Here is a 72,089-nt window from a genome sequence, read left to right as displayed (position 1 = left end):
TGGAGAGGATGCTCTTCCATCAATCATTCAGGCGGGCAAGCATGTCACACTCGTATGGGACAATAATGACTTTGGGGAGGAGACATTGTCTGGGCGTGGAACAACGCACAATACCAATGGGATTATAATACAGCGACCAAGTCAATCCCATGAAGTAGTACAACCAGCACCAGTCACTACAGTTAAGAGGACGCGGGAGAGATCGATGCAGCCACCTGCAGTGAACCTTGCCACATATTATGGAGGGAAAAACGAAGGACCCGCTCCATTCGCAACCAGCGTTCCATTGGATCGAGCAACGTACTTCCCATTACTCCAGCACCCTAAGACGATAGACCTAGCATACCACATCACCAAGTACAACATTGACGGGACTCTGCCATCTTGGACAGGATTCAACCAACTACTGTCTTGTGTTGAAGTTCCACCAAAGAGCGTGATAGGGTATCTCCCTGTCATTGATGCCACTCCGACTGAAATGAATACGGTACTAACAATACTGCAGAGAAGTGTTCAGATCGCCGACAAGTTACAGTTGGAAGCAGTCGTCATTGTCGTTGACCAAGCCATCTATTGCAAGGCACAGCTCATTAGATGGAAGAATGCACAGTTCATGAAGAGACTGGTAATTCGACTTGGGGCATTCCACACTGCAATGTCCTTTCTTGGCTGTATTGGAAAGAGATTTCGAGAAGGTGGTCTCCAAGACATCCTGGTTGAGTCAGAGATTGTTGCAGTGGGGTCTGTGAATGGAGTGTTCAGCGGCAAGCATTACAACAGGGCAGTTCGAGCCCATAAGCTGATGTCAGACGCGATGCAGCAGATGCTCCTGGATGCATATTTTGAATCTATTCCAGAACATGAAGCGGGTAGAGTGAAGGAACTTTTGTCAAACTTAGCTGAAGCTTTCCCACATCCAAACTACCATGTCATTCTCAACAGTGACAAGTTCAAAGACTTCAAAACCTCCTTTGACAAATTCTTAGAAGCAAGTGACACCAAACCAACATTTCGCTTCTGGAGTTCATACATTGAGACGGTGGAGCTTCTCTAGCCCATCTCGAGTTTATCATGACGTCAATGCGCACTGGTTCGCTTGTACGCCGCGTAATTGTCTTTGATGGGTTAAAATATCACCCCTTACACACTTATTGGACCTATTAACAGTTTCAAAATAGCATTGGTAAACCACCATGGATCGTAGTAGCAACACCAATCACAAATATTGTACAAAAATTTAAAATTATGCAGGTTTTAAGGTCCAAAAACATGACTTTCTGATAAATGCATCAACAGCATGTTATTTTACCAAGTCGTTAAAACAACATTTTTACTACTTTTGGGGGTCTGAATTAATAAATATTGCTGCCAAGACCAATGTGAACATGACATCATATAGTTTGTGTTGTTTTTTTACTGTGTAAATGGGTATTTCAAATGTAACATACAATTGGTGTATACTGGTGTTTTGGGGCAGCGGTTCTCGGTAACGTACCACGATATCGCTTGTGAAAAAAAAACAAGATGTTTTGGAGGTCATAAGGCTTCATCCCACACCCTTCTTGCCAAATCCCTAGGTTCAGGTCATGAAATCAAAAAAAATTAATAGATATCCACCCTATGGCCCTGTGTCTATATGTGAAAGGTAATATTAAATGACCCCAACGGCCAAACCCAATCCTTAGTGGGTGTAGGGAAGTCTTTCCGTTCCCCAAAAAATTAGAAAAAAACAAGATTTGATTTCTTCAAAATGCAAACAGGTTTAGAACAGCACCGGGCAACGCCGGCTACCCCTGCTCATTCCACATAAATAAAAGCAAGTGTCTTCATGTCCGGTAACTACTCCAGGACCCTTGCGCTGATCAACACCAACGTTTCAGGGTAAACTCAGGGGATTTTCCTTGAAACATTTAAAATAAAAATCGAATTTTTTGGAGTTAGTTGTTATTATTTGGGTTTATTTCTCCATTGTGGTAGATCAGTCTAATCACTTTATCCGGTAACTACTCGGAGACCAAGGACCATAGATAGATAGGACGGAAAACTCCTATTATGTATATATATGAGCCAAATTGGGATTGTCTCCTTTCATTAGAGTTCCCCAGAGCAACCGGATGCACGTGATATTTCATATACAGACTATACTTTTTAGCCGCGTCGCAGACGCTGCTCATAGAGTGCCCTCTGCTGTTGTTGTTGTTGTTCTTCTTCTTGTTCTTGTTCTTGCAGAGAAGACAAAACCTCAAAGCTCCACCCATTCTGGGAACCATAGCTCCACCCATTCTGGGAGAGCCTTCATATAAACAAATATCCACCATTTTATTAACTCGCATAGCTTTGAGGCCTGTTTTGTAGGCCCGTGGTGTCTTCCTCTCTCACACAGTTTTATTTCAAATCAAATTCGATATATCATTTCATTTTTCACAGTCGCTAACATAGTTTTAGACTCGGTTGAAAAAAAACGGGAAGAAAATCCGATGAAAGTTGCCCTTTATAGAACGAAATGAATTCTCAAAGGCCTGTAACTTCAAGTCCATTGAGATATATTTTTTTTAAATCGCGGCATGGTCAGTCATACACCGCCCGAAATAAGAGACGGGAAAATGCCGAGATATATATATTTTGTTTAAATCGCGGCATGCTCAGTCATACACCGCCCGAAATAACAGACGGGAAAATGCCGAGATATATTAAAAATTCGTCTATTTGATGACAATCGTCACGATGAAATATTTAATTTATACGTCGTCACAATAATGTGGAGAGAGGGGCATAGCTTCGTTCACGTGTCGCCACATACGGGAAATTGCCGAGATATATATTTTTTTAAATTGCGGCATGGTCAGTCATACACCGCCTGAAATAACAGATGGGAAAATGCCGAGATATATTAAAAATTCGTCGCCACACACGGGAAATTGCCGAGATATATTTTCACTTTGCACAAAAATAACATCAAGTAATCGAATCAATAGGAATGTCCTGTGCTTATAACATCGACGTTATAGGCACAGCTGCATCTAGGCATTGTGTAACATCGACGCGGCTTTTGTTTTAATTAAAACTTTTTGTACTTGTTTCAGTAAGTAACGCACAAACTCTCCCCACCCAGACAGAGAGTGTGTACTCTGTTCGTAATATTAATGGTTTCTTTCGTTTTTTTGGCGTCAGGAAGGGCATCCGGCCATAAAAACATTGCCTCAAAAAGGGAACCATGAGGTCATGGGGCCCGCAAGGCTAACCCCTGCTCCAGCGGGGAAAAATGGCCTGAACAAAAACGATCATTCATTCATTTCATTCATGCTTTTACTTTATATTACCTCCATAGCATCAACATTTGTAATATTGAATTTCATAATATTGTACAACATTACCTCGAGGATCGAGATTGGATTTTCATTTATGTGCTTTGATAATAGCTCGGCTTCAGCTTGGCCATAAAAACGAAAAAGGGCTGATCAAATGTTCACCGCTGACATTGAGGAAAATATACACGTATATATAAATATATACGCATAAAAACATTGCCTCAAACGGGGAACCATAATTGTCATGGGGCCCGCAAGGCTAACCCCCGCTCTAGCGGGGAAAATGGCCTTAAAACGATCATTCATTCATTCATATTCACTTTCTTTTTTCATCGATGAGTGAATTTCTCCAACAACAGTATACTTACGTTTTCACCATGGATTTGCTGATCAAAACTGACGTGTATGTGTACATATATTCACACATCCATATACACAAACATACATACAAACAAACATACACACATATGTACAAACATGCATACATACATACAAACACACACATACATATATACACATACATACATACATACACATACATAGATACACATACATAATCTATAGATACATACATATACACATACATACATATATACATCTACATACATACATACATACATACATACTGTTATGGATTTGTCACTTCCGTTGTGGTGGTTTTCATCCACTGTAAACATTTTTGATTCCATGTACTATTATTGTTTTCAAAAGGTTTATTGTTTATGAACTGTTTTCAAAAGGTGAAAAGTTAGAGTTAAAAGAAACAGGAAACCGGATCGGGAACCGGACGACGAAGAAGAAGAAACAAAAGGCGGAGCGAGTGGAGTCGGACAAGAAGCATAGTTGCTTTGCGGTCCGGAGCGAACGTTGGTGAGCAAGAGTCACGAGTGAACTTTGGGATTCCCAGGAAAGGGATTCCTGCGACAGAGTGGTTATCGCTGTGACAGATTAACCTGCGTGTCAGGTTTTGCGGTGGATTCTGAAGAGAATCATCGTCATCATCGTCGTGCCATTACGCCACGAGAACGGGCCGTCGGCCATTTTGACTCGCGCGCTTCGTGCGTCGAGCAAGGTTTCTTTGCTTCGCTTCAGCCTTTGCGCGTCGCACAAGGTTTTTCTTTGCTTGACTTCAGCAGTTTTCACCGCATTCAGACGTATCTGGTGTGTGTGTGTGCACCGCGGATTTTGAAGGTAAATCTGAGGTTTGCCGACTGAGAGCTGTGGAACGTCCATACCCGAGGGTGTGATTTCCCAGTCGCCTGGAGGGCGCCTTGTGATTTCCCAGTCGTCTGGAGGGCGCCTTTGCACAGTTTTGGCAGCAGGACTGTAACTGCCAACCCAACGGGATTCTGGTCTCGATTGGACATTGCTGGATTGATTGGATTGCTGGAGCGGATCGACTTTGGCTTGAAGCCGGGGATTAGAGACATTGGGGATGTTCTTGTTTCACTCACTTGGAGCATAGTGAGTTATATATTACAAAACTGATGGTACCATCATAGGATATTGATTGTACTTTTGATTCATATTATTGTTGTACTGTTGTTCTTGTGTGATCTTAATACAATATTTGTTGGTTGGTAACAATTGGTGTGGCTTCACCATTGATCTTTGACATACAGAATAACGCATTTTTCTGCCGTGACTCCTCTCGGGGCTCGGAGGTACACCATGACCAGTGGGTTGGGGAGGAGCACGTAACAATACATACATACTGTACATTACATACACCGATACACATAAGTACATAGATACATACATACATACATACATACACACACATTCATACATACACGCATTCATACATACATACATACATACATACACACATTCATATATACATACATACACAAACACACATTCATATATACATACATACACACACATTCATATATACAAACATACAAACATGCACACATACATACAAACATACATACACACATACATACACACATGTACATGTCGTGGATTCCCTAATCCCTCCCAGTTCTGCAAGAAGCACCTGCTCAACTCGGACCAAGTGTACAAGAGGTTTATTGAGATACAAGGGTAACATGCATGGTAGATGATCGGCGCATCAGCCAGTAACGCCATTTGAGGTAAAATAACATCACACAGCCAGCCCCAAGATCAACTCAGGGCATTTCAACTTACATTCGTCTTTATATATTTTCTTCAAAGGACAAGGAACTCAAAACATTTCCCCAGTTTACATAGACTGTCCCTGGGAGCAAGATCTGGCAGGCAGGGGGCTCATGGGGAAGGAATGTCACCAGAAGGTCAATTAAGGACGTTTATCAACAGCTTCTCAAATCGAGACAGTCAGACCTCAGCTTTAACAGAGAAATGGGGTCAAACTGTCCCCATGAGCCTGGGATTCGACTGAAATCCCTTACATACATGCATACACATACATACATACATTCAAATATATATATATATATATATATATATATATATATACATATATATATATATATATATATATATACAGACTTGGCATTTAATATGGAATATTGTTTTTTTTCTTGACTTGGGTTTACTTTCTGAACTCAGTATATCAATCTGGTGAGTTTCTTTTACCCTTCGGTGATGTCTTTGTTGAAAGAACCATGTCACTGATTGTCTTTCGCAGCAAGAAGTCAATAACAGGATTATATCACAGGTGGCGTGACAAAATGTAAGGACAGGTACATTTGACGATTGGCTTCACAATCCTTCACGATTGGCTTCTTCACAATCACAATTGGCTTCACAATTGGCTTCACACATATAAGGGTTGTTGTGTTCTGTATTAGTGGAAAACAACTGCTGCATGTCTACAAAAGTTATTGCCGCTTCCTCTGGAGATGGTCCGTCAACTTGACAATGCTGTTTGTCATGGAGTGGTGGCTTTACGAAATTCTGGCATGAAACAGCGTGCTATTGCTCGGCAGTATGGCATCACTCAAGGTCAGGTGTCAACGATCCTGAAACGAAATGCTCAGAGGGGTGTCCCTCCTCCAATACCGAGGCCAGGACGTCCACGCAGAACCACAAGGAGAGATGAACGCCAGCTGCACCGGTTAGTCTGCAATGGCCGTACCAAGTCAGCTAATCGGCTTAGGGCTGAGTGGAAGCAACTGACAAATGTGCCTGTATCCAGAAGGCTAGTCAACCAACGACTGGTTCAAGCAGGCTATCGTGTCAGGCGTCCCCTGAGAAAGCCACGCCTGACCAGCCAACACAGCCAGCGCCGATTGCAGTGGGCCGGAGAGCACCGTCAATGGCAGCCAGGACACTGGAATCACGTGACCTTCAGTGACGAGTCTAGATTTCTGGTCTATCGTCAAGATGGCCGCGTCTGAGTGCGCAGGCAAGTGCATGAAGCCCACAACGAAGATTGTATAGTGCCAAGAGTCCAAGCTGGAGGTGGTGGGGTGACCGTTTGGGCTGCTTTTCATGCAGGGGGCAAAACTGACCTGGTTGTTCTGAATGGAAACCTGAACCAGTTCAAGTACAGGGTCATTCTGGAAGAAACATTGCTTCCATTTGCTCGTGCAGCCTTTCGAGGAAACTTTGTCTTCCAAGATGACAATGCACGGCCTCATCGTGCTCGCATGATCCAACACTTTCTTGCTGACCATGGTGTAGAGCATATGGAGTGGCCTGCCATGTCCCCGGATATGAATCCGATAGAGAACTTGTGGGCAGAATTAACGCGTCAAATCGACAACTTGGACCAGCAGCCCACCTCTGTGCGTGAATTGCAGCAGACTATTGTCACTGCATGGCAAGCGATTCCTGTCCAAACCTTGGCAAATCTCGTGAACAGCATGCCTCGACGTGTACGTGCTCTCCTGAATGCTCGTGGGGGTTACACGAAGTACTGAACTGTAATTTTACTGTCCGTAATCCCAGTCATAATTTAGCTTTTGTTTTTGTTGAATTTTTTTTTGGCTAATGTGCAAAATAAAGAGATACTTCTGGAAAACGTACCGAAGTTTAATACAGTACTGTCCGTGAATTGAGTTCGATATCAGTTTACATCACTTTCAAAGATCAATTGATGTGCTTCGAAATGTCAAATGTGGTTTTTGTTTCTTTTAAAGGTCACATTAACAAAATCTAGAATAATTTCAACATAATTCCAATGAACTTTTGGTTCTAAGTCATCTTGAAAAGTAAGTTCACCCCCACAAAAAAAATATTCCATATTAAATGCCAAGTCTGTATATATATATATACAGTTTATAGATACAAATACATGGATATACATACATAAATACATACACACATATACATACATAAATACATACACACATATACATACATAAATACATACACACATATACATACATGCATACATACCTAATATATACATACACATATACATACATACACGCATACATACATGCATACATACATACATATCTATATATACATATATACATACATACATACATACATACATACATATGAAAAATACATACGTACATGCCACACTCTTTACAGAACATAGGTGGTGTTTAAGCAATCTCTTAGGAATAGGTAGTTTGGAGTTGCTTTCCCAGAAATTATTCAGTCGTAGTTAGAGCAGGAATTGGTGATTCGTTCAGGGTGCCGGCGATAACTCGCCTGCTCTTTGCGAAAGAGACACTATGGGATCTTTATCATTCATCAACACCCAGTGCTGGCAGACAGATCCTCCGGCTTAACTTCCATCTGATCGGTGTAAACACATTGTTCCCTCGGCTGCATGTTAAACACAAGGATGGCAGTTTACAGTCGAGTCAAGATCCCTATACATAGAGGCCAAGACCTATAGGCTATAATAGCTCAAAGTCGGGTGTGCACACCCTTATGCACACACACAATGCTTATTCAGCATTGAGCAATCACAATGTAAATAAATGTTGCATTGAAAAAGCGAACACCTTGGTCTCGGGCTGTCGGCAGAATGCGAACAGAATTTTGCATGAGTATCTATATATATGCACAGTGCAGAAGCGAAATATAGGATTGCATAATGCAAGGGCATTGCAGTACGAATGAGGGTGTTGGACTCCTGAGAGTGAGAAAGATTAATGCGAAACGATTTAACATTGACACAGTTGCATGGAATCGCCTTGAAATTGATGTTGAGGTCATTCCAACATTCCACTTCCCTGGCAACATTATGTATCCCTCTGCGCGAGACTTGAGGAACTATGTAATTCCCGCTCCCCGCCCCCATTTCCCCGCTTTCCCTTGCCCCTTCAAGGTTGAAGGCTGTATGCTTGTTCATAGAGGAACAAAATGTACTATAAAGGAAGGTGAGTGTTTCAGCTTAAAAAGGGGGGAGGGGGGGGGAAACCTTTACAAACCTTCAGAAACCCTCCAGAGAAAAACAATCATATATTTCATCGATTTTCCTCATGGCAAAGCACAAATTCCAAACGAGAATGGCACTCGGTACAGAGCATATCTCCGCCAGGCTGAACAGTTTATGTTTTGTATCTCATTTTGAGGCCAGATCTGGATTCGGACCAGATCGATTCTGCTTGTTCTTGTCACCTACCCAAATCATCCACCAAGTTTAGTCATAAGTCATCCACAACTTTTTGAAATATCTTGCTATATATTGTTTTGGACCATCATTCAATGGTGAAGAATTTCAGCGGAAAAGGAAAAGACGTCCAAGATGTTCGGAATCCGAGTCAATATTTTATTCCAACCTCGACCAACCGAACCCGCTCGTCATTTCGGGTTGCACTCGGTAGCCCGGTACCGGAAAATCCTCAGTCAACCCGAGCTCAAGCACATTAAAATAGGCCATTTCATAACATGAAAGGCAAAATGATGCCGCTGCAGAATCACTTAATAAATAAATAAATAATCGGATCCGGAATCCGGATCTTCACCAAAATGTAATATATGCGTCCTTGTCGCACACCCAACCTGCCCTCCAAGTGTTGTCCAAATCCACCCACAACTTTTTCAGATATCCTGCTGAAAGACAGACAGACACACAGACAGAGAGACAGACAGACAGACAGACAGACAGAAAGAGAGTCAAAGGGTGAATAAATAACCTCTTCCTTTCGGAGCGGAGGTAATAACCCACAGTCAATTTCAACTATATTCAGTTTACCTACCTTTCAAACAGTAGACTGTGAACCACTTCCGAATAATGAGAGTTACACACTTGCTCTTAAAGGCAAATTTGTTGTGAAAAGTTAGACTTGCTTGATTATCCTGAAATGCAAACTGCAGCAGCTAAATGAATTTACAAGGAGTGTTGAGTTAATGCCAAGGCATCCCTCATAAAGCATCTTGTCTGATTAAGGATGCTAGAAAGGTAGAGCATTTACTGTGCCTATGAGCTAAATCATTTGGGTTCGGTTAGAACACGACTACCAACTGGCTTGGCATTCACAATATAATTGGCTTAAAAGGATCTCGGTTTGAATACGAGAACAATTGGTCCATGGGCGTATCCTCATATGTTTACACACTGTGTAAGCAATAACAAACCGTGCTTCGTACGTAGCTACATAAAAAGTATAAGCTTTATGATTATTGGCATCACGGACCTGCTGCCAGATATCAATTCAGGGTTTTTTTTTATTCGTTTTTATTTTACGGACACATTTACGTTTTTAACTCAACTGCACTACCGTCCAGTTGAGTTAATCACATACTGAACCCTCCGGCGTCCGTCGTCTGTCGTCGTCGTCTGTCGTCTGTCGTCCGTTAACTTTTCGACGTTGACACTCCAGCGTCCACAAATATCAACCGATTCTGATCAAACTTGACATGCAGCATCGTTACCCCAAGGACCAGGTTGGTATTACATTTCAGCCAGATCCGTTGAAAAATGGCGGACTTAGGCGACCATTTTGTTTTTGGTCATGAAAACGACGTTACCACTCTAGCATCCACAAATATTAACAGATTTTGATCAAACTTAGAATGTTTAACCCTTACCACACAAGGTAGGTTGCCATTGCATTCCAACCTGATCCGTCACAAAATGGTCGCCAGTCAGTTCAGTTGAGTTCTGCTTCCCTGGAAGCTCTAGTTTTTGTAAATTTTCATTGAGATTTTTATTTCACAGTTTACAGTTATAGAAATTGCAATTTTCAAATGCTAGGTATTGATTGAGGTTTCTTCAATGTAACATTATGTATGTGTTTATGGTTATTTATGTAAATTTTCATTTACAGATACTTTTCGATGGTTCTTGGATTTTTCAAGGTGTACCGGCTGTGATGTCCTTCAGCACGCCAAATTTCTGCTTTCTACAACACCTGGAAGGCCAAAAAATCTAAAAAGACCCAAAAATTAAGATAAAAAAATTGTCTTTGAACGTCTAAAAAGACCAAAAAATGAGTATCCAAAAAATTGTCTTTGAACGTCTAAAAATACCAAAAAATTAATATCAAAATAATTGCCTTTGAACGTCGAAAAAGACCAAAAAATTAATATCAGTCAGTGGTTACAAAGATATATATATATGTATATATTGTTGCGGATCTCGGGTTCGTCGACGTACTAAGGGGGGGGGGGGGGTTAAGCCCTGCTCCCCCTCGAACTCCGAGTCCACGAGGCCGCCACCCACACTACACCCGTGGTGGACGGATTGCTAAGCAATTCCAGCCGCAGAGCCCGCAGCTACGCATGGAAGGGTTAACGGTCACGACCCGAGTACCTTCGACACACGCAGCTGTAAGAACGGGGACTGAACCTCGCACGAGTCACGCTGGTACTGAACGCCCGAGCGGTTGTGCATCGCGTAACCCGTGCCGTTAACACTATTGAACCCGATCGAGCGGTTTTAATTCGTGCAATGCTAGGCCAATGTTGAAAGGACGATGATGGCCAGGTTGGAACCAAACCACAGGATTTATTTACATTCACAGTATTTACAGAAAAGGGACACAGTGAAGAATCTTAGCGGCCTTACCTATGTTCCCAGACAAGGGCCCTTGGATTCGTTCGGGGAAGGGAAGGAAGTGGGGAATGCGCACAAAGTGCGGCCGCTTCATGCAGTTTGCCTGGATGGGCTCATTGGACGGAAACCCCCCCAGGGATCGCTCCAACCTTCGACACCACAGCCGGAGATGATCACGGCAAACGGCAGGGACGTTGGTCAAGGACGTGCACGTAGCAGGAACCAGACAAGAAGAGCAGCGTATCTCAAACCCCAGCAAGAAGAGAGCTGGTAGTCGCTGGAACCCGACAAGAGAGAGCCAGCATCTGCAAAAGCGAGTCCAGGCAGAGAGAGAGAGAGAGAGAGAGAGAGAGAGAGAGAGAGAGAGAGAGAGCGGGGGGTCTGGGCCGGGTTTTATAACCCCCCCGACACCCCCCTCGAACGTTCCACGGGCCCCCGTTGGCCGCCTGGGGTCATGTGTCGTGACAGCCCCTTATTGGTCACCCTTGGCCACTCCCTTCAGCTCCCATGGGCTGCTCGCTGGTCTCCGGCCACGCCCTCCAGCTCCTCCCTGCAAGGCTTGTCCTAGGCCCATGACAAGGCACTTTAGGCTGCAATGAGGCCGACCATTATCCTGCCTGCCTCAACGCATACCAACACTGGGAAGGAGACTATACTTCACATTTAATAAGAAATAACTAACTAAGCGAGGCTACATGTTGTGGTTTAACTAACTATGGGGGGGGGGGGGGGGGGGGGTACTAACTATGTGGTGTAAAACCGTAACTATATATATATATATATATATATATATATATATATGTATATATGTATATATGTATGTATATATATATATATATATATATATATATATATACAGTATATATATATTGTTACTGATCGCGGTTTAGGATGTTGTTTGCCGAGCGAAGGCTCCGCGACCGAACAGTTGTTCCCCGACTCACCCGATTCACCCAGAACTTTGGCCGTATCGCACCGCAGCTGCCCAATCTGGAAAAGACTAAAACGACGAAATGCAAAGAGGAAAAGGAATAAGATGAGAAGACGGACAGAAGAGTAATTGGATTTATTATACACACAAGCAAAAAGAAAGCAGTCACGTTTATTTACAACACATAAGACGCAGGTGACACAGTGCAAATACTAGCTTATACAGACTTAATTAAATACCCAGGGACAAGACACACAGAACAAACTCACGTACACAAGAAGGGTGGAGGAAAGGCAGGAGGTGGATGGCTGGAGGGAGAGGAAGGTCCAAGGGGGTCCTGCAGCACGATCGGCGCGTTTAGCAGCCGCCGTTCCTTCGCGGCCCTGCTCAAAACCGCCGTCCAGGCCCCAAGCGGCTGTTGGGTGTTGTTGCTGCTGTGGCCGCCGCTTGCTTTGCCAGGACTCGTCTGACTCGTCTGGTCCAAACCCTCAACTCAACAACACTCTTGCACGTCTCCCTGTCCAACCACTCTTTCTCTCTTGGTCCAACCACTCTTTCTCTTTCTTGGTCCAACCACTCTTTCTCTCTCTTGGTCCACTCACTCCTCACCACCGACTTCTCACCACTGACTCCTCCACGCCACTTGCGCGCGCGCCTTTATAGCGCCTCCGGCGATCAAGCCGCCGGCCTTTGGGCCACGCCCATCGGTGTGCTCACCTCGGCCCTGGTTGGTCACGCGACCCTCTGGCTCCGCCCTTGATGACGACGGGCGGGCACGCCCCTCTTCCCCGACCCGAGCACATGTTCAATGGTGGTTTTGGAGGGGATGTAATTGGCAATCGAGGCTTGGCAATGACGAAAGGGGATGTGAAAGGAAATGGAGATTTTGGGGATGGGAATGAAAGGGGATCTATTCTCTTTCACTGGTGCAATGGAGTACTTCAATTAATGGGAGACACAGCCTTACCCTAAAACACAGAATAAGAGATAACTATCGAACAGGGGTATTCTATTATTGGCTGACGTGTATGCTTGTGGACTAATTATGGGATGCCCTTTCACCTTTACACAGCTCCGGAGGCAGGGGGCGCAGAATAAACAATAATAATAATTCACACAATCAAAAAAATATACAGTCCTCATATCCGCAACACTGCACCCTCCTCCTCTTAGGCACGTCCCGGGCCTACAACTTTTTATTTAGTGTGACACATAGGTGTAGTTCCCTCTACTTTTAACCTGACCCTGAGTGCGACAGTTTTAAAAACATAAATAAATGTGTCCCGCTGCTCCATTGCACCCTGCCTAACAGACTTACGCCCACAGTTAACCGAATTGCGGAATGGTCTTCAAACTACACACTGACGGTGGGGAGCATTATTGACAATGACGCTATTTTTATTTACAAGACTAACCCAGGACCTGTGATTGTTCTTTCTGGGGGGGAGACAGTCTGCTCTGCATCAATGCACCATGAAAGCACCCAAAAACGCACCAATACACCCCCAAGCACCAATCGGTGCAGTCATCACTGTTCAAGAATAAAAAATAAATCAACAACCCCTAACCCTGCAGGTGATCTCTTGCTCTTCGGCTCCCTCTGCTGGTTATTATTATTGTCTTCCAGTTGTTGTCATTCTTTCATTTTCTTACTGGCGGCCTATTTGCAATAAAGTGTGCCCAATGTGTCCTTTTTATTTTCTTTTATTTATGGCCCACAGGGCCGACTACGTGTGCTTCACCTGTGTGGCATCGGTGCCCTGTGGCCAAGGTCCGCCAGCAAGATTTCGGGCCCTCATGGCCGGTTCCAGCAGAGGGGCCATGCCCCAACCCATGGGGTCCATCAGTGGTGCTCGGCCACAGGCATGTGGTCCATAATGTGGTGCATCGATGCAGACAGCTGGTTCTGGGAATTTCGGGCGCACAATGGCCGACCCACGCACGCTCCCCTCGGCGCCCAATGGCGCACAGGTCATGTGGGAGACAAAAGAGGGGAAGACAAATGAGCGAGGGGTAAGGTCACAAGGGTACACATCAATAAGGCAATGCAAGGCGAAATGCGTACGGAGAGCGAAATGAGAAAGCTCGTCCCTACCGTACGTCACCCCCCTGTCACCTACACTACCCTTGCCCTTACCCCATATGTACAAAATCTACACATTACCAATCCGTCGCTACTGTCATGTCTCCCCATATTTCCTCTATACCAAATTCGTCACCACAATCCCTCTATCCAAAATTTGCCATCACCCAATTCGTCATCAATCCTCATAAGGAGGAAGAGATGGAACAACAAAGCACAATGTCACACCCACGTCATGATGCGTCTCACATCCAAACATTTGCATCATAAAAAATAATCAAAACATGGCATGGTGTGGAGTACCTGTCACCTCAGGTGAGTGGATGCAGATGGTGCGAGGAGACTCCAATCCTAACTATCCTCTAAATGACCTTAACACACTTTACACTACCCGGGGTCTCTCCCTGCCAATCCATTGGCCAACTTACACTATGGGTTCTAAAAACCAATTCCCATTGACCAAACTGTGGTGCTTCTCAATTTGGGGTCTCACTCCCCCGATTCATCTCCCGGTGCCCTCGCACAATTTCTGGGCTGTGACGTGTAGCTCTCCCAGCAGGTCTACCCACCTGCACACCTCCACCACTGTAGTTGCCACCCGAGCTTACCTGCTCCTCACCCTAACCTAAATAACTGGGGACAGCCCCTCCTGGCTCTGTCACCCCACTCGGTGCCCTCTGGCACTGGGCTACCCGGGTCCGTCCTCCGGATCCTCGGGCCCCATCCACAACTACCGGCTCCCAGAGCCCACCTGCGGCCTCACCTGGCCGACATCCTCACAGTGGTGGAGTGCCCAAACCAACTACACACACTAACAGGCTACACGCCCAGCCATTTCCACAACACTAATGCACCCATCCAAATACCATTCTTCCACCCGCACCACAGATGCCAATATCCAACCACAATTTACCTATACCCTCTACCTAACACTTACACTACCCGCCCCGGGTATTCGTGATGGGGGTCCACTCTTCCCCCATTCACACCTTCGCACCATCCACTCCACTCCACAATTTCCACCATACTCACTCCACGACCATCCATTCCAATACTCCATACATTCCACACTACCATTTATTCCATACACCTGTTCCTCATACCTGTTGTTGCACACCTGTGCACTCACACCTGGTGCCACCTGCACCCTCCTCCTCTTCCTGGACCATTCGGTCATCAAAATACACATCACCATCACTCACTCATACACTGCTCCATCCACCTGTTCAGTTGCACACCTGTGCAATCACACCTGTTCAATCACCCCTGTTCAATCCTCAAACACACGGCATCATCTCATCTAACTACTCCCCTCTGAAACTTGCGCTTCCCAGTCGTCCCTTTAAACTATTGCGCTCCCACGGCATTATCATCCACGCTAATCTACCTGCGTCCCCACTACAGGTATCAGTCACTAACTAATCTTAACGTCACCTAATGTCATCTTCGCTAGATCCCTACACACAATATCCTAACCCACCCGGGCTAGTTTTCACTGCCATACACCCCCTAATCTAGTGCTCCTTTGCCCCACCTTCTGTGAGGGATGGTGGATTGCCCATCCCACCACATCGGGGAGGTCCCACTATCAATTTTGCTCACCAAATTTCAGCCAATCAAAAATTTTGCCAATTACTGCCAATTCTATTCACTTTTCTAAATTTCGGATCAAAACACTATCACTATCACGATCACCATCATCACAGTCCGCTATATCCTAGCCTCGGTGCGTCATGACATCATTAAACTCGGCTTCGTAAAGCCGAGCAATGAATTCGGGTGGTTTGGTCGCCTGCAGGTTGAATCCGTCCGGCTTTCGGTTCAAGGGAGGTGGTTTGGTTGGACCGAGGTTCCACGCACCATCTCGGCGCGGCACCTTGCGGTCCCGGGCCCGATGGCTCAATCTCCCCCGGTCGGAACCCCGTCCCCACGAGGGGGCACCGTTCCGCTTCCTCCCACTCGCCCTTGAACCGGACCGGTCGCCTGGCCCGACAAGGCCCGGACTCGACCGTGCGGGGCGGGGCCAAGCCCGAATCGGCAACGACGCTTCGAAGAGAAGCGACGCAGCATCGATCCGCGCCGGGCCTCACACCCAACAAAGCACACCGCGCCCCGAGTGCTCGCATCGGCTATCCGTCGCCCTAACCGCTAACCCGGTTACCGTCGATGCTTCACTTGCATGCTCACACGCATACGCTACCCCTTTCACCCTCACAAAACCTGGCGTTCCAACGCCGTCCGTACATTCCACCAACGCTCTCCCTGTTACACACCAGCCCTCTCGCGCACACTCTTGCGCACACCTCGGTCCACACCTCTCCTCCGTTACGTCCTCCGTAACACTCACCATGGGCGTGCACTCTGGCATCCACCCACTAACGCGCTCAGATGGGCTCTCCCACACTCGTGCTACTACCAACTCAGGTGTGCTTCCTCGCACACGTTCCACCACCACCTTACTCTCCGTGTCACACTTCGTACACCCCGACGTGCATTCTCGCTCGCACTCGGTTTCACACTCGCGCTCCGATGTGCCCTCTCGCACCTGCGCCATCACCAACTCAATATTCGTGTCACACTCCGTACACCCCGACGTGCATTCTCGCTCGCACTCGGTATCACACTCGCGCTTCGTAACACGCTCACCCCTTGACGCACACTTTTTTTCCACACGCGTGCCATTTCCACTCACACGGGACCCTTCACCAACGCCCGGATGCTTCCTCGATCCCAAGCGCGCGACAATTATTTTGTCGCTAAACATCCTCCTGCAAAATCTACCCGCACAATATACAGCACGACTCACCTGGGGGATCCTTTTCTCCACGCGCACCTGCCAACTTCCATTCGGGTTAAGCACAGCATCGTGATTTGAGCAGGGACTTTGTACATATTCCATCTTTTCCTGCAATTCCCGGGCTACCTCCGTCATCTCTTCAATTTTAATTCCCAGCACTGCTTTTTCTTTATTCTCCTCGACGACCGCTGGCTTTAATAAAACACCCTCCTCTACCTCAGCGGTCGCCGGCTTTTCCAAACCCCGGGTCGCGATTTCTACCCCTGTCATTGTACCCGTGCTTTTCTCAACTTCGTTCAACCGGCGCTTCTCGACCCGCGTTACTTCCTCGTGCACCCCTGGACCCTTTCGCCCAACTTGCGGTCTCTGTCCCTCTGCTCCCTTGCCTCTCTATCGGCCCTCATTCCGTTCGTTGTTGCTTCAATTTGGTTTCCCAACCGCTCACTGTTAGCCCTCCTTTCGTCCCTCATTCGCTCACTATCAGCCCTCAATTCGTCCCTCATTACCCCCATACTGTTTTTCAAACCTCCAATTTGGTCTCCCATACTCATCTGTACAGCTGCCTGTAGCTGCGCAATGAGGGCCTGCATGTCAATCGGCTGCATGTTAAAGCCCGCTGATACAGCGGGCTCGGCTACCGCGCGCATGTGCGAGGCGCCTTTTTGCGCGCCTGAAACCTCGTGCGCGAGAGCGCCATTTTGTGCGTCTGATACCCCCTCAACCATATTGCCAATGTTCTCCTCTACTTCGTCCCTCTGATCCTGGGTTACTCCTAACCCCTCCTCTAGCTCACCCACCGGCATCCGATCGCCTTGACCAGCCATGGCGCGATTTCAAAATTCGGGTTTTGTAAAACAAAAGCAATTTCGGTACTTTGTAATTTTGAGCGCGTTAAGCGCGCTTCGGGTCCAATCTCACTTCCCGACACCAATTGTTACTGATCGCGGTTTAGGATGTTGTTTGCCGAGCGAAGGCTCCGCGACCGAACAGTTGTTCCCCGACTCACCCGATTCACCCAGAACTTTGGCCGTATCGCACCGCAGCTGCCCAATCTGGAAAAGACTAAAACGACGAAATGCAAAGAGGAAAAGGAATAAGACGAGAAGACGGACAGAAGAGTAATTGGATTTATTATACACACAAGCAAAAAGAAAGCAGTCACGTTTATTTACAACACATAAGACGCAGGTGACACAGTGCAAATACTAGCTTATACAGACTTAATTAAATACCCAGGGACAAGACACACAGAACAAACTCACGTACACAAGAAGGGTGGAGGAAAGGCAGGAGGTGGATGGCTGGAGGGAGAGGAAGGTCCAAGGGGGTCCTGCAGCACGATCGGCGCGTTTAGCAGCCGCCGTTCCTTCGCGGCCCTGCTCAAAACCGCCGTCCAGGCCCCAAGCGGCTGTTGGGTGTTGTTGCTGCTGTGGCCGCCGCTTGCTTTGCCAGGACTCGTCTGACTCGTCTGGTCCAAACCCTCAACTCAACAACACTCTTGCACGTCTCCCTGTCCAACCACTCTTTCTCTCTTGGTCCAACCACTCTTTCTCTTTCTTGGTCCAACCACTCTTTCTCTCTCTTGGTCCACTCACTCCTCACCACCGACTTCTCACCACCGACTCCTCCACGCCACTTGCACGCGCGCCTTTATAGCGCCTCCGGCGATCAAGCCGCCGGCCTTTAGGACACGCCCATCGGTGTGCTCACCTCGGCCCTGGTTGGTCACGCGACCCTCTGGTTCCGCCCTTGATGACGACGGGCGGGCACGCCCCTCTTCCCCGACCCGAGCACATGTTCAATAGTGGTTTTGGAGGGGATGTAATTGGCAATCGAGGCTTGGCAATGACGAAAGGGGATGTGAAAGGAAATGGAGATTTTGGGGATGGGAATGAAAGGGGATCTATTCTCTTTCACTGGTGCAATGGAGTACTTCAATTAATGGGAGACACAGCCTTACCCTAAAACACAGAATAAGAGATAACTATCGAACAGGGGTATTCTATTATTGGCTGACGTGTATGCTTGTGGACTAATTATGGGATGCCCTTTCACCTTTGCACAGCTCCGGAGGCAGGGGGCGCAGAATAAACAATAATAATAATTCACACAATCAAAAAAATATACAGTCCTCATATCCGCAACAATATATATATATATATATATATATATATATATATATATATATATATATATATATATATATATATATATATATATATATACAGTCACGTGAAAAAGTAAGTACACCCCATGTAAAGTTTTGACCTTTCCAACATATTTCAACATAGTTATTTGATCTTCATTTCAACAATATTGATAGATAAAGGTGATATAATATAACAAATATCATGAAACATTTACATTTTGTAGTCTATTGTATAATTTAAATAAACATAAATGCAAATTTCACATGTGGAAAAAGTAAGTACACCCCTACATTTATCACTACTTTAAATACCTAAAATTCGAATCAAGTGCACCAGCTCAGGTGCAAATGATTAGAACATCGTTAGAGAGGATCTTGGAGGAACCTGTCTTATTTAAACCTCATACATTTCGTTTGGTTTGCTCTTTGTTCTTGAAGTGTGTGGCGTCACCATGCCTATGTCAAAAGAGCTCTCTGAGGCCTTCAGAAAGAAGGTTATAGATGCCTACGAGTCTGGGAAGGGATTTAAAAAGATCTCCAAACAATTTGAAATCAATCATTCGACTGTCCCGAAGATCATCTACAAGTGGAGAAGATTCCAAACAACTGCCAAGTTGTTCAGGCCAGGCCGCCCCAGCAAGTTCAGCCGGAGAGGAGACCGCAAGATGCTGAAAGAAGTCTCTAAGAACCCCAGAATGTCATCACGGGACCTACAGGTAACTCTTGCCACTGTTGATGTCAAAGTGCATGAGTCTACCATTAGAAAGAGGCTGCACAAATTTGATCTTCATGGGAGGTGTGCCAGGAGGAAATCTTTGCTGTCCAGAAAGAACATCAGGGCAAGACTAAAGTTGGCCAATGAACACCAAGGGAAAGACCAGCACTTTTGGAACAATATGCTCTGGACAGATGAGTCAAAGGTAGAGCTATTTGGCCACAGTACCAGAAGACATGTTTGGCGAAAATCAAAGACAGCATTTGACCACAAGAACCTGATACCAACTGTAAAGCATGCTGGTGGAAATATTATGGTTTGGGGCAGCTTTGCTGCATCAGGGCCTGGGCAGCTCACCATCATAGAATCCACTATGAATTCTTCATTGTACCAGAGGGTGCTTGAGGATAATGTGAGGCCATCTGTCGGAAAGTTGAAGCTCAACCGAAGGTGGACCTTGCAACATGACAATGACCCTAAACATACCAGTAAATCCACCAAGGAATGGCTGAAAAGAAAGAAATGGAGGGTTCTGGAATGGCCAAGTCAAAGCCTGGATCTAAATCCCATCGAGATGTTGTGGGGGGATTTGAAACGAGCTGTGCATGCAAGAAACCCCTCAAACATTGCACAGCTGAAAGAATTCTGCATGGACGAGTGGGCAAAAATTTCTCCCAGTCGATATCAGAGACTGGTAGACAGTTATAAGAAACGCCTACTTGAGGTTGTTTCTGCCAAAGGGGGCAATACCACCTATTAGAGCCAAGGGTGTACTTACTTTTTCCACATGCGAAATTTGCATTTATGTTTATTTAAATTATACAATGGACTACAAAATGTAAATGTTTCATGATATTTGTTATATTATATCACGTTTATCTATCAATATTGTTGAAATGAAGATCAAATAGCTGTATGTTGAAATATGTTGAAAAAGTCAAAACTTTACATGGGGTGTACTTACTTTTTCACGTGACTATATATATATTGTTACAGACGCGGTGGTGGATGTTGGTTCACCGAGCGGTTTGGTATGACCGCGCCTGCACGTTTACCCGATTATGCTCGAACGTTGCCGAGTCGCGCTACGCTGAATCAATGAAGGAAAAGGACACAACGGCTGGGACTAAAATGACACGACACCAAGGGTTCAGTTCTCAAGACCTCCGGAGGAGGTTATATTAGGGCGGAAGGTTAGATTACAGGAATGAGAGGGACAGCATAGAAAGACAGGCACTTAGACACACTTATCTTATTCCCTGACAGACGACAGATAAACAGGACAAAACTGACTCACACGGGGATTGATGGCAAGGAAAGGCAGAATCGATGGCTCCAGGTGCACCTGGGCTCAGGGCAGGATCGACCCGGTCCGGTCTAGAGATGCGGGGAGGTCGCAGCGCTCGGATGTCGTGATTGTCTTCTCAAGCTGGGGGCGCATCTTTCGTCACATCCGGTAAGTCGCTGCGTATATCCGGCGGGGAGTGACACGCCCTCGGCTCGTTAGCTCCGCCCCAGATGGAATCGGTCCGCCCTTCTTATTGGGTGCGGGGGGGTTACCAGGCTCCGCCCTTGACGAGGAGCTGACAGCCAGCCCCTTCGTGGTAACCCCGTGGAGCGCATGGGTAATGGCGGCTAACCGAGCCGGAGTGAGGACGCACACTCCCCGCGCGCGCCGTTGTTGTAGTTGTTGTAGTTGTTGTTGTAGTTGTTGTTTGGGGAAGAAGAGAGGTTGTAAGGGAAGGTTCTAAACTCACTACTGGTGCCATATAATCACATTCTGGTGCAACGAAGAGTCAGAATTAATGGAAACGAGTCCTTAACTGACATAGACTAAGAATAACTAGCAAGATGTCCGAAAGTTGTCTACGTGTGATGCGGTGGACCTGGGCACGACATTTAATGAGGGAAAAAGGGGAAGGTCGGTTCTACAGAGTGTTATTTACAGGCAATGGGACTAGGGAATGGGGGATTGGGGATAGTTGGGGAGTATTGGGGAAATAGGGGAGTATTTACAAGCGGATATTGAGGCCAAGTCCCATATCCGCAACATTGCACCCTTCTCTACCCTCGGGGCGTCCCGACCCGATAAATTTTTACCTATTTTAGTGTGGCACTCAGATGTAGTTCCCTCTACTATTAACTCTACCCTGAGTGCGACAGTTTTACAGATGTTCACAAATGAGTAAATATGTCCCCCTGCGACGTTGCACCCTTCTCCTCACAGAAACACACCCACAGGATAACCGAATTGCGGAAAGAATTCGCAAACTAAACATACAGCCGGTAGGGAGCATTATTTACAAGACTACGCTGATATTTACACTACGATCCAGGACCTGTTTTTGGAGGGACACATGCAGATGTTATGCATGGAGAGAGCACGCATGCCAGCATCGATACACCAACCCACGAGTGCTCTGTGGCCTACGGCCTTTAATAACGTGCAGAGCACCCTTTCCCAGCACGAAAAGCACCACCCCATAACACAGTCAGCACCATCCGGTGCACCAATAAAGTGTTTATGAATCACCGGTGGTGTCACAGCCGGCCGATGTTCTGCCGCTGGTCTTGCCTTCGTGTGGTGCACTTGGTGTTCTTGCCTCTTTCAAAAAATAAAGAAAGGCGCCAACCGCGTCCATTTCTGTATTGTGGCCGTCAGGGGCCAACTATAAGTGGTTCACCTGTATGGCATAGGTGCCACGTTGACCCATAGGTCCATCCACGGGTGGTGCTTGGCCGCAAAAGAACTGCGGTCCATTGTGGGTGGCCACAAACATTGCGGTCCATATGGTGTATCGATCCCGGCAGCAAGCAGCGAAAGTGCAGGCCCACAACTGCGTAGCCAGCACCTCTCTCTCCTCTCTCTCTGCCCCAAAGCCAGATCCTCGGAGGTGGGAGACAAAAGAAGCAGACAAGTGAGTAAGGTGGTAAGGGCGCAAAAGTGCACGCAATGTAAGGTAATGCACACTGGGGGCACATGGGAACCAGGTGAGACAGGTACGTTCCTACCGTACGCCCCCCCCCCCCAACCAGGTAACCTACATGGCCCCTCCCTTACCCCTTACTGTATCCACAAAACACAACACTACCCATAAACAGCTATTTTACAAATCAACAAACATCCCTACTGTCTTCCCCGTTCCTCCCATATACCAAATTCGTCTTCTCTCCCTCCTAACCAATCAAATTTGCCATTTTCAACTCTCATCAAAATTTGCCATCTCCAATTCATCATCAGTCCCTCCTAGGGAGGGAGAGATGGAATCACCCCAATGTCTCATCCACGTCGTGATGCGTCTCACAAATCCAACAGCAATTCTCATTTCCTGCACCAAAACAAAGAAAACACAGGTGTGGAGTCATCATCATCACCACAGGTAAGTGGCTGCGTATGGTGCGACAGGTTCATCAATCCTAACTATTTCCTAAATGACTTTAACAACTTTACACTACCCGGGGTCTTTCTCCGGCCAAACCATTGGCCCTCTTACACTATGGGTTCTAAAAACCAATTCCCATTGGCCAAACTGTGGTGCTTTTCAATTTGGGGTCTCACTCCCCCGATTCATCTCCCGGTGCCCTCGCACAATTTCTGGGCTGTGGCGTGTACCTCTCCCAGCGGGTCTACCCACCTGCACACCTCCACCACTGCAGTTGCCTCCGAGCTTACCTGCTCCTTACCCTAACCTAACTACCTGGGGAAGGCCCTCTGGCGCTCTCCCCACTCGGTGCCCTCTCTGGCACTGGGCTGCCCGATCCACACCCGGGATCCTCAGGCACCCACTCACAACTACCGGCTCCCAGAGCCCACCTGCGGCCTCACCTGGCCGACATCCTCACAGTGGTGGAGTGCCCAACCAACTACACACACTAACAGGCTACACGCCCAGCCATTTCCACGACACTAATGCACCCATCCACAACACCCTTCTGCAACCGCACCACAAATGCCAATATCCAACCACAATTTACCTGTACCCTCTACCTAACACTTACACTACCCGCCCCGGGTACTCGTGAAAGGGGTCCACTCTTCCCCCATCCACACCTTCGCACCATGCACACCACTCCGTACCACTTACTCCAACTCTCTCCACACACCTGTACCTGCACACCTGTGCTCTCACACCTGGTGCCACCTGCACCCTTCTCTCCCCAAGCGCATTCGCGCTGATCCACAACACTCACTACTCATACACTGCTCCACACACCTGTCCAGTTGCACACCTGTGCAATCACACCTGTTCAATTCTCACACACACGGCATCATCTCAGCTAACTACTCCCTTCTGAAACTTGCGCTTCCCAGTCGTGCCTTTAAACTATTGCGCTCCCACGTCATTATCATCCACACTAAACTACCTGCGTCCCCACTACAGGTATCAGTCACTAGCTAACCTTAACGTCACCTAATGTCATCTTCTAGGGCCCTATCAATATAACCTAACCCACCCGGGCTAGTTTTCACTGCAGTACACCCCATAAACTATTGCGCATTTGCCCCACTATGGGAAGGGTGGCAGGGATGCCCCCCTTACCCACCGGGCCCATCGCTCACTACCAATTTTGCACATCAAATTTCCACAAATCAAAAATTTGCCAATCATCTGCCAATCCCTGTACCAATCATCACTGCCACTCCTTTGCCAATCATCAAATTTTGTTTTTCTCTAATTTTGGGGCCAAAACACTATCCTCATCACCCGTCTACTCACTAATGCCTCTCGGTGCGCCAATTCCTATCCAAAGCCCGGCTTCGTGAAGCCAAGCCATGAATGCGGGTTGTTTGGTGCCAGCGGCTGGACACGTCCCGCATTCGGTGCAGGGACGGGGGCTTACCCGGGCCGAGATCCCACGCACCATCTCGGCGTGGAGCCATCCAATGTCCCGATCTCGACCTGCCGGAATGCCTCAACAAAAAGTGGTCGCCATGACGACCCTTTCTATCGGGCTGCCCGCTCCGCCTAGTGGAGCACGGACGCGGCCGTTCAAAGCGAGGCCCGGCACGCACCGAGGGCCCGCTTCGGCTAAAAGTCGACCTAACCTCTAACCTGGTTACCGTCGATGCTTCACCTGGATTCTTACACCCCGCAGCCCGTTCCTTGCTCACACATCCAGCCGTCTCCATGCTCCTCGTACCTTTCCTTACACACCTCGGTACACTCATTCCACTCACAGCCTTGGTCACACACCTGACCACCGAACACCTTGGCACACATTCGTCACTCGCACACCTCACCAATACACCTCTTCGCGCCCCCTCCTCGGTCACCTCCTCTGTGACAATCACAGGTGTGCTCTCACCCGCACACCCAACCACGTGCCTCACTACCAATTCCAGCGTGCATTCCCACTCACGCTCTACCATTCCAGGTGTGCATCCTTCCATCCCAGGTGTACATCCTCGCTCACCTGTCACAACCAACTCACTCTCCTTGTCACTCTCACTACTCTCACCTCCATTCTTGACAGCGCACTCACCCTTACTCTTGACAGCGCACTCTTTCCTCATGCACCCGTCCGTCACACACCTTTCTCGCGCACACTCTCCCGTCACACCCTCTGTAACACTTACCACACCGCGCTTCCATGTGCTCCCTCGCACACGCGCTACGACCGACTCACTCTCGCCAGCACCCTCACTCCTTGGCACGCACTTTTTCCTCACACACCCCAGAGTCGGACTTTCTCGCACACCTCCTTTTTCGCACACCAGACCTGTCGCACACCTCACCAACGGCCTCTCACGAACACCCGGGTCCATCTCGACCCCCAAGCTTCTTAAATCCCCTGGCGCATCATACGCACGACCATATTGGTCACCACTTACACCGGGTCCTCTTCCTCTTCGCTTCTCCTCCATCACCTGCGAATCCCTCATCCGGTTAATGAGCACATCATCACGATCCGAACACAGACTTTGGACCAATTCTTTTACTTCCTCCTTTATCTCCTTCTTATCCCCTCTCCGTCGCTTCTTAATTTCGCTCATCCCTTCTTCCACTTCTTCTAATTTCTGCTTCACCTCTTTTATTCCCTGGTACGTCTCCTCAAGCTCGTCCTCCAAGGCTACCTTGACCGTTTCCATGTGCGTCCTCACCTGCCGGTCCTTCGTCTCCATTACCTCTATCACCTCGTCCAGCCTCGTTGTCAGTCCCTCACGTACCATCTGACATTCCCTCTTCGTCGCTACCAAGTCATTTTTTAGGTCATTTTGTGTCGCTTTTAACCCTCCTATTACCGCAGTGTTCCTTTGTACCTGCTCCACTAACTCCGTCTGTCCCACCGTCAGCTGCTCCACCTCCTGCGTCAGGTCCTCTATGCCCCCTTGTAACTTTACAGTCCCCTTTCTCACCTCCTTCTCCATGTGCTCCTTACAGTGCCTCACCTCCTCGCGCACTCCTCCGACCTCCTCACTCACTCCTCTTCTGATCTCCTCTCCCATCACTTGCATCTCCTGCCCAGATGCCACCCTCATCTGCTCCATTTCCTCCCTGTAAGCATCCAGTTTGGTTTCTACCCCCATTCTGACCCCCTCTATCTGCTGCCCCATTTGGTTAACTTCCCTTTCCGCTTGGTCCCTCATGTCCCTCAATTTGCCTTCCATTCTGTTTTCTAACCCCATTAACCCATTTCTCACCTCTTTTATCCCGTTGTCTAACCCCTCAAATTTGTCGTCTAACTTCCCAAATTTCTTGTCTAAACCCTTAAAATTATTGTCTAACCCCTCACCGGTTCCCCTCGCTTCGTCCCTCATTACCCCCAATTGCTCACTCTGAGCATCCATCCGGTTCCCCATTACCCCCATTTGGTTTCCCATCCTGTTTTCCATCCCTTTGAAATTATCGTCTGTTTTTACCATAAAGGCCATCATCTGTTTCATAAACAGGTTCCAATTCATTGGCATCTCGGGTTCGGCTACCGCGACCACGGCCGCGGCTAAATTTGGTGCCGCTACACCCACGTGCGCGACAACGCTATTTTGCGACCCTGCCGCCCTCACTGCTTCGCTCTCCTCGCGTCCCTCAATTTGGTCCTGGACCGACCCTGCCTCACTCTCCCCTACCGGACCCCAGCTGTCTTGATCCGCCATAGCGCGACTTTCAAAATTCGGGTTTTTATTTCCGTAAAACAAATTCAAATTTCGCCGTTATAATTTCGAGCGGGAAACGCGCTCCGGGTCGAATTCTACCTCCCCAACACCAATTGTTACCCTAGTGGTACAATTGGTGTTCCAAAATTTGGGCCTAATAAATTTAGTCCCGGGTCCGAATTCCACTCCTCGACACCAATTGTTACAGACGCGGTGGTGGATGTTGGTTCACCGAGCGGTTTGGTATGACCGCGCCTGCACGTTTACCCGATTATGCTCGAACGTTGCCGAGTCGCGCTACGCTGAATCAATGAAGGAAAAGGACACAACGGCTGGGACTAAAATGACACGACACCAAGGGTTCAGTTCTCAAGACCTCCGGAGGAGGTTATATTAGGGCGGAAGGTTAGATTACAGGAATGAGAGGGACAGCATAGAAAGACAGGCACTTAGACACACTTATCTTATTCCCTGACAGACGACAGATAAACAGGACAAAACTGACTCACACGGGGATTGATGGCAAGGAAAGGCAGAATCGATGGCTCCAGGTGCACCTGGGCTCAGGGCAGGATCGACCCGGTCCGGTCTAGAGATGCGGGGAGGTCGCAGCGCTCGGATGTCGTGATTGTCTTCTCAAGCTGGGGGCGCATCTTTCGTCACATCCGGTAAGTCGCTGCGTATATCCGGCGGGGAGTGACACGCCCTCGGCTCGTTAGCTCCGCCCCAGATGGAATCGGTCCGCCCTTCTTATTGGGTGCGGGGGGGGTTACCAGGCTCCGCCCTTGACGAGGAGCTGACAGCCAGCCCCTTCGTGGTAACCCCGTGGAGCGCATGGGTAATGGCGGCTAACCGAGCCGGAGTGAGGACGCACACTCCCCGCGCGCGCCGTTGTTGTAGTTGTTGTAGTTGTTGTTGTAGTTGTTGTTTGGGGAAGAAGAGAGGAGGTAAGGGAAGGTCCTAAACTCACTACTGGTGCCATATAATCACATTCTGGTGCAACGAAGAGTCAGAATTAATGGAAACGAGTCCTTAACTGACATAGACTAAGAATAACTAGCAAGATGTCCGAAAGTTGTCTACGTGTGATGCGGTGGACCTGGGCACGACATTTAATGAGGGAAAAAGGGGAAGGTCGGTTCTACAGAGTGTTATTTACAGGCAATGGGACTAGGGAATGGGGGATTGGGGATAGTTGGGGAGTATTGGGGAAATAGGGGAGTATTTACAAGCGGATATTGAGGCCAAGTCCCATATCCGCAACAATATATACAGGGTGTTTGAAAAAGATGGACCCGATTTGAAATCGCTATATCTCTGCAACCACGAACCGCCCACAAATTAACCTCTTACCACTTGAAAGGGCGGGGCATAGAGTTTCAAATGACCACCGCTAGATGGCTCTCCCAGCGCACCAACAGCCTCTAGCCTAAGTTGTTCGCAAGATGGCGACCCCGCAACACAAGGCGTTTTGCGTTCTGCATTTCAGCAAGACTGAAGCCGTAATTGCGGTGCAGCGTGCGTTTCAACGACGTTTTGGCATTGATCCGCCAATGCCAAAGAGCATTCATCGATGGTACCGACAATTTGAGGAAACAGGCTGTTGATGTAAGGGGAAGAGCCCAGGGCGACCACGCACTTCAGAGGAAAACGTGAGAAGAATTCAAGAGAGTTTTCTGCGTAGCCCGCGCAAGTCCACTCGTCGTGCCAGCCGAGAACTTGCGATCCCTCATACGACTGTCTGGCGTGTGTTAAGGCGACGTTTAATCCTGAGGCCATACCGGTTGCAACTGGTACAGGCTCTTCGTACAGGTGACAAAGGAAAGCGTGTAGAATTTAGTGATGCGATGTTACAGAACATGGAAGACGACTGCTTCTTACCGCGTTTGATTTTTAGTGATGAAGCAACGTTTCATCTAAGCGGTAAAGTTAACCGTCACAATGTGCGCATATGGGGACTAGAGAATCCACACGACACTGTAGAGCATGAGCGTGATTCCCCGAAAGGGAACGTGTTTTGTGCCGTTTCTCAAATAAAGGTTTATGGCCCTTTCTTTTTCGAGGGAAAAACAGTTACGGGGCAAACCTATCTCGAAATGCTGCAGAACTGGCTCTTTCCACAACTTAATGAAGATTCCGATGACTTCATTTTTCAGCAAGACAGAGCACCGCCACATTGGCACCTGCAGGTTCGACGTTTTCTAAATGACACGCTGCCTCAACGTTGGATAGGTTGCATGGGACCCCAAGACTTGGCGCTACACTCTTGGCCCCCAAGATCCCCAGACATTACACCCTGCGACTTTTTCTTGTGGGGATCCGTCAAAGACCGTGTTTTTGTGCCACCATTAGCGACTAATCTGGATGACCTCAAAAACAGAATCACGGCAGCGGTGACTTCAGTGAAAGAAGACACTCTGAGAGACGTTTGGGACGAATTCAACTATCGTCTCGATGTTGTCCTTGCAGCAGATGGAGGGCACATAGAGCATTTATAAAATGGTTAGTAAAACTTGATAACTCATTAAACCGTTTGTAACTTTTTGTGTAATTGTAACATGTTGCCATCGTGAAATATACTGCTTTGAAATTGGGTCCATCTTTTTGAATCACCCTGTATATATATATATATTCAGGAAAATGATACATATATATATATATATTCGTGGACAGAAAACAAGAGAATCCCTTGCACATTGGCAAGAAATGCGAGCAGATGCCGGAATCAGAAATCAGCCGTTATGAAGAAATGGATAGTAAATTGTTTGCTATTGTCAGCAGAGATCTCGTAGCAGCAGAAGGGCACCATCATAGGTTGTGCTACAGATCATGCACTAGGGAGGAAAAGACTACCTGCAGTGCGACACGTGATGTAGACCACAACGATGAAGCTCGTTATGAGATGGTTCAAAGTCACTCATACAATTAGGCGTTCCTGACTATGAAAAATTAGCTTTTCACCGACCCCAGGTGATAGTGATGGCTGATCTCACATTTAAGCGGGTTACATCTGATGAAATCTCTTGTAATTGAACAAGTGAAGTACTCCTTGAAGAAACACCTCCACCAAGGCCTGGAACGTAGCCCTCGACATCTTCACCAATGAGAAAGGGAAATTTCTTCTCCATCGTGACAACTTGTCAACTACTGAACTTGCCAAGGCCTACCAGATGCTGAAAGTGGAGAAAGTGGAGCTGCATCCAAAAGGTTTTGATGGCTTGTACGCTCATTTGGTCACGACGTGATATATGCTATCACGCATGGCAAGACAAAGCCACCCAAACAGACCATTCCACCATTTACAGTCACGTCTCTGACTGGGAATGTAGAGCTCATCCAGACCCTCAACCAACTTTGTCACAATGTATTCCTCCGACATGGAAGAGATGGACAGCCCTGTATCTGCAGAAGTTCTCAGTGTCAAAAGATGATGTTGCCCTTTCAGCAAACACCTTTTCTGCCTGGAGTTTTCATTACACTAACCTGGGACAACATTGACTGACTTGAGAAGACCAGCAGTGGTGAGGGGACATCTCACGGAGTCAACGGAATTGCTATCCAAGCCAAGGCAGTTAACGTGCAGCCTTTCCTCCTGTTGACAAAACAAAGAAGAGAAACTCCGTTAGGAGGTTCCTCACTATACTGATGCTGCCTACATATACAATGTTGGGCAAAGAGAGAGGCCACACCAAACTGAAGACGTAGACGCTGACCATGCCACCATTGTCCTGCCCTTGAGATGGAAGAACCTCATCTGGGTTATGGCCTGAATATCAGAGGAAGAATATCCTCCCAACACCACCCCCCCCCCCTCCCTCCAAGATTTTACCAATAAGTGAAATATCTGGTCCTGGCCCATGGACAAAATGGTAAATTGTAAAACGTGGCGTGTTGTTGCATGGTGTGAATGGTGGAGTAAGGTGAATTGTAACATTTTGGAGTGTAGTTGCATGGTGAATTGTAACATTTTGGTGTGTAGTTGCATGGTGAATTGTAACATATTGGTGTGTAGTTGCATGGTGAATTGTAACATTTTGGAGTGTAATTGCATGCTGAATTGTAACATATTTGTGTGTAGTTGCATGCTCAATTGTAACATTTTGGAGTGTAGTTGCATGCTGAATTGTAACATTTTGGAGTGTAATTGCATGCTGAATTGTAACATTTTGGAGTGTAGTTTCATGCTGAATTGTAACATATTTGTGTGTAGTTGCATGATGAATTGTAACATTTTGGAGTGTAATTGCATGCTGAATTGTAACAATTTGGAGTGTAATTGCATGCTGAATTGTAACATTTTGGAGTGTAGTTTCATGCTGAATTGTAACATATTTGTGTGTGGTTGTATGATGAATTGTAACATTTTGGAGTGTAATTGCATGCTGAATTGTAACATTTTGGTGTGTCGTTGCATGCTGAATTGTAACATTTTGGAGTGTAATTGCATGTTGAATTGTTACATTTTGAAGTGTAGTTGCATGCTCAATTGTAACATTTTGGAGTGTAGTTGCATGGTGAATTGTAACATTTTGGAGTGTAATTGCATGCTGAATTGTAACATTTTGGTGTGTAGTTGCATGCTGAATTGTAACATATTTGTGTGTGATTGCATGATGAATTGTAACATTTTGGAGTGTAATTGCATGCTGAATTGGAACATTTTGGTGTGTAGTTGCATGCTGAATTGTAACATATTTGTGTATAGTTGCATGCTGAATTGTAGCATTTTGGAGTGTAGCTGCATGGTGAATTGTAACATTTTGGAGTGTAATTGCATGTTGAATTGTTACATTTTGGAGTGTAGTTGCATGCTGAATTGTAACATTTTGGAGGGTAGTTGCATGGTGAATTGTAACATTTTGGAGTGTCGTTTCATGCTGAATTGTAACATTTTGGAGTGTAGTTTCATGCTGAATTGTAACATTTTGGAGTGTATTTGTATGCTGAATTTTAACATTTTGGAGTGTAGTTGCATGGTGAATTGTAACATTTTGGAGTGTAGTTGCATGCTAAATTTTAACATTTTGGAGTGTAGTTGCATGATGAATTGTAGCATTTTGGAGTGTAGTTTCATGCTGAATTGTAACATTTTGGAGTGTAATTGCATGCTGAATTGTAACATATTTGTGTGTAGTTGCATGCTCAATTGTAACATATTGGTGTGTAGTTGCATGGTGAATTGTAACATTTTGGAGTGTAATTGCATGCTGAATTGTAACATATTTGTGTGTAGTTGCATGCTAAATTGTAACATTTTGGGGTGTAGTTGCATGCTGAATTGTAATATTTTGGAGTGTAGTTGCATGCTAAATTTTAACATTTTGGAGTGTAGTTGCATGCTAAATTTTAACATTTTGGAGTGTAGTTGCATTCTCAAATGTAACATTTTGGAGTGTAGTTGTATGCTGAATTTTAACATTTTGGAGTGTAGTTGCATGGTGAATTGTAACATTTTGGAGTGTAGTTGCATGCTAAATTTTAACATTTTGGAGTGTAGTTGTATGCTGAATTTTAACATTTTGGAGTGTAGTTGCATGGTGAATTGTAACATTTTGGAGTGTAGTTGCATGCTAAATTTTAACATTTTGGAGTGTAGTTGCATTCTGATTTGTAACATTTTGGAGTGTAGTTGCATGCTGAATTGTAACATTTAGAGTGTACAGAGAATGCATTTACAGTGTATGGTCCATCGATTCCAGGTGCTTGGGACACCTGGCCACTATACACTATGGTCAACGAACCGTAATAGCACCAAGACTTTATTTAATAACGTCACACACCCTCGTTGGTCTGCATCGTCATGGGAGTCATGGACAGTGTATTACCCCGATTGGCTGGTGGCGTCACATCACGCAGGACCTTCGGTTAACGTGGCTCCTACCTCGAGCGAGTCAGGCGGTTGCAGATTGGCTGGTGACGTCACATCCCGCCGGGACCCTTAACGCGCGATTGTTGCGCGAACCCGCGCGGTGAGCTGCGCTCCCTCCCGGGCCAAACGCGCTCCCTTCCCTTATGACGCAGAGCACCCCGTGCTCGAGCTCCTCTCGGCACAACGAGGTACGTACTTTTTCCAGCTACCGATACCCGTGAATGTTACCGCGAACAACAAGCGTATTATGGTGCTCAGGTGTGCGTATTATGGTGCTCAACCTTTCGTGAAGTTTAATGATTCATTCGTCTGTAACACTCGATAAAGTACAAATATGGAGTTCGTATCCGTGGAGGACGTGTCGTGCATGCACGTACGGTATTTCATATGAGATGCAAATGGAGCTAATTACTCTGTCAACCCCAAAGTCCTATATACGAGCATAGCGCGGCCTAATAATAATAATGCTAATAATGGACGTTTTGATACTACGATCTCGTATTGCTTCTCGGAGCATGTACGTACACGCACACCCCGCGGGGTGTGCGCTAGAAGGCGCACTCGAACACAGAGAATGAAATCGTTGTTTTGTTACCTCCGCGACCGAAGGTGGACGGGTGAGTATGTTTTCACCCCTGTTTGTGCGTCCGTTCGTCTGTGGGCAGGTAATCTCAAAAAGTTATCGACGTATTTGGACGAAACCTGGCGGACAGGTAGAGTGTGTGACGAGGACGAATTACTAGATTTTCGTGAAGATCTGACGACTAAAATTTTAAGTGATTCTTCATCATTGAGAGATGGCACCAAAAACGATATGTCACGTGATATTTCATAAAAGTTATGGACAAGGTATGACAAAACTTGGTGAATAAGTTTGGTGAACAGAACAAGCCGATTCGATTTTGGCTAAGAGGCCGGATCTGGATTCGCACATCAGTGGGATACAAAACGTAAACTGTTCAGCCTGGCGGAGGTGTGTGCACTACTGAGTGCCTTATTGTGTTATATTTAGAGTGCACATTCATGGAGCCATGCTCAGTATGAGTACCCCGATAATACCAATCTACCGATCTGAGATCAATTATTTCTGCATCTCCGTGCATGGTTGGAGACCTACCTGGTGAAGGCGAGAAAAAAAAAAATATATATATATATATATACATAGATATATATATTGTCGTGCGAATCCCTCAAGGTTAACACCAGGGACCGCGGAAGACCGAACGGCTTTAATGGAGGCGACGACCAAATACGGATTTTACTATCAACCGCGGGAGGAAGAAGTGAAAAGGAAGAGGCAGAAGCGCTTACCGATAGCGATCCAACCGCAGCTCCGATCCTGCAGGGGAATTAACTTAAAACGGGAATCCGGGGTAAAATGTACAAAAGGAACACGTTTATTCCGGAACCCGAGAACAAGGCACGCCATGGTAAATAAATAATGATCCTAAATTGGGATCCCACACACCGACTTCCAAATACGAGACAGGGGAAAATGAATTAACAATTTGAAATTAATTAATTAATTAATTAATTGAAAATTAACAAAAGAACGCGTTCGTCATGGGTTTGTGTAATGTGGTGTGAGCTTATCTCTCCGTCGTCCAACGCAGCCCCGTCCGGCTCCAAGCTCCGGCATGAGGGAACCCTCCGTCCGCCTCGCTTGCACGCTTAACCAGGCCCCGTGCGGCCTGCACCGCTCCAAGCTCCGGAAGCACCGCTCAAGACGAAGAGCCAAGAGCCAAGGACGAACAACGAAGAGCGAAGGACCAGCACGAAGAAGAGAAGCACAGAGACCAAAAAGAAGAGAGAGAGAGAGAGAGAGAGAGAGAGAGAGAGAAAGAGAAAGAGATCTCTCCAATCGAAGGGGTCCAATGAGAAGCGCAAAAAAATGTCGTCCAGTGCGGAGAGAGCAAAATGTCGTCCAGCGAGCCCTTTTGTAGCTTTGCCATGTGACGTCAGTTCTGGCACGCCACCAACCAGAGCCTCATAGCTTCCCACCGTTTGCCGAACCTCCTCGCGCCTTCCGCTCTGATTCGCTCCAGGTTCGTGCCTTCCGTGCCAACCAATCACAGTCCTCCTGGGCGTGGTTACAGCTCGTCTCACGCGATGTTGCTAGGCCAGCTGGTGGTGCGGCTGGTGGCGGCCATCCGGCAGTGCCCCGATCTGGCTTCCTGCCGGTCTTCTTCCAAGGTCATTGTAAGGGAAGGGAACTAATTAATGTGTGCACTAAGGACCTATCTAAGTGTTTATATGAGTGCGTTGCCATAAGGGACAAAGGAATGATTACCAGGTCTGACACACAGGGGTTTATCTTAGTCCCTACAATTATTTAACACACGAACATCCTTGTATGTTCACAGGTATACTCTTACCCCTGACAAACTGCCTAAAAACACAGAACTTATTACAGGGTAGATTCCTGATCGCGACAGCCGAAGCATGTTACCGATACAGATCTGCCTGGCTCTAGACATTCCTTTACCCCCTGACATAACAATATATATATATATATACTATATATATATATATATATATATATATATATATATATATATATATATATACTTGGCATTTAATATGGAATTTTTTTTGTGGGGTTGAAGTTACTTTTCAAGATGTTTTAGAACCAAAAGTTCATTGGAATTATGTTGAAATTATTCGAGATTTTGTTAATGTGACCGTTAAAAGAAACAAAAACCACATTTGACATTTCGAAACAAATAAATTGATCCTTGAAAGTGATATAAACTGATATTGAACTCAATTCATGGACAGTACTGTGTTAAACTTCTGTACGTTTTCCAGAAGTATCTCTTTATTTTGCACATCAGCCAAAAATTTTTTTAACAAAAACAAAAGTTAAATTACGACTGGGATTACGGACAGTAAAATTACAGTTCAGTACTTCGTGTAACCCCCACGAGCATTCAGGAGAGCACGTCCACATCGAGGCATGCTGTTCACGAGATTTGCCAAGGTTTGGACAGGAATCTCTTGCCATGCAGTGACAATAGCCTGCTGCAATTCACGCACAGAGGTCGGCTGCTGGTCCAAGTGGTCGATTTGACGCGTTAATTCTGCCCACAAGTTCTCTAACGGATTCATATCCAGGGACATGGCAGGCCACTCCATATGCTCTACGCCATGGTCAGCAAGAAAGTGTTGGATCATGCGAGCACGATGAGGCCGTGCATTGTCATCTTGGAAGACAAAGTTTCCTCGAAAGGCTGCACGAGCAAATGGAAGCAATGTTTCTTCCAGAATGGCCCTGTACTTGAACTGGTTCAGGTTTCCATTCAGAACAACCAGGTCAGTTTTGCCCCCTGCATGAAAAGCAGCCCAAACGGTCACCCCACCACCTCCAGCTTGGACTCTTGGCACTATACAATCTTTGTTGTAGGCTTCCTGCAACTTGTCTGCGCACTCGGACGCGGCCATCTTGACGATAGACCAGAAATCTAGACTCGTCACTGAAGATCACGTGATTCCAGTGTCCTGGCTGCCATTGACGGTGCTCTCTGGCCCACTACAATCGGCGCTGGTGGTGTTGTCTGGTCAGGCGTGGCTTTCTCAGGGGACGCCTGGCACAATAGCCTGCTTGAACCAGTCGTTGGTTGACTAGCCTTCTGGATACAGGCACATTTGTCAGTTGCTGCCACTCAGCCCTAAGCCGATTAGCTGACTTGGTACGGCCATTGCGGACTAACCGGTGCAGCTGGCGATTATCCCTCCTTGTGGTTCTGCGGGGATGTCCTGGCCTTGGTATTGGAGTAGGGACATCCCTCTGAGCATTTCGTTTCAGGATCTTTGACACCTGACCTTGATTGATGCCATACTGCCGAGCAATAGCACGCTGTTTCATGCCGTAATTTCGTAAAGCCACCACTCCATGACAAACAGCATTGTCGAGTTGACAGAACATCTCCAGAGGAAGCGGCAATAACTTTTGGAGACGTGCAGCAGTTGTTTTCCACTAATACAGAACGCAACAACCCTTGTATACCGACTGTGAAGCCAATCATCAAATGCACCTGTCCGTACATTTAACCACGCCACCTGTGATATAATCCGGTTGTTGACCTCTTGCTGCGACAGACAATCAGTGACATGGTTCTTTCAACAAATAAATCACAAAGTGTAAAAGAAACTCACCAGATTGATACACTGAGTTAAGAAAGTAAACCCAAGTCAAGAAAAAAAAAAAATTCCATATTAAATGCCAAGTCTGTATATATATATATATATATATGTATGTGTATATATATATATATATATATATATATATATATATATATATATATAGTATATATATATATATATATATATATATATGTATATCTATATAAATGTGTATATATATATATATATATATATAAAAAAAAAAAAATATATATATATATATATATACATACATATATACATAGATATACAGTCACGTGAAAAAGTAAGTACACCCCATGTAAAGTTTTGACTTTTTCAACATATTTCAACATACAGCTATTTTATCTTCATTTCAACAATATTGATAGATAAAGGTGATATAATATAACAAATATCATGAAACATTTACATTTTGTAGTCCAATGTATAATTTAAATAAACATAAATGCAAATTTCGCATGTGGAAAAAGTAAGCACACCCCTACATTTATCACTACTTCAAATACCTAAAATTAGAATCAGGTGCACCGGCTCAGGTGCAAATGATTAAAACATCGTTAGAGAGGATCTTGGAGGAACCTGTCTTATTTAAACCTCAGACATTTAATTTGGTTTGCTCTTTGATGTTGAAGTGTGCGGCATCACCATGCCTAGATCAAAATAGCTCTCTGAGGCCTTCAGAAAGAAGGCTATAGATGTCTACGAGTCTGTGAAGGGATTTAAAAAGATCTCCAAACAATTTGAAATCAATCATTCGACTGTCCGGAAGATCATCTACAAGTGGAGAAGATTCCAAACAACTACCAACTTGTTCAGGCCAGGCCGCCCCAGCAAATTCAGCCCAAGAGCAGACCGCAAGATGCTGAAAGAAGTCTCTGAGAACCCCAGAATGTCATCACGGGACCTACAGGTAGCTCTTGCCACTGTTGATGTCAAAGTGCACGAGTCTACCATTAGAAAGAGGTTGCACAAATTTGATTTACATGGGAGGTGTGCCAGGAGGAAACCTTTGCTGTCCAGAAAGAACATCAGGGCAAAACTAAAGTTTGCCAATGAACACCTCGGCAAAGACCAGCAAAGATCAGTCGACTGTCCGGAAGATCATCTACAAGTGGAGAAGATTCCAAACAACTACCAACTTGTTCAGGCCAGGCCGCCCCAGCAAATTCAGCCCGAGAGCAGACCGCAAGATGCTGAAAGAAGTCTCTGAGAACCCCAGAATGTCATCACGGGACCTACAGGTAGCTCTTGCCACTGTTGATGTCAAAGTGCATGAGTCTACCATTAGAAAGAGGCTGCACAAATTTGATTTACATGGGAGGTGTGCCAGGAGGAAACCTTTGCTGTCCAGAAAGAACATCAGGGCAAGACTAAAGTTTGCCAATGAACACCTCGGAAAAGACCAGCACTTCTGGAACAATGTGCTCTGGACGGATGAGTCAAAGGTAGAGCTATTTGGCCACAGTACCAGAAGACATGTTTGGCGAAAACCAAAGACAGCATTTGACCACAAGAACCTGATACCAACTGTAAAGCATGCTGGTGGAAATATTATGGTTTGGGGGCAGCTTTGCTGCATCAGGGCCTGGGCAGCTCACCATCATAGAATCCACTATGAATTCTTCATTGTACCAGAGGGTGCTTGAGGATAATGTGAGGCCATCTGTCGGAAAGTTGAAGCTCAACCGAGGGTGGACCTTGCAACATGACAATGACCCTAAACATATCAGTAAATCCACCAAGGAATGGCTGAAAAGAAAGAAATGGAGGGTTCTGGAATGGCCAAGTCAAAGCCCGGATCTAAATCCCATCGATATGTTGTGGGGGATTTGAAACGAGCTGTGCATGCAAGAAACCCCTTAAACATCGCACAGCTGAAAGAATTCTGCATGGAGGAGTGGGCAAAAATTTCTGCCAGTCGATGTCAGAGACTGGTAGACAGTTATAAGAAACGCCTAGTTGAGGTTGTTTCTGCCAAAGGGGGCAATACCACCTATTCGAGCCAAGGGTGTACTTACTTTTTCCACATGCGAAATTTGCATTTATGTTTATTTAAATTATACAATGGACTACTAAATGTAAATGTTTCATGATATTTGTTGTATTATATCACTTTTATCTGTCAATATTGTTGAAATGAAGATCAAATAGATGTATGTTGAAATATGTTGAAAAAGTCAAAACTTTACATGGGGTGTACTTACTTTTTCACGTGACTGTACATATATATATATATATGTATATATGTATATATGTATATATGTATATATATATATATATATATATATATATATATATATGTATATATGTATATATATATATATATATATATATATATATATATATATATATACATACATATATATATATATATATATATATCCATATCCATATCCCAGAAGTACGCACACTCACCTCTAATAAGTAGTCTAACCTGTAACCTGGGTTCGAATCGCGACCCAGCTATAAACTATCATCCCGGTGTTTCACAGGTCGGGTGAATCATCAATTTGTGCTGTCCCTTGGATGGACGTTAAACAAGGTGGCTCGTCTTCTGACATTAGTTGGTGAATGTTAAAGATCCAACGGTGCCATTCACAAGGAGTAGGCAAGCTATGGCCTGGCCCTATCGACTAGTCGCCCAAGGCATATACATACATATATATATATATATATATATATATATATACATACATACATATATATATATATATATATATATATATATATATATAAATATAAATATATATATATATATATATTAAAAAAAAAAAAAAAAAAAAAAAAAAAAAATATATATATATATATATATATATATATATATATATATATATATATACTCTAGCTTCCGATAACATCCCACAAACATCTCGGCCCTCTAAAGTGTGGATGCCTGATGGATTCAAATATAGTTATTATATAAGTTTCCAATGCGAATATTGCGTTTTCATTATACATGCTTCAGGACCTTATTACAGACTTCTTGGTTTACTTTGGTGCAGGCAGCTGGAGTGGTACTGAAACTTGCCTTGAGCGACTTGTGGGTGACACGACTATTAACTTTGGTCATTGTTTGACAGAAGGTTTCTGAGCATTGTTGTTATTGCTGCATTTTCCATCAAAGGTGAAGCGATAATAATCATGTACCAACGATTCCTGGTTAAGTGAGTCTGCGATACGTGGAGGCTCGGTCTTGATTTGATGACGTCTTGGTGAGTAAGACATCTCCCTTGTTGTGTGTGCTGGCATATACTACACCAGGTGCATGCTCCGAAAGAATGTAGCGTGTCCCGCGGGCTCCAGCACCATGGCACTGCGCTCGGAAGGCGCCAAGAGAGACTCGTCCTGCGACGGCTTCAAACCCAGGGACCCACTCGACTCCAGCCCTTCCAAAGGTGTGTTCTACCTGCGCGCTCGCCTTGTGTCCGGGCGCGGGAGCGAAGTGAGCTCCGCAGCCCAGCACGGACAGGTAACCATCAACGTGGGGGGATTGCGCTTTGCGTTGCCCTGGGAGGCGCTAGAGGACGTTCCTCTTTCACGGCTCGGGAGACTGCGCCTCTGCAGCAGTCACGACGACGTCCTGGCGCTCTGCGATGACTACGACACGGCGCGCAACGAGTTCTTCTTCGATCGCAGTCCTTGCGCTTTTCGAGCCGTCCTTGCGTTCCTGCGCGCAGGGAAGCTGCGTCTACATCCTGACTCCTGTTCGCTCTCATTCCGCGACGAGCTGCACTACTGGGGAGTATGCGAAGATCGCTTGGAACCTTGTTGCTTGCGAGCGCTGCAGCAGCGTGCAGATGATGAAGCGGCAGCGGCTGCGGCGGCAGAAGCACGGGATACTTCCCAGGACGCTTCCTCTGCTGCCGTAGAAGGACCCGCGTCAGGCTTCATCCGAGCCCTGCGAGACATCGTGGAGAGGCCACAGTCCGGGCCCGCTGGAAAAGTTTTTGCCTGCCTTTCGGTTGCCTTTGTCGTGATTACGGTGGTGAGCCTCTGCGTGGGAACGATGCCGGACATGCGGGAGGAGGAGAGGAAGGTAAGAAGGCGTAAAGGCGCAATGCCTTTCAACACGATGGGTCACACAATCGCAGGCAAACTGTATGCCTATGTTTCGATGTGTCGTGGCAAGGCACAACCTGTCCGCGCAAACGTATAGTCTAGTAGGAAGACTAGGTCCCCCTGCACCCCCCGGAGATATACTTCTAATCAGTGTTTCTAGATTGGAAAAAATGTGTAGAAAATGACTAGCTATGGCCCCAAGCTGAAAAAATGTCCCACATACCATTTTTATGCAAATTACTGCTGCCATTATCAAAAAAACGATTTTTGACATATCTCAGCCAATATTGCAGATAATTGAAAAATGAAGGTGTCTAGACCCATGTTTTGAAGGGCATAGATCATGATAGAACTATTCATAACATGATTACATGTGTCTATGGTATACTAGTATGCTAATTAGTGCTTTATTTACAAAATAATCACAGTTTTACGAAATAATAGACTCATATTAAGGTCCGTCTACACAGACGTTAACACAAAGTTTTATTTTTCTAAATACCCTGTGAAATTCACCGAATGCCCTGTGAAACCTGGGATTCTTCTCCAGCTTTTTCAAGGGCCCGACTTTTCCCTTCCCTTTGAAGGCACTGGTGCAGTCTTCTCCGCTGAACACATAGTACCCCAGGAGAGTGGCACAGTAGTCCTCTCCCAGGGATTCTGCCAGCTCAGAGACGTTGACAAGTTGGCGATGCTTCCCTGACCCTGTATCCAGGTACACCGTCAGCTTGATGTTGTGGGCATGGTGGAGCAGGATCAGGAGGATGTCTGTGTCCGGTGTTCTGACTACAGCGTTCTTGTATCCGATGGTAGCAGCATGATGGAGGTACAGAACCACCCTGGTATCAGTCTCTTCCTGGTTGCTGTAGATCGTGGGGAGTTCACGTACCTCGACCTGAAACACAAAAAGGCACCGCATTTCAATCACCAGTCACTGCCAGTTTCAGTATATCTCCGGGGGGTGCAGGGGGACCTAGTCTTTTTTTGATAATGGCAGCAGTAATTTGCATAAAAATGGTATGTGGGACATTTTTTCAGCTTGGGGCCATAGCTAGTCATTTTCTACACATTTTTTCCAATCTAGAAACACTGATTAGAAGTATATCTCCGGGGGGTGCAGGGGGACCTAGTCTTTTTTTGATAATGGCAGCAGTAATTTGCATAAAAATGGTATGTGGGACATTTTTTCAGCTTGGGGCCATAGCTAGTCATTTTCTACACATTTTTTCCAATCTAGAAACACTGATTAGAAGTATATCTCCGGGGGGTGCAGGGGGACCTAGTCTTTTTTTGATAATGGCAGCAGTAATTTGCATAAAAATGGTATGTGGGACATTTTTTCAGCTTGGGGCCATAGCTAGTCATTTTCTACACATTTTTTCCAATCTAGAAACACTGATTAGAAGTATATCTCCGGGGGGTGCAGGGGGACCTAGTCTTCCTACTAGACTAGTAGCATCAATATTGTTAATGACAGTATTATGTGCGATTTCGATTTCAAAACCCAGCCGGTAAACAGATGTCCATTTTTGTTTTGTTTTGTGCATTTGGCTAACATTTCAGCCTGGTGTTGGTTTAGCGGTTAGGGTGCCGGCTTGGGATCATAGTATCCTGGGTTTGAATCCCGGTCGATCGCTGAATCAACGCCAGGGGGGTTGACTCATCCTGTCATCCTTCTGCGGTCGGCAAATTGAGTACCAGTTCACTCGTAATTCCCTGTGTGTCGCAAGAGGTGACTAACAGGGTTGGTGGCAGGAAGGGCATCCGGCCATAAAACATTGCTTCAAAAAAGGGGACCATGGTGCCCAAAAAAGGCAAACCCCTGCTCTGCAGGGACAATGGCCTCTAAAGGTGGTTCTATTTGGCTAACATTTCAGCTTGGTGTTGGCTTAGTGGTTCGGGTGCTGGCTTGGGATCCTAAGATCTTGGGTTCAAATCCCGGTCGATCGCTGAATGAACTCCAGGGGGGTTGACTCATCCTGTCATCCTTCCGAGGTCGGCAAATTGAGTGCCAGTTCACTGGTAATTCCCTGTGTGTCGCAAGAGGCGACTTTTTTCCCCAAATTTGTCATCCTTGGCTGAACATGGCACACAAAGTGAGCGTTGGGATATTATAGCGCTTTCGCAAACTGACTTGAACCATAGAATAAGCTTTAGGAGCGGCCGTGATGACATCATTGTGTTTTGTCACGTGACCTATCTTCCAAGACTTGTAACAAAAAATAGTCACTGTCCCGTTATTGTTACCTCCGCCACCAAAGGTGGATGGATGCTACGTTTTCACCCCTGTCTGTCTGTCTGTCTGTGAACAGGATATCTCAAAAAGTTGTGGACGAATTCAGCCAAAATGGAGAGGTTGGGTATGTGAGAAGGGAAAATTGATTCTATTTTGAAGATCCGGATCTGGATCCAAGAATTTTTGTGATACTTCACCATTGAGGGATAGGACAAGAAACAATATACAGTATATAGCACGATATCTCAAAAAGTTGTGGACGGATTCGGTCGAAACCTGGTGGACAGATTGATTGTGTGACATGGGTTCAATTTTGGTGAAGGTTTGATTCCGGATTCGGATCAGATAATTTTTGAGTGATTCTTCATCATTGAGACATGGGGCAAAAAACTATATAGAGGGTGTTCCAAAAAGACCTAGACAACTTTGGTTGTTAATATATTTAGAACCACAAATTATACAATGTTACCCTTTGATTTATATGACATAGAAACTCATAGTTCTGTGCACAACATCAATACACTTCAACCTGAGTTCCGTTTGTCGAGCACAGGACATCAAGGTGGTACACAAGTTCTTGCCATATTCAGTTCAGCATGTTTGCATCCACCAGTGCACATACAGCTGTGGTCCGAGAAAGAAGATCCTGCAGGTTTGCCACCTTGGTGTTGTGGACAACATCTTTGACAGAACCCCACAGAAGAAAATCAAGGGGGTTATGTCGAGTGATCGTGGGGGCAAGGCGGTTGGTCCATCTCAGCAAATCCAGCGATCTGGAAATTTTTCATTCGGGTTGGCTCGAACGACTAAGGCCAAATGAGGAGGAGGGCCATCCTGTTGAAAAATGATATTGAGGTGCAGGTCTTCAATATGTGGAAAGGCGAATCTTTCCAACATGTTCATGTAAATAGTTGAGGTCACTGTATCCTCCGCAAAGAAAAATGGACCCACCAAGGGCCACACCACACAAAAACGAAAGCCACACCACACATTGACCTTTGGACTGTTGCGTATGTGTGAATTGACCATGTGGGGGTTTTCAGAGCCAGACGTTCTCACATTGTGCCAGTTGACCTTCCCCAATACGCGAAAGCAAGCTTTGTCTATGAACATGACCTTTCTCAGGTAATCTTAGTCATCCTCTATGCAACTGAGCATTTCCAAGGCAAACGTCTTGCGTTTGTGTCCGTCATTTGGTTTGAGTTCCTGCAGAATCTGCACCTTATAGGCATAAAGCTTCAGTCTTTTATGCAACATCCTGTGTACAGTGGTGGTTGGTAGTCCCAGCTCTCTGGATATGTGTTGGATTTATTTTCTGGGACTTTGTTGAAATGATTCACGCACTCGTTCAACGTCTGCTGCACTTTTGCTTGGTTGACCGGTACTTTTTTGTTTCTGACAACTTCCAGTCTCCTTAAACCTCGTGTACCACTCTCTGATACTAGTCCGTGGTGGTGGATTCCTTCCATTCCTTGTACGGAAATTACACTGAACTTGCAGGTCGGATCTCATCTTGATGAGACGCACTGAGCTTTCTACTATGGAGTTGTCATTTTATTTTCCATTAAACCACCAGACCTGAAAATAAATGAAACTTTGAATTTCTGTATCTTATAAAACAAAGGGCATCATTTGTAGTACTAAATATATTAAGAACTAAATTTGGCCAGGTCTTTTTGGAGCACCCTGTACAGCGCAATATTCTCAAACTTGTGGACAAATTTGGACGAAATTTTGTGAACAGATTGGGTGTGTGACAAAGAATAATTGATTAAATTCTGGTGAAGATTTGACGGATCAGAATTTTTTTTTTTAAAGTGATTCTTCACCATTGGGATACGGCCAAAAACGATACAAACAAAGCAGGATATCTCTAAAAGTTGTGGACGGATGATTTTGATTAAATGTGATTCTGTATTGTGATTTTCTGGTCCACTCTGGGATACAAAACGTAAACTGTTGAGCCTGGCGGAGGTATGCTCTCTACTGAGTGCCGTTCTAGTTTTCCATGCTATTTAACTTCCTCGTCCATCAAACTTGTTTCACAAAAATGTTGGTACTATTTCACGTGCATGAAGCTATTGGATGCACAAGTACATTTAAAAAGGATCCGGGCCTTTCTTTGGTTTGGATCACAAGGTGAGAAAAAAGATGGTCACAAGCATTGAGAAAGGAACTGCAGAGGAACCGTGTTTATTTGTTGGAAGGCTAGCTCTGTTTGGACTTTTGACTTGTGCAAACATTTTCCGTCCGAATGCATTTTGCTTTGCTATTAAAAAACATCGACATACCTTAAGGATATTTATATTCCTCTTCACCACTCTGAACTGACTAAACAACCACCTTCAGAGGCCATTTTTCCCCACAGAGCAGGGGTTGGCCTTTTTCAGGAACCTTGGTCCCCTTTTTTGAAGCAATGTTTTATGGCCGGATGCCCTTCCTGCCGCCAGCCCTGCTGGTCACCTCTTGCGACGCACAGGGAATTGCCAGTGAACTGATACTCAATTTGCCGACCTTGGAAGGATGACAGGCTGAATCAACCCAACTGACCTTAATTCAGCGATCGACCGGGATTCGAACCCAGGATCCTAGGATCCCAAGCCAGCACCCTAACCGCTAAACCAACACCAGGCTCACCACTCTGAACTGACTGTCACTAGAACTAGATATAGTTTTGCACTACTTTACAAAGTTGATAAAATAAGATAATACTACAACGGCACTCAGTAGAGAGCAAAGCTCCGGCAGGTGAACAGTTTACGTTTTGTATCAGAGTAGACCAGAACATCACAATACAGAATCACATTTAATCAAAATCATCCGTCCACAATTTTTTGAGAAATCCTGCTTTGTATCGTTTTTGGCTCCATCTCCCAATGGTGAAGTCACTTTAAAAATTATACTAGCCGGATCCGGATCTTCACCAAAATTGAATCGATTCGTCCTTGTCACACACACAACCTGTCCACTAAGTTTTGTCCATAACTCTTTGAGATATCCTGCTATATGTTGGTTTTAGCCCTATCACTCAATGGTGAAGAATCACATAAAAAATTTAAATAATTCTCATTTCCGAATTCATATTCAGATCTTCACTAAAATCGAATCGATTCTTCCTTGTCACACACACACAACTTCTCCACCAAGTTTCGTCCATATCTGTCCACAACTTTTTGAGATATCCTTCTATGTATAGTTTTTGGCCCGATCTCGCAATGGTGAAGAATCACTTTTTAAAATTCTACAAGCCGGATCCAAATCTGGATCTTCACCAAAATCTAATCATTTCTTCCTTGTCACATATGCTACCACTATGCCAAATTTCGTCCCAAATCCGTCCACAACTTTTTGAGATATCCTTCTATGTATAGTTTTTGGCCCGATCTCGCAATGGTGAAGAATCACTTTTAAAAATTCTACAAGCCGGATCCAAATCTGGATCTTCACCAAAATCTAATCATTTCTTCCTTGTCACATATGCTACCACTATGCCAAATTTCGTCCCAAATCCGTCCACAACTTTTTGAGATGTCTTGTTCACAAACGGACAAACAGACAGACAGACGGGTGAAAACATAACCTCCATCAACCTTTGGTGGCGGAGGTAATGACAGCTTACAATACTCAGTCATCACAGGAATTGGCCTGTTTGGTTTTCCAACTTTAAAGATGTAACTCTTGTTGATGGGGCCCCAGATTCAAATCCAATACATTGTGTTGATTTGTCCATCCATTGTCTACTAATGTTCTCATTCCAGAAGTACAAGGATATCTCTTGTTGTCTTTGTTATACATGTAATATGTACAGTCACGTAAAAAAGTAAGTGCACCCCATGTAAAGTTTTGACTTTTTCAACATATTTCAACATACTGCTATTTTATCTTCATTTCAACAATATTGATACATAAAGGTGATATAATATAACAAATATCATGAAACATTTACATTTTGTAGTCCATTGCATAATTTAAATAAACATAAATGCAAATTTCGCATGTGGAAAAAGTAAGTACACCCCTACATTTATCACCACTTCAAATACCTAAAATTAGAATCAGGTGCACCAGCTCAGGTGCAAATGTTTAGAACATCGTTAGAGAGGATCTTGGAGGAACCTGTCTTATTTAAACCTCTGACATTTCGTTTGGTTTGCTCTTTGTTGTTGAAGTGTGCGGCGTCACCATGCCTAGATCAAAAGAGCTTTCTGAGGCCTTCAGAAAGAAGGTTATAGATGCCTACGATTCTGGGAAGGAATTTAAAAAGATCTCCAAACAATTTGAAATCAATCATTTGACTGTCTGGAAGATCATCTACAAGTGGAGCAGATTCCAACCAACTGCCAACTTGTCCAGGCCAGGCCGCCCCAGCAAGTTCAGCCTGGGAGCAGACCACAAGATGCTGAAAGAAGTCTCTAAGAACCCCAGAATGTCATCACGGGACCTACAGGTAGCTCTTGCCACTGTTGGTGTCAAAGTGCACGAGTCTACCATTAGAAAGAGGCTGCACAAATTTGATCGACATGGGAGGTGTGCCAGGAGGAAACCGTTGCTGTCCAGAAAGAACATCAGGGCGAGACTAAAGTTTGCCAATGAACACCTCGGCAAAGACCAGCACTTCTGGAACAATGTGCTCTGGACAGATGAGTCAAAGGTAGCGCTATTTGGTCACAGTACCAGATGACATCTTTGGCGAAAACCAAAGACAGCATTTGACCACAAGAACCTGATACCAACTGTAAAGCATGGTGGTGGAAATATTATGGTTTGGGGCAGCTTTGCTGCATCACGGCCTGGGCAGCTCACCATCATATAATCCACTATGAATTCTTCATTGCACCAGAGGGTGCCTGAGGATAATTTGAGGCCATCTGTCGGAAAGTTGAAGCTCAACTGAAGGTGGACCTTGCAGCATGACAATGACCCTAAACATACCAGTAAATCCACCAAGGAATGGCTGAAAAGAAAGAAATGGAGGGTTCTGGAATGGCCAAGTCAAAGCCCGGATCTAAATCCCATCGAGATGTTGTTGGGGGATTTGAAACGAGCTGTGCATGCAAGAAACCCCTCAAACATCGCACAGCTGAAAGAATTCTGCATGGAGGAGTGGGCAAAAATTTCTCCCAGTCGATGTCAGAGACTGGTAGACAGTTATACGAAACGCCTACTTGAGGTTGTTTCTGCCAAAGGGGGCAATACCACCTTTTAGAGCCAAGGGTGTACTTACTTTTTCGACATACGAAATTTGCATTTATGTTTATTTAAATTATACAATGGAATACAAAATGTAAATGTTTCATGATATTTGTTATATTATATCACCTTTATCTATCAATATTGTTGAAATGAAGATCAAATAGCTGTATGTTGAAATATGTTGAAAAAGTCAAAACTTTACATGGGGTGTACTGACTTTTTCACGTGACTGTGTACACTGTTCAGCTGAGATGTTCATGACCCAGTTGTAGGTGCTATGATGTCCCCAAGTGTGATGGGGAGCAATAACAATACAGGGTGTTTTTAAAGTCCTTGCTCAACTTTAAACTTTATTAACTTTGGATGTACACATCATAGAAGCACACTGTGAATGCCATATGAAAGCATAATTCACAAGTATTTTTGGTCTTGCCCCCATGGGGTTGCGAGGGCATTGCAACACGTGTGTGCATGCATGCGTCTGTCTCTGTGTCTGCGTCTATATATTTTCGCTTCAATTCATTTTTCTCTGCAACCGCTTGCCAATCATTGCGAAAGTTTAAACATTTGAGAGTCTCGCCATGGAGAATATTGTTACAGACACGACTTTGATGTTAAGGTGGGCCGAGCGGAATGGCCGTCGTGTCCGCACAAATTACCCGATTGTACTCGAACGTTGACGAAGCCGCGCCACGCTGGCTCAATAAGAAAAAGAAGACACCCGGCTGGGTTATAAAATGACGACACCAGGGATACGGTTCTCAAGACCTCCGGAGGAGATTATATTCGTGCGGAAGGTCAGATTACAGGGACGAGAGGTATATCACAGAAAGACAGGCACTTAGACACACTCTTATATTAACCCCGGACAGACGACAGACAAACGGGACAACGGCTGACTCACACGGGGGTTGATGGCAGGAAAGCAAGGTAGCGATGGCTCAAGGTGCACTCTTGGCTCAAAGCAGGGTACACGGTTCGGTCCAGAGATGCGGGGAGGTCTCGTCGCAGCGCTCAGAGGTGACGTTCTTTCTCAGGCCTCTCCAAACTCAGGCGCATCTGTTTCAGCGCTCGCAGGTCCTTCTTTCTCCAGCTGTGGGCGCATCTGACGTCACATCCGGCGCGGGGCCGCGTATATCCGGCGGGGAGTGACACGCCCTCAGCTCGTTAGCGCCGCCCCAGATGGAATCGGTCCGCCCTTCTGATTGGGTGCGGGGGGTTACCAGGCTCCGCCCTTGAGGAGGAGCTGACAGCCAGCCCCTCCGTGGTAACCCCGTGGAGCGCGTGGTCAATGGCGCTAATCGAGCCGGTGTGAGGACGCATCCTCCCCCGCTCCGCCGCCATCTCCTCTGTTGTTGTTGTAATTGTTGGGGAAGAAGATGGAAGGAGGTATGGGAAAGGTCCTAAACTCACTACTGATGCCATATAATCACATTCTGGTGCAACGAAGAGTCATAATTAATGGAGACGAGGCCTTAACTGACATAGAATAAGAATAACTAGGAAGATGTCCGAAAGTTGTCTACGTGTGGTGCGGTGGACCTGGGCACGACATTTAATGGGGGAATAAGGGGAAGGTCGGCTCTACTGATTGTTATTTACATGCAATGGGACTAGGGAATGGGGGATTGGGGAAAGTTGGGGAGTATTGGAGAAAATAGGGGAATATTTACAAGCGGATATGGAGGCCAAATTCCATATTCGCAACATTGCACCCTTCTCTACCCTCGGGGCGTCCCGACCCGATAAATTTTTACCTACTTTAGTGTGGCACGCAATGTAGTTCCCTCTACTATTAACTCTACCCTGAGTGCGACAGTTTTACAGATATTCACAAATGAGTAAATATGTCCCCCTGCGACGTTGCACCCTTCTCCTCACAGAAACACACCCACAGGATAACCGAATCCGGAAAGAATTCGCAAACTAAACATACAGCCGGTAGGGAGCATTATTTACACGACTACGCTGCTATTTACACTACGATCCAGGACCTGTTTTTGGAGGAACACATGCAGATGTTATGCATAGAGAGAGCACGCTTGCCAGCATCGATACACCAACCCACGAGTGCTCTGTGGCCGACGGCCTTTAATAACGTGCAGAGCACCCTTTCCCAGCATCAAAAGCACCACCCCACCACCAATCGGTGCAGTCACCATTGTTCATTGGAATAAAAATAAATTCGACAACCCCTAACCCTGCAGGTGTCTCTTGCTCTTCTTGTGGTGCACTTGGTGTTAACTAAAAGTGGTTCACCTGTATGGCATAGGTGCCACGTTGACCCATAGGTCCATCCCCGGGTGGTGCTTGGCCGCAAACGAACTGCGGTCCATTGTGGGTGGCCACAAACATTGCGGTCCATATGGTGTATCGATCCCGGCAGCAAACAGCGAAAGTGCAGGCCCACAACTGCGCAGCCAGCACCTCTCTCTCTACCCCAAAGCCAGATCCTCGGAGGTGGGAGACAAAAGAAGCAGACAAGTGAGTAAGGTGGTAAGGGCGCAAAAGTGCACGCAATGTAAGGTGATGCACACTGGGGGCACATGGGAACCAGGTGAGACAGGTACGTTCCTATCGTACGCCCCCCCCCCCCACCAGGTAACCTACATGGCCCCTCCCTTACCCCTTACTGTATCCACAAAACACAACACTACCCATAAACATCTACTTTACAAATCAACAAACATCCCTACTGTCTTCCCCGTTCCTCCCATAAACCAAATTCGTCTTCTCTCCCTCCTAACCAATCAAATTTGCCATTTTCAACTCTCATCAAAATTTGCCATCTCCAACTGCACATCAAAATTTGCCATTACCAATTCATCATCAGTCCCTCCTAGGGAGGGAGAGATGGAATCACCCCAATGTCTCATCCACGTCGTGATGCGTCTCACAAATCCACACAGCAATCTCATTTCCTGCAACAAACAAAGAAAACACAGGTGTGGAGTCATCATCATCACCACAGGTAAGTGGCTGCGTATGGTGCGACAGGTTCATCAATCCTAACTATTTCCTAAATGACTTTACAACTTTACACTACCCGGGGTCTTTCTCCGGCCAAACCATTGGCCCTCTTACACTATTGGTTCTAAAAACCAATTCCCATTGGCCAGACTGTGGTGCTTTTCAATTTGGGGTCTCACTCCCCCGATTCATCTCCCGGTGCCCTCGCACAATTTCTGGGCTGCGGCGTGTACCTCTCCCAGTGGGTCTACCCACCTGCACACCTCCACCACTGCAGTTGCCTCCGAGCTTACCTGCTCCTTGCCCTAACCTAACTACTTGGGGAAGGCCCTCTGGCACTCTCCCCACTCGGTGCCCTCTCTGGCACTGGGCTACCCGGGTCCGTCCTCCGGATCCTCGGGCCCCATCCACAACTCTACCGGCTCCCAGAGCCCACCTGCGGCCTCACCTGGCCGACATCCTCACAGTGGTGGAGTGCTCAACCAACTACACACACTAACAGGCTACACGCCCAGCCATTTCCACAACACTAATGCACCCATCCACAATACCATTCTGCAACCGCACCACAAATGCCAATATCCAACCACAACTTACCTATACCCTCTACCTAACACTTACACTACCCGCCCCGGGTATTCGTGAAAGGGGTCCACTCTTCCCCCATCCACACCTTCGCACCATGCACACCACTCCGTACCACTTACTCCAACTTTCTCCACACACCTGTACTTGCACACCGGTGCTCTCACACCTGGTGCCACCGGCACCCTTCTCTCCCCAAGCGCATTCGCGCTGATCCACAACACTCACTACTCATACACTGCTCCACACACCTGTCCAGTTGCACACCTGTGCAATCACACCTGTTCAATTCTCACACACACAGCATCATCTCAGCTAACTACTCCCTTCTGAAACTTGCGCTTCCCAGTCGTCCCTTTAAACTATTGCGCTCCCACGTCATTATCATCCATACTAATCTACCTGCGTCCCCACTACAGGTATCAGTCACTAACTAAACTTAACGTTACCTAAGGTCATCTTCTCTAGATCCCTACACACAATATCCTAACCCACCCGGGCTAGTTTTCACTGCCATACACCCCATAAACTATTGCTCCTTTGCCCCCCACATGGGAAGGATGGTGGATTTGCCATCCCACCACATCGGGGGTCTCTCACTACCAATTTTGCACATCAAATTTCAACAAATCAAAAATTTGCCAATCACTACTCATCATCTGCCAATCACTACTGCCAATCCCTTGCCAATCATCAAATTTTGTTTTTCTCCAATTTTGGGTCCAAAACACTAACCTCATCACCCAGTCGACTCACTAATACCTCTCGGTGCGCCAATCCCTGTCCAAAGCCCGGCTTCGTAAAGCCAAGCAATGGATGCTGGTTGTTTTGTGCCAGCGGCTGGATGCGTCCGGCACTCGGTGCAGGGACGGGGGCTTACCCGGGCCGAGATCCCACGCATCACCTCGGCGTGGAGCCATCCAATGTCCCGATCTCGACCTGCCGGAATGCCTCAACAAAAAGTGGTCGCCATGACGACCCTTCCTATCGGGCCGCCCGCTCCGCCTAGTGGAGCACGGACGCGGCCGTTCAAAGCGAGGCCCAGCACGCACCGAGGGCCCGATTCGGCTATAAGTCGTTCTAAACTCTTTCCCGTCTAACGTCGATGCTTCACCTGGACGCTTACACCCCGCAGCCCGTTCCTTGCTCACACATCCAGCCGTTTCCATGCCCCTCGTACCTTTCCTTACACACCTCGGTACACCCATTCCACTCACAGCCTTGGTCACACACCTGACCACCGAACACTTTGGCACACATTCGTTGCTCGCACACCTCACCAATACACCGCTTCGCACCCCCTCCTCGGTCACCTCCTCTGTGACAATCACAGGTGTGCTCTCATTCGCACACCCAACCACGTGCCTCACCACCAACTCCAGCGTGCATTCCCACTCACGCTCTACCATTCCAGGTGTGCATCCTTCCATCCCAGGTGTACATCCTCGCTCACCTGTCACAACCAACTCACGCTCCTTGTCACTCTCACTACTCTCACTACTCTCACCTCCACTCGTGACAACGCACTCACCCTTACTCTTGACAGCACACTCTTTCTCCATGCACCTGTCCGTCACACACCTTTCTCGCGCACACTCTCCCGTTACACCCTCTGTAACACTCACCACAGGTGGACACTCTTCCTTACTTCTGACAGCGCACTCTTTCCTCATGCACCTGTCGGTCACACACCTTTCTCGCGCACACTCTCCCGTCACACCCTCTGTAACACTCACCACAGGTGGACACTCTTCCTTACTTCTGACAGCGCACTCTTTCCTCATGCACCTGTCGGTCACACACCTTTCTCGCGCACACTCTCCCGTCACACCCTCTGTAACACTCACCACACCACGCTTCCATGTGCTCCCTCGCACACGCGCTACGACCGACTCACTCTCGCCAGCACCCTCACTCCTTGGCACGCACTTTTTCCTCACACACCCCAGAGTCGGACTTTCTTGCACCCCTCCTCTTTCGCACACCAGACCTGTCGCACACTTCACCAACGGCCTCTCACGAACACCCGGGTCTATCTTGACCCCCAAGCTCCTTAAATCCCCTGGCGCATCATACGCACGACCATATTGGTCACCACTTACACCGGGTCCTCTTCCTCTTCGCTTCTCCTCCATCACCTGCGAATCCCTCATTCGGTTAATGAGCACATCACGATCCAAACACAGACTTTGGACCAATTCTTTTATCTCCTCTTTTATCTCTTTGTTATCCCCTCTCCGTCGCTTCTTAATTTCGCTCACCCCTTCTTCCACTTCTTCTAATTTGTGCCTCACCTCTTTTATTCCCCGGTACGTCTCCTCAAGCTCGTCCTCCAAGGCTACCTTGACCGTTTCCATGTGCGTCCTCACCTGCCGGTCCTTCGTCTCCATTACCTCTATCACCTCGTCCAACCTCGTTGTCAGTCCCTCACGTACCATCTGACATTCCCTCTTCGTCGCTACCAAGTCATCTTTTAGTTCTTTCTGTGTCGCCTTTAAACCTCCTAATACCGCAGTGTTCCTTTGAACCTGCTCCACTAACTCCGTCTGTCCCACCGTCAGCTGCTCCACCTCCTGCGTCAGGTCCTCTATGCCCCCTTGTAACTTTACAGTCCCCTTTCTCACCTCTTTCTCCATGTGCTCCTTACAGTGCCTCACCTCCTCGCGCACTCCTCCGACCTCCTCACTCACTCCTCTTCTGATCTCCTCTCCCATCACTTGCATCTCCTGCCCAGATGCCACCCTCATCTGCTCCATTTCCTCCCTGTGAGCATCCAGTTTGGTTTCTACCCCCATTCTGACCCCCTCTATCTGCTGCCCCATTTGGTTAACTTCCCTTTCCGCTTGGTCCCTCATGTCCCTCAATTTGCCTTCCATGGTGTTTTCTAACCCCTCTAACCCATTTTTCACTCCCTCTATCTGATTCTCCTGGGCAGCCATTCTATTTTCTACCCCCTCTAACCCCTTTTGCATCCCTTCCATTTGATTCTCTTGAGCGGCCATTCTGTTTTCTACCCCCATTAACCCATTTCTCACCTCTTTTATCCCGTTGTCTAACCCCTCAAAATTATTGTCTAACTTCTCAAATTTCTTGTCTAACTCCTCAAAATTATTGTCTAACTTCCCAAATTTCTTGTCTAAACCCTTAAAATTATTGTCTAACCCCTCACTGGTACCCCTCGCTTCGTCCCTCATTACCCACAATTGCTCACCCCGAGCATCCATCCGTTTTCCCCATTACCCCTATTTGCTCACTCTGAGCATCCATCCGGTTTCCCAACCGCTCACCCAATCGCTCAATTTGGCTCTCCATACTCATCTGTACAGCTGCCTGTAACTGCGCAATGAGGGCCTGCATGTCAATCGGCTGCATGTTAAAGCCCGTTGATACAGCGGGCTCGGCTACCGCGCGCTCTTGCGAGGCGCCATTTTGCGTGCCTGCTACCCTCACTGTTTCGCTCTCCTCATGTCCCTCAATTTGGTCCTGGACCGACCCTGCTTCACTCTCCCCTACCGGACCCCAGCCGTCTTGATCCGCCATAGCGCGACTTGCAAAATTCGAGTTTCGTAAAACAAATCCAAATTTTTTTTTTCGTTATAATTTCGGCGAGCGCAGTAACCGCGCTCCGGATCGATTTCGTCGAGCGCAGTACGCGCTCCGAATCGATTTTCCCTCCCAAAATTTGGGCCTAACTAATTTAGTCCCGGGTCCGAATCTCACTCCTCGACACCAATTGTTACCGTACTAACACAATTGGTGTCCAAAATTTGGGCTAAATAAATTTAGTCCCAGGTTCGAATCCAACTCCTGACAACCAATTGTTACAGACGTGGCTTAGATGTTAGTTTACCGAGCGGTTTTGGTATGACCACGTCTGCACAAATTACCCGATTGTACTCGAACGTTGACGAAGCCGCGCCACGCTGGCTCAATAAGAAAAAGAAGACACCCGGCTGGGTTATAAAATGACGACACCAGGGATACGGTTCTCAAGACCTCCGGAGGAGATTATATTCGTGCGGAAGGTCAGATTACAGGGACGAGAGGTATATCACAGAAAGACAGGCACTTAGACACACTCTTATATTAACCCCGGACAGACGACAGACAAACGGGACAACGGCTGACTCACACGGGGGTTGATGGCAGGAAAGCAAGGTAGCGATGGCTCAAGGTGCACTCTTGGCTCAAAGCAGGGTACACGGTTCGGTCCAGAGATGCGGGGAGGTCTCGTCGCAGCGCTCAGAGGTGACGTTCTTTCTCAGGCCTCTCCAAACTCAGGCGCATCTGTTTCAGCGCTCGCAGGTCCTTCTTTCTCCAGCTGGGGGCGAATCTGACGTCACATCCGGCGCGGGGCCGCGTATATCCGGCGGGGAGTGACACGCCCTCGGCTCGTTAGCGCCGCCCCAGATGGAATCGGTCCGCCCTTCTGATTGGGTGCGGGGGGTTACCAGGCTCCGCCCTTGAGGAGGAGCTGACAGCCAGCCCCTCCGTGGTAACCCCGTGGAGCGCGTGGTCAATGGCGCTAATCGAGCCGGTGTGAGGACGCATCCTCCCCCGCTCCGCCGCCATCTCCTCTGTTGTTGTTGTAATTGTTGGGGAAGAAGATGGAAGGAGGTATGGGAAAGGTCCTAAACTCACTACTGATGCCATATAATCACATTCTGGTGCAACGAAGAGTCATAATTAATGGAGACGAGGCCTTAACTGACATAGAATAAGAATAACTAGGAAGATGTCCGAAAGTTGTCTACGTGTGGTGCGGTGGACCTGGGCACGACATTTAATGGGGGAATAAGGGGAAGGTCGGCTCTACTGATTGTTATTTACATGCAATGGGACTAGGGAATGGGGGATTGGGGAAAGTTGGGGAGTATTGGAGAAAATAGGGGAATATTTACAAGCGGATATGGAGGCCAAATTCCATATTCGCAACAATATTTTATTGATAATTCTGACGTCATCGGTCACATAGTGACCGCCATATTGGCATGAAAGGGAAAAAACTGGATATCTTCTCTGAAAAAAATTGAAACTTGGCATATTGCATCAACTCCCCATGGGGTATGTGGAGTGATAATGATGATGTCATCGGCAAAGTGGTATTCCAGCCATAAATGGTTTAATCGAAATCTTTATTCAAAAAATCTGAAACTTCATCTATCTGATCAACAACCTGATGTAAGCGAAGAATTTAATTTATGACGTCATCGGTCATGTGATCTGGCGGCCATGTTGGATTGAAAAAAAAAAATTAAAATCTTTTCCAGAACCGCTTAAAACAGATCGATGCCAAACTTTATACATATGACCAATTTATCCATGACGAATATGGTTTTAATTTGTTTTGATATTCACCTTCATTGATGCAATTTAGCTTTAATGTGCATAAAAGTGGTCGTTAAATATCCTAATTATAAATCAATAATTATTGTAAATTATAAATCAATCAATTATTGATTTATTATTTGGATATTTAACGACCACTTTTATGCACATTAAGGCTAAATTGCATCAATGAAGGTGAATATGAAAAAAAATTAAAACCATATTCGTCATGGATAAATTGGTCATATGTATAAAGTTTGGCATCGATCTGTTTTAAGCGGTTCTGGAAAAGATTTTAATTTTTTTTTTCAATCCAACATGGCCGCCAGACCACATGACCGATGACGTCATAAATTAAATTCTTCACTTACATCAGGTTGTTGATCAGATTGAAGAAGTTTCAGATTTTTTGAATAAGGATTTCGATTAAACCATTTATGGCTGGAATACCACTTCGCCGATGACATCATCATATCACTCTATATACCCCATGGGGAGTTGATGCAATATGCCAAGTTTCAATTTTTTTCATTGAAAGGTTTTTCATAATCAATAAAGCTACAGATAATGGCAATGTATGTGACTAATAGGGTGCATGGATGATATGGGCATATGGGCCATAATAGTAGCGTGTTCAGTTAACGATGGTATTTTTGTTCGCCTGAGGTGAGACTATATGCGCTCTACCGCATGCCATTCTAGGTGTTAATGTTGTGTTATTGGTGTTAAATCCACTCTTCCCCTGTTGTTTTTTTCATTGCAAGAGTGAAGCTCATGAAAGAGTAAAGTTCAACTGACAGTCGGACAAACATCAACAGAATCAATGAACAGGAGAAGGGTAGAGGAGAGAGAGGCAGGAAACACTGAACCAAGCAAGTAAGATGGATGGGTTACTACGACTACTCCTGCAGCGGTGACCTGACAGAGTTCACCATCAAAGGATGTTAAGCCAGAAGACTTGTCGGCCAGCACTGGTCATTGGTTGTCTTTCATGGAGGGTGTATTCAGCGCCCTCGCCAAATTTCAACTTCCTGCCATGCGCAACTGCTGGGAAGGCAGTGGCAAACTTACTTCCAAGTTCCACTTTTGCTGAGGAGCTTTGACAGCACCGTCAAGACTGTGGTACATTTGGCACCAGGTGTTATTACCTCCACCAGCAAAGGTGGATGGAGGTTATGTTTTCACCACTGTCTGTCTGTCCGTTTGTCTGTCCGTTTGTCTGTCTGTTTGTCCATCCGTTTGTGAACAAAATATCTCAAAAAGTTGTTGACGGATTCAAACGAAATTTGGCAGAGATGTAGCGCCGACGAAATTATTAGATTTTGGTGAAGATCCGGATTCGGATCCGGCTACTAAAATGTTTTAAGTGATTCTTCACCATTGGGAGATCGGGCCAAAAACTATACATAGCAGGATATCTCAAAAAGTTGTGGATTGAGTTGGACGAAACTTGGTGGACCCGTTGGGTGTCTTTCAAGGACGATTCGATTCGATTTTGGTGGAGATCTGAGTATGGATTCGGATATGCGAATTATTTAATTTTTTAAGTGATTCTTCACCATTGGGAGATAGGGTCAAAACGATACATTGCAGGATATCTCAACAAGTTATGGATGGATTTGGACGAAACTTATTGGACAGGTTGTGTGTGACGAGGAAGATTCTATTCAATTTTGGTGAAGATCCGGATACGGACCCAGCTAGTATAATTTTCAAGTGATTCTTCACCATTGAGTGATATGGCCAACCGGACGGAGGTATGCTCTCTACTGAGTGCCGTTCTAGTTTAAGCTGTGCTGTTCTGCCACTGGTAAGTCACTGCAGCAGCATAGCTCATACCATGCCTTGGTACTACTGCTATTGGCTTCCAACCCTAAGGCGGGACTGTGTGCTGTTTGCCCTTGCTGGTACGCACATATATGCATACGGAACAAAGTTAACACCATAAAATAGTACTGTTTGCAAAAAAAAAATGGAATAAAATTCAAGAATTTCTCTGAAACATAAATGAAAGAACGCTCCATGCACAGGCTGTATTTTCCATCTAACACAAGAGCAAAGCTATTTTTCACACCCAGCACAGTCTTATAAGTGTATCGACTTCAAAATCACTTTCACCTGGTCAAGGTTTGGAGAAGGGAGAAATATCGTTGCAGTTTGGAGAAGGGAGTGGTTTGGAGTTTTGGAGAAGGGAGTGGTTTTTCAACACTAACACAAGTGCGAAAAGTGTTTTTTCCACACTAATACAAGTGCAAAAGTGATTTCCTGCACCAACACAAGTGCGAAAAGTGGTTTTTCAACACTAACACAAGTGCGAAAAGTGGTTTTTCAACACTATCACAAGTGCAAAAAGTGTTTTTTCCACACTAATACAAGTGCAAAAGTGGTTTCCTGCACCAACACAAGTGCGAAAAGTGGTTTTTCAACACTAACACAAGTGCGAAAAGTGGTTTTTCAACACTAACACAAGTGCGAAAAGTGTTTTTTCCACACTAATACAAGTGCAAAAGTGGTTTCCTGCACCAACACAAGTGCGAAAAGTGGTTTTTCAACACTAACACAAGTGCGAAAAGTGTTTTTTCCACACTAATACAAGTGCAAAAGTGGTTTCCCTGTTTGTTTCCTGTTTCCCTGTTTCCTGTTTCCTGTTTGTCGTAAAAGGCGACAAAAAGGGTTGGCGGCAGGAAGGGCATCCGGCCGTAAAACATTGCTTCAAAAAAAGGGGACCAAAAAAACAACAACAACCACGGTGCCCGAAAAAGGCCAACCCCCACTTTGCGGGGAAAAATGGCCTCTAAAGGTGTTTTTTTTAAATTTTATAATTACCGTATATTGGTGGACTGTATTACTATGGTCCGTATAAGATGTGCTAAAGCCAAAAGATGGAAAATTATTTGGATGATTAATGCATGGATCACAGATCACAGATGAAAGTGAAATTGCATGTCAATCATTGTTATGGTCCTGACACGCATTCCATTGTGACATCATTGGATGTTATTACTCACTGGTCTTGAGGATGAGTAAATAGCCATCTTGAAGCCCTGGAGGGAAGAATGAGATTGAATAGACTGAGGAGGTTGGTTCACGGGTGGGAGAAAAGACGAACAACTGAGTAAAGGGAAGGAGGTGACCAGTGAGCTTGGATTTTTTTTTTCATCACAGTTATGTTAATGCATACATCCTGGAGAAACCTTAGTGGGGGCACAGGACAGAAAATGCAAGACCAGAAAGGAGACAGTCGTAGACAAAGGCCACCAATCTGTCGGAGATGTGGGAGAAACAATCCAGGAATTCAGCTTAATTGAGGGGGATTCCAATTAATTTGTGGGCCTACAATTCCACAGCATCACGACATGAAAGGTGCGATGCAAGGGAGCCAGGTCAAAGGAGAAATCAATACTCTGAGCTGTGGGAGGTCTTGTAGGTGATTAGAAGTTTGGAAGTGTTTCGCACGCAGGACGGTGCATTAGTGTCTGTGTAAAGCCAGAAGATCTGTGAGCCAGCAATGCTCATTGGTGGTCTGTCTCTGCTTCTTTAACGGTGCCAATTATTTTCAACTTGTGGGAACGTTATTGGTCCGAGTTTTTGACGAATTGGCTGGCCATGCCTGATGTTTGACTCAAGGTGATAAGAATTTGGGAGTTAGCCAGGGTGCCTGCTCTTTGTGAAGGACACATCTTTAATGTCCATCAAGTAATACTAGCAGACAGGACACACCGTTTAATTTTCCATGTCAGGGATAGCGCACACATTGATGCCTCGCCCTGGCTGCAAAGCACCACGTGGTGACAGATTAAAGCTGGGTCGAGATTTGAACCCAGGATTAACAGCTGAGGTGAGTAGTTGTAGTAGGTGGCCATTGCTTGAACTGGCCTATCTAAATAGTAGGCTGTTTCAAAGAGGGCCTGTTGATGGAGCAGGAGGAGAGACTATTTAAGGGGATCTGCCCTTGGAAGATTTAGGAAGATGTTTAACAAGAGTTGAGCAGTGTGAGAGTCATGGTCATAGAAGCAAAACTGAGTAGTTGAGAATCCAGCATTCGGAGGTCGTTAATTTGACAGCTGCAGGTATAGTGGTGTGCACTCATTCTTGCATGGGGCTTGAAATGGAGCTTCTGCTTCAGTGAGGGTTCCCTCTTTTTATCTTCACGAGTATGGAATTTTACTGATTTAAATACGAGCAACACACTTAGGGCTCTTCCACCTACTCCCATTGCAGCGCTTCTCTAGCGTTTGTACTCTCAAAGCTCTCCCACCTGTGTCAGTGAACAACCTTAGGGCATCAACTTCTTGTGGGAATGTTTTTGGCCCAAGTCTTTCAAGAACTTGCTGGCCTGGCCTGATGGTTGACTCAAGATGACAATAATTTAGCCAGGGGTCCACTTGTACTCCTACTTCTCCTACTCCTCCTCCTACTCCTACTCCTCCTACTCCTCCTCCTCCTCCTACTCCTCCGACTCCTCCTACTCCTACTTCTTCTGCTCATACTCCTACTCCTACTCCTACTCCTACTCCTACTCCTCGCCTGTCTTGAAAACCTCGGGGCTTCTCCAGCTAGACTATTTTTGTGATTCCGCTGGTTGCCAACTCTCGCTGGACTCTTCCACGATGCTGAAATGATGAAGGACGGACTGAAATTCATTTTTCGTGGAAGCAGTCGAGCAAGCAGCATCAGCAGAATGTCATTTCTTTCTATTTCTGCTATCTTCAGCTCTGACGTCTTGTGTCCTGCTTTAAACACTCTCCCATCAAACCTACTTATTAGGCCGTCCCCTGCGCAGCAAAAGAAGGGGTTTTGCGATCACGTGTGTGCGTGTGCGCGTGCGCACGTGTGTGTGTCTGTCCAGGCCGTGATGTTTTTACCATTTGAACTATTGTCATTAAATTTTCACCAAAGCTTTATTATGATAATACGGAGAAGGCAAATTAAAAACAAGGACACCAAGGACTTCCAGGAAAGAAGTTGGTATTTCAAAAAAAGTGGCTTTGGGGTGAAATTAGCGGGGGTAGAAAAGATCAAGGTTTTGGATGGGGGAAGATAAGAGATGGTGGTGAACAGCTGTTTTAAAGACCTGGAGGGAGGAGTGGGATTGAAGAGAGTGAGGGAGTTTGTTCCAGAGGTGGGAGAAAAGAGGAATGAAGGAGTGAAGGTGAGCAGAGAGTCTTGATTTTGGCAGTTTAACCATAAGAGGTTGCAGGCAGATCTTGTGCGACCTGTAGGAATATTTGGGGGACAGAGCCCAGAGAGAGCTGGGGGGGGGGGGGGAGGCCGGAGAGGAGTCGGTAGAAGACGGAAAGACCACCAACCTGGCTGCGGTGAGTGAGTGAAAGGGCCTCGGAGTTAGCTTCATCGCGGGAGATTCCAATGATTCTGAACGCTTTGGTTTCAACAGCGTGAACACGAGCTAGGTGTGAGGCAGGAGCACCAGCCCAGAGGGGAGAGCAGTTTTCCATTGAGCTGCGGATGAAAGCCTTGCATGTGGTGAGTAGCTCAGGTGTGCCAAGGAAGGACTTCGCACGACGGAGGATGCCCAGTCGGCGACTGGCTTTGGAGGCCAGATTTGAAATGTGGTTTTCCCAGGAAAGATCATGGCAGATAGTGAGACCCAAAAGCTTGAGTGACAGAACTTCTTGGAGAGGATTATTCAGAAAGTGGATGGGAGGGTTGTCCAGTCGGTCTTTTCGGAGAGACCTCGTAAGAGTGTGAGATTTGTCAGGATTGAAAAACATGTTCCACTTGTTTGCCCAGTCTGTGATTTTGTCCCGGTCTGCAGAGAGTGAGGAGGCTGCAGACTGCCGATCTGAGGGATGAGGAATGGAGCGGCAGAGAGTGGAGTCATCAGCAAAGAGATAGAGAGGATTTTCAAGAGAGTCAGAGAGATCATTGATGAAGACCAGAAAAAGCACAGGGCCCAGAACACTGCCTTGGGGAACTCCAGCCTGAACAGGAAACGTTCAGGACAATTCAGGAAACGTTCTGAACAGGTTTAAGGGCATTAAACGTTCATTAAACATTAAACGTTTATTAAACATTAAACGTTCATTAAAGGTTTACGAAACGAAAAACATTACGAAATTACGTTCACACCGTCACGTCAAACACTACCGTGAACATATACATCGTCACAATGAGAACATCGTCACAATGAACGTTATGTGAACGTGAATGTTATGAGGGAGTCCAAACCTGAGAATGCTGGAGACCAAAGCTGAAATTGGGAAAACTAAATAGCCTATTTTACTCCTGGAGATCCCAGGATTACCCACCCAAAATATTTTTGCGATTCAGCAGTTTTTACGGTACCTTCGAACAGACAGACGGACATTTGGTGAATTATAGTAAGATATGGAGAAGGCAAATTAATAATTTGATCAAAAGGTCAAAGGTCAGTGTCATGTAAAATCATAAATTTTCACTTGATCGACCTGAAATTTTAAGAATTTGCCTATTGGGTCACTGAATTGGTTCAACAATGAAAGGCTAGAAGCTGATTTTTTTTTGATAAAAAGGTCAAAGGTCAAGGTTGTGTACAATCGCCAATTTTCACATAATTGACCTAAAATTTAAAGAATTTGCATATTGGGTCACTCATTTAGTTCAACAATCAAAAGCTAGAAGTTGATTACTTTTTTGAAAAAAAGGTCAAAGGTCAAGGTTGCATAAAATCACCAATTTTCACCCGATTTACCTGAAATTTAAAGAATTTGCATATCGGGTCACTGAATTGGTTCACCAATCAAAAGGTAGTAGTCGATTGTTTTTTTGTTTTTTTTACATCAAAAAGTCAAAGGTCAAGATTGCAAAAAATTGGCAATGTTTGTCCAATTGACCTGCAATTTTAAGAATTTGCATATTGGGTCACATAATTGGTTCACAATTCAAAAGCTAGAAGCTGATTTTTTTTTTTACATCTCAAACTCAAAGGTTGTTGGGTGTCTGCATAAAATCATAAATTTTCATTTTGTATTTTTTTTAAAACTGGTTTTGTTATTTTGAGCATACAGAAGAAGGAGAAGACATCTGAATACAAACGGACGCAGATGGGCTTTGCATTTTCGGATGCTTTCTAGTCTCATTTTTTAATTTGTTTAAATCCTTCCTTCATTTTATTTATTTACACAACGTCGAGCCCCGTAATTTATTTCTTCCCCTTGTTCCTTAGCTTCCCCTGCTGGCCCGTTGCATTACAATTAGTGATCATCGTCTCATTAATTTTTCTGTGGAATTTGTTTTTTGTTCCTTTTTTGCATGTAATAAATTATTTATTTATAATCAAGGTTGTGTTACCCATTCACTTTTGTGATACCATTAGGCTTTAATTTAAACAATTTGGGAAATTAAGCGAATGGGTATCTGCTCAACCAGATCTGCCATCTGAGCCTGCAATATGAACAGCTCCACACGCTTAGGGCATTGCCAGCTGCCGTCGGAGGTGAGTGACAATATTTCCCTCTCAAAATTTTGTTACCTTGATTATAAAATAATCAGAGATTAGACACTATGTTGCGGTTGTAGGAGGTAAGTGGGATTTGTGACTCTTTTGACAGAGTAGTTTAGGAACTACTCTATACAGATGAAGACCCTTTTAAAAACAGATTCAGGGACTGTGTGTGGTCTGTTTTAAGTGAGAATGATGCCATTGTATTTTGATTCAATTTGGAAAGGTGATCATCATTATAAATACAACTGCTGCATATGGTTTCTGCAACTTTCATGACATTTATCTGCCTTGCTGATTGAAAAATGCTACGCTTTGTGCGTTTCTGTGTAATACATGACAGTTTTCGCTGGTAACACGTCATTATGAGCCAGAAATATTGTGATTTCTGTGCAAACTTTGCAGGGCACATGTTCTCAGAAGTGCTTTGACATCTTTGTAGTGGAGACAGTGTGTGTCGCTTGGTTCTCACTGGAGCTTACACTACGCTTCATCCAAGCTCCGGACAAGTGCCAGTTTGCTCGTAGTCCCTTAAACATGATTGACGTCATTGCCATCTTGCCTTACTATGTCTCACTGATCATCGATGCTTTCTCCACTTCAGATAGAAATTTCTATCTTGAGAAGGTGGGGCTTGTATTGCGGGTGCTGCGTGCACTGCGCATGATGTATGTAATGCGCCTGGCACGGCACTCGCTCGGCCTGCAGACGTTGGGACTCACCATGCGCCGCTGCACCCACGAGTTTGGTCTACTTCTTCTTTTCCTGTGCGTAGCGCTCTCGCTCTTCGCACCACTCGCTTTCCTCATCGAGAAGGAATTTGGAAACCATGCCAATTTCACCAGCATCCCAGCAAGCTACTGGTGGGCTGTGATTTCCATGACTACTGTGGGGTATGGAGACATGGTGCCACATAGCTTTCCAGGGCAGCTCGTTGCATTGTGCGGTATTTTGAGTGGCATTTTACTCATGGCCTTTCCTGTCACTTCCATCTTCCACTCCTTTTCACGTTCCTACGTGGACCTAAAAGAGCATTACCAAAGGCTGCGGCAACGTGAGATCAGAGAAGCTGCTTTGTCACCAGACTTTGGACCCGATTTACAAACTGGCCTGGCATGCGATCCCGGACACCTCCAGATGTAACCATCGAAGAACAGATTTATTGATGTACTCATTGTTCGTGATTTGTAAGTATATTGTAGCAAATTTACAACATGTCCCCTGAGAGGCGAGAGATGACAAATGATAAATGAATCCTTTGTAACCTCAATAGTGGACATACATAAGTTGCTGTTTTGCGATCTGGTCATTTCCTGGTCTTGTGAATCATACTATATATAATTTGAGAAGAGTCCATTTGTTTGTTTGTGTGTTTGACTTTTATGCACCCAGAACCGCTGGACGGATTGAGTTGAAAACTGGTGGTTGTAAGGGGGATGAGGGGTGGACGTTGGGGTTATATTAGAGTTTAAAAAGACAGGGTCTTGGGGGTTCAGGGTGGGGGAAACACCGAAATTCTCTCTTTGTAAATGTGTATCATTATGTGCTGCTCCCAATGGGGGTGGGTATTACGAGTCATCCAGTCGATAATTATCAGGGAATTAATCCATTTGTAAGGACAGGTTCTTCGTGGACGAAAACTTGGTGGACGCATTGGGTTTGTGACAAGAACGAGTTGATTCGATCCTGGTTCATATCTGGCCGATCTGTGGGATACAAAACAAACTGTTCAGCCTGGTGGAGGTTTGCGCTCTACCGAGTGCCATTCTCGTTTAATTCATTTGATAAGGTTTAGTATTTTCAAATCTTCCTTAAGAGTAAAAGAAAAAAAAGATTCCTGCAACAAGTAATGTCCCTGGGGGTAGTAATGCCCACCAAAGACAAAATCCTTTCTAATCAGAAAAGTATTTCTTTGACAGCTACACGAGGCAACGAGAACCATCAGATGTCAATATCCTTAGGTACAAAACATTTGGAAGAAGAAGAGCCAATATTTTCCTGTCTTCAGACGCATCGAGCCGGCTAATCCTGGATGGGTCGCCACTCCGACAAAGGATACTCAAATGGCTCATTCTTCCCAGTAAGCTGGTACTCATGTTGCCAGCCTCGGAAGGATGACAGGCTAAGTCAACCCACCTGGTTTTATTTAACAGCAGGACAGGTGGCTCAAACTCAGGACCATCTTAAACCGGCCACCGTAACTGTTAAGCCAACACCATACTCCAGCAGTTACACTCCACCTAATTCAAAACCAATGATTAAAGTGAGATTTAAAATATAAACTGGTTACGAAGCTGTTGCCTTAATACCCACATGTTTGGAGTAATGAGGCCCAGCTCCAACACTCACGCAGAATCATGAGGTGCAAGTTATGTACATTGTAAAACACTGGTGGGGTCACCCGTGGGAATCCCACGGGCATGGAGGTGTGTCGTTGCGATCGTTGCAGCCGTTTTTGCGGTATCCAGGACAATAAGTTAGGCGGGAGTCCAAACCTGAAAATGCTGGAGACCAAAGCTGAAATTGGAAAAAGAACATAGCCGATTTTACTCCAGGGGGTCCCAGGATTACCCACCCAAAATTTCGTTGCGATCGGTTCAGCCGTTTTTGCGGTACCTGGGAACGGACGGACAGACAGACAGACGGACATTTGGTGAATTATAGTAAGATGTAAACATTGCAGAAAATGCAGTGAAGCATGTCTAGCTGCTAGTCTCAGGATGTACAAGGCAATACTAGGCAGTGGACAAACAAATGGATCATCATTGGATGATGTTTGCCAAGCAGTCTGTACACATCCAGACTTTTCATTCCACACTGGCACTGGTCTACCTGTGCATCTTCACACACATGTCCATAAGGTCGGGTGGGGCTTATTACCCACATGCGACCTACCTATTTATGTACTTCTTGGCTTCTCGTGTTACAATGATGAACTTCACATGGGAATTACATTGTATTAAGAACTTCATGGGAATTACTTCTATGAGCTTGACTGTTACCCCTTTTCGAGAATATACATACAATAACATGGATAAAATGGCTGGCAGGATTTTTTTTTTTTAATACAAGGTCGAGGCTCGTGTAAGAGCTAACATTAATCACAGAAAAAACAAACGGACACATAAAGCATATAATAAGGGGAGCAGTGGACAAGATGGGAGAGAGGGGGAAGCACACAAGCACAACATTTGAGAGAAGGGACATCGGGAGATCTGTGGGAGGGAGAGGGCTTGGGTGGAGGAGGCATAGGAAGGGGGGGGGGGGGGGGGTGGGAGAAAAAGGATGGCCTGGATTCTGGATGTACACACACACAGATCTAAGCTGGCTTGTCCCGGTGGGAATCTCGGCCCAGCTTTAAACTGTCAGAAACTGCTTCCGCATAACTAACGCGGAAGAGCACAATACGTTGTAATATGGAGTTTGATAAAAAGGGTCGGACATGGAGAAACGTACCGAAAACAATGAATTGTTAAAGGTGCTCACTGTGCATCCGTTTCTCTCACAACAGGAAATGAAATTCCACATTCAACCACCTACTGGGTAATGTTCATTGCTTCAATATGTGAGCGACATGATCTATATTGCAACTTGTGAAGTTTTATTATTCCCTGCCGGGCCCTTATTACTCGCAGGCACCTCGAGGGAAAACTCTACTGCAGTAAAATCACTAAACTGTCAATGTCAATCAAAGATGAACAATATCGAGGCAAATGTACAACTGTATTACAGTGCATGACATATTGTTCCTGAAATCAGCAAAACCATTGCTAGGAATGAGACAAGGACCAAACGGACCTTGCAGGCAGCACTTACCTGGCTATGGTGATGCTCCAAATATACTGGTCCTGTTTGGAAAACACTGGGATTTCTGTTTGTATATTTTGCATTTGTTAGGAATTGATGAGAGAAAGGACAGCTGGAATGATGTTTCTCATGGAGCACGAATTGCTCAACTATGCAAGTCAGTACCTGTGATGAAACGAGAAACAGTTTGCAGTCCGATCCCATTTCTTCAGAAAGCAGACACAGTGTCCTAACTAGGAGGGCACTCAGTCGTGAGCATACCTCCACGCACCTGTACGGTTTACGTTTTGAATCCCACTGATAGGTCGAATCTGGATCTGACATGAACCAAAATCTACTCGAGTTGTTCTTGATACCTGACCAACTCATTCACCTAGTTTTGTCATAATTTGTCCACAACTTTTGAGATATCCTGCTCACAGACAAACAGGGGTGAAAACCTAACATCTGTCCACCTTGGGTAGTGGAGGAGGTAATCTCACAGAAATGCGCTGAACAATTGCTTTGTTTACGAGCCGCACACATGGTTCTTTGGGAACGCCCTGAACAGGTTGTTAGAATGTGCTTCTGTTGATCAATTGCTCTAAAATCCAACACGATGCGTCTGTGCTGCATAATTGTTTTTAAATTGCTTTCACAAAGCACTGGAAACCATAGAGGATCTTTCTTACAAGTTGCACAAATAATACACAACAAGTATAACAACAAATACCTTTTTTATGCACAATCCCTCGATGAGCGTCAAAAGTGCTGCCATTTTAACAACCCTAACCCTAACCATAACAACAATCGTCTCAAGCTCTTCACGTTAAGGAATCTAAGCTAACCTTCGATGTTAAAGAACCAGAGAAGACATGTTCGACACGTTAATAAACGAGTAGATGCGTGAATAAACGATCAAGGTAGATTCACGCACATCGAGCTGACTCACACACCATGCACACTCAAACATTTCCATTTCGACCATGCACACTCAAACACACACAAACGTGCACTCAAACACACATATACTCAAACACACACATGCACACTCAAACACACATACACTCAAACACACACACATACACTCAAACACACACACACTCAAACACACATACACTCAAACACACACACGCACACTCAAACACACACGCACATTCAAACACACACATATACACTCAAACATACACATACACACACACACACACACACACACACAAACAAACAAAGACACACACACACAATCTCCACACACACACACACACACACAATCTCCACACACACACACACACACACACACACACACACACACACACACACACACACACACACACACACACACACACACACACACATATATATATATATATATATATATATATATATATATTGTTACGGACCACGGATAAGATGTTGGTTTGCTGAGCGGATGGCACCGCGGCCCTAACAGTTACCCCGACTAACCCGATTCCTGAACGTTGGCCGAATCGCGCCACAGATATCCAATGGGGAAAAGACTAAAGCGAAGGATGTGAAGAAGAAGAAGAAAGACAACGGGTAAGGAATACAAATATAATTTATTTACTATTTACAAGACCAAAATAACCAAGGAGAAGGAAGGATAATAAAATAATTTACAGAAGAGGCAAGGCGACACAGCGAAACTTAGCTTAACTATACAGGCTTAATTAATACCCAGGGACAGAACAAACAAAGACAGACTCACGCGGGGAATGATGATAGGAATGGCAGGAGGTGGATGGCTGGAGGGAGAGGAAGGTCCACTGGAACTGGGTCACGGTCGGGCCGGGAGCGGCAGCTCCGTTCCTCCGCGGCCACGGTCGGCACCGCCGTCAACGCCAAAGCTGCGGTCGTGCGAGCTGCCGCGGGACGAGCTCCGCCGGTCGAGTTAAAGCTGCCTGGTGGAGCCAACGCTGCTTGGTGGAGTTTAAAGCTGCTGGTACTGCTCGTGGTACTCCTCTTGCTTGGTCTCAGGACTCTCTCTCAATGCTTGCTCTCAGAACTCCTTCTCTCAATGCTTGCTTGTGTACTGCCAACTCTCTGACGCACCTCTCTTTGCACGTCTCTCGCTTGGTCCAACCACGCACTCGGCTCTTGCGCGCGCACTTTTATAGCGCCTCAGGCGATCAAGCCGCCGGCCTTCAGGACACGCCCCTCGGTGAGCTCGCTTCGGCCCTGATTGGTGGGCACAGGCCCTCTGACTCCACCCTTGATGACGATGGGCTGGCACGCCCTTCTTCCCCGAGCTGAGCACATGCTTAATGGCGGCAATTGTAGTTGGCAATGCGAATGGCAATTGACGAAAAGGGAATGTGAACGGAATCTACTCTTATTTCACCTGGTGCAATGGAGTGTCATCTTAATGGAAGACAAGGCCTTACCCTAATACACATAATAAGGAAATAAACTACTAAACAGGGATATTATGGTGTCCTTCATGTATGCTTTATGGAACTAACTACGGGAATGCCCTTTGACCTTTATACAACACTGGAGTAAAGAGGGCGATATTTTAACAACAATTTACACAATAACAACAACAAAAAAAACATTCTCATATCCACAACAATATATATATATATATATACTGAAACGCAAAAGAAACTTACCACCTTTGAAACCTTTAAATATCAACAATAACACTGCGTGTAGTACTGCGTGTAGTAAATGTGTGAACTTATTTGTGGACAATAGTGTCCTCACTGTCAGACAAAACGGTCATGGATGGTCACTTGAACCTTCAATGGTCACTTCATAGCACAGCTGTTGAACAGCCGTTTTGACTGTCAGTGATTAGCCAAGGGGTACGGGATGATTTTAATGAGCTGCACGTGATGTCTTGATATTGGCTTTAAAAAGGCCAGTGCAAAATGGGCATTTTGACCAAAAAATTTGACCATTTTGACCAACTTCAAAAAGACCGAAAACGCAAAAGAAACTTATCACTTGTTTGAAATGTAATAAAATTGTAACAGTTCAAAATAAAACAAACCAACAATTGCTAATTGAAACATTGGCATTTTATTGATGACATGTCAAGTTTTTGACCAAGATACACCATGTCATCAGTTTGTTCTACAGTACAGAACAGCACAGGGTGCAATGTCAGTCCCCTTTCAATAGCGTGTGTGGCCACCATTGTTTTGGATACAGGCAGTGCATCGTCGGCGTATACTGCCTACCAGTCTTTGGATGGATTGCTGCTGGATTCTGTCCCACTCAGTCCTCAATGTCTGAAGCAGCTCTGCCCATGTCCTGGCCCTGCCAACTACGCATCTCCCAAGCTCATCCCACAGGTGCTCTATGGGATTCAGGTCAGGGGAGAACGCAGGCCACTGCATGGTGTTGATGTTCTCGCCTTGGAGAAATGCAGTGGTAAAGCGAGCAGCATGGGGACGAGCGTTGTCATGCTGAAAGGTTCTCAGTTCTGGGTGGTCTAGCAG

At 45.7% G+C, this 72,089-nt stretch overlaps 1 protein-coding gene across 2 annotated transcripts; it reads left to right on the top strand.

Annotated features, from left to right (window-relative positions):
• Window positions 1-32,930: 32,930 nt before the first annotated feature.
• KCNG2 (potassium voltage-gated channel modifier subfamily G member 2) lies at window positions 32,931-66,193 on the top strand. 2 transcript variants are annotated; one of them, XM_068129158.2, is made up of 3 exons: window positions 32,931-33,051; window positions 40,289-41,063; window positions 65,245-66,193. In XM_068129158.2, exons 2-3 carry the CDS (start codon window positions 40,293-40,295, stop codon window positions 65,980-65,982), a joined length of 1,509 nt encoding a protein of 502 aa, XP_067985259.2. In that variant the 5' UTR covers window positions 32,931-33,051; window positions 40,289-40,292; the 3' UTR covers window positions 65,983-66,193. The 2 variants fall into 2 exon arrangements, with proteins under 2 accessions (XP_067985259.2, XP_067985260.2); XM_068129159.2 differs by lacking the exon at window positions 32,931-33,051 and having other exon boundaries at window positions 40,220-41,063; window positions 65,245-66,184.
• The last annotated feature ends 5,896 nt before the right edge of the window (window positions 66,194-72,089 follow it).

This window comes from Myxine glutinosa, chromosome 9, assembly GCF_964187855.1.
Source record: "Myxine glutinosa chromosome 9, kmMyxGlut1.1, whole genome shotgun sequence".
NCBI classification, from domain to species: Eukaryota; Metazoa; Chordata; class Myxini; order Myxiniformes; family Myxinidae; genus Myxine; species Myxine glutinosa.
Note: the sequence above shows the minus strand (reverse complement) of the source record. Positions and strands in the feature narration are given on the sequence as shown.

Excerpts from the sequence above, each read along its gene's own strand:
- KCNG2 (XM_068129158.2), top strand. The coding sequence starts at position 40,293 with ATGCTCCGAAAGAATGTAGCGTGTCCCGCGGGCTCCAGCACCATGGCA. Across the intron at positions 41,064-65,244 it reads TGCGGGAGGAGGAGAGGAAG|GGCACATGTTCTCAGAAGTG; the intron begins GTAAGAAGGCGT and ends CAAACTTTGCAG.